The following is a 72089-nucleotide window of genomic DNA, read 5'->3' as shown; positions in this document are numbered from 1 at the left end:
CAGGTTGACTGAGCTCAACTAGGTGGTCATCACTCAGGGTTTCATGTGTTTGCACTCAGTACAGGGCTGGGCTCATCTGAAGGCTCTCTCACTTATGCCTCTGATACTTGGGATGGGAAGATTAAATCAGCCAGTTAAACTGGAAAAGCTGAGGCCCCTCTAGGAAACCCCTTTCTCGCTGGGTGTTCTTTCCACATGTTCTCTCCAGGACAGCAGCTTTAGGGTAGCTGGACTTTTATTTGGTGGCTCAAGACTTCAAAGGCTGATATCTCAATAGAGAGAGCCTGGCAGAAACTGTAGCACTTTAAGACCAGTTCTCAGATGCCACACACAGTCACTTATGCCACAATAAATTCATAAAACAATGAGAAAAATCCATCAACGTTCACTGGGAAGGCAATAAACTCCCCCTCTTTAGGGGAATCACCAAGATTCTAGATTTACATATGAGCTGGAAAAAAAATGTGTGGCCATTTTTGGTAAATACAATCTACCATACCACCTTCATGCCAGAAACTTCGTATTTATATCTCAGGCAAACCCATATAGAAAGAAAAAACCATAGCCATGATGTCATGGAGGGATCCACAGCTAACACCAAGCACCATCACCACCAAAGCCCCTAATTTCTGTAGGAGATAAAGGAAATGATGGGGCTAGTGGGGTCAGTCATGTTCAGGGAGAAGATTGAGTGGAAGGACAAAAAGAAGGAGGAGAAGAAATACAAGAAGAATAGTGAAGAGGAAAAGATGAGAGAAAGAGAAACAAAAGTATATTTTAAAAAAGAAGTGGAAAATTAAGTGGTGTGTAAAAGGTTATGTATCAAGGGGCAGTCAGACTTCTCTTCAAGACATTAGGGAGAAATCTTACTGATTTTTAAAAAACAAATATTATCAAAGAGATCTGGGTATGGACTTGGGCTCTGCAATTTTTTCTCTGCATGAGAACAAGGGAGTCACTAAACCTTTCCAAGCTGTTCATCTGACCTGTAAATTTTAAATAATATTCATACTTGAAACCTTATGGTCATTGTCAAGATCAAATGAGACTATGCATAGAAAATGCCAGCCACTGAGCATAAGTGTTCAAATAATGTTCACTATTCCAGCAAGAGATACCATGCATCAAAAACCCATTTTGTCCTCACAGACTCAAAATGCTAACTTCAGGATGTTTTAAGTTCATATATTCCTTGGGTTTGTATCTTTACTATTCATTATATTTTCTTAATTTTATATCTATGTACAAGTATCAAGCATACTGTTTAAAGGACAGTAACCATTATAAAATATTTGTATACCTGTTAGTACAACACCTTCCTCATTTGATTTCAAAACAATTTTAGTCTCTTCTTAGATCACCAAATGTCCAGAATGTTGAAGGGTAGATTCTCCTATTGAGTAAGTAATTGAAGTAAAATGAATGTTTAGGCTCTCTTCCCCCCAGCGTTCTATGATACAAGGAAGAAGTAAGATACTTTGATGCAATTCTTGTCTGGATGTTGAGAGGCAACATGACAAAATTTAAACTTCACAGGCTTAGAGGCAGACCTGTTATTTAGCAAATTGACAAAGTGTAAAACTCAGTTTCTAAGTTAATAAAATGAAAAAACAATAGTCATATCACCATATGATTTTTTATGAATCAAATGAAATGTCTGCAAAACTCCCAATATGGAGTCGTAGATAGGTACATAGGTAGGTAGGTAGATAGATAGATACTGATCTGTACAGATTCAATGATAGGTAAGGATTAGCATCAGTATCAATGTTATTACTGCTAACTTTTCTGGCAGTTCATAAAATTAGCTGGTTAATGGAGTTACATGGATTTTTATTTATAAATAAAGGACACCCATCAGCATTTAAATTCTATGAAACAAAGTTCCAATATACTTAAATTTTATGATATAATCCTTGTTTAACTATGCTTGGTATCTAGGTAGCTCTAAGATCCTGGAGAGTGACAAAGATTGAATCAAATGTAAGAGATGAGAGAGTATGCTGAGGGAAGAGAATCATATTTGAGGAGAATTTTTCATATGCCAGGCAATCATTACAGCATTCCTGCATGTAAAGTGTTGCTATGCTCACTTTACAGATGAGAGAAGTACAGTTCAGAGAGGGAGTACTGTATGAACAGAATGCACACAAATACATGCATACATGTATGCACGTCCTGTGTGAAGAACATTGGCCTTGATTCAGGTTTTTCAGATTTTAAAGTCTAACCTCCATCTTCTCTAATGTATTGCCCCTCACTTTCAGGGAGTGGTATTATAAACATGTCTAATTTAAAATGGTAAACTCCAAGTTGTAGTTAAAATTTCTATTTTTGTGTTTTCTTCTGTTAAATGCCATAGTAGTAAAAGGTATAAATAAGGCAGATCATAAAAACAATTATAATGCTAACTGCATCATTATCTCTGTCACATCCTGTGATAGATCATGTAATTAATTCTAGCCACTAGTAGCCACTAGTCACATGTGGCTAATGAGCATTTCAAATGTGGCTAGTCTGAACTGTGATGAGCTATAATGTAAAATATGTATCAAAGACTTAGTGTCATTAAAAGAATATAAAATATATCATCAGTATTTTTATATTATATGCTGAAATGATAATGAATTAAGTATCTTATAAAAATTAATTTCACCTGTTTCTTTTTACTTTTTAATGTAGCTACTAAAAAATTAAAAATCATGGGATGGCTCATGTTATATTTCTACTGGACAGCACTGATCAAGAAGTATACAAAAAATTGGATTTACTTCTCATGTTCCATACCAGAAAACTGAAGTGTAGATGTGTCAGATTACTTGTTCATTTTCATTTAAAGGTATAGGGGATGGAAATTAGCCATCTCTTCTCCGATAATATTGGCATTGCTATTGAAACATAATTTGTTAAGCAGGATGTGACTGACCTTAAATACAGTCTACTCTGATTCCTGTATTTTAGTCTTTGAGGAAATTTAGACTGGAGAGTTTACAAGACCATGTTAGAGGTAGAACCAGAATTGGAATTCTTAGTCAAACGCTGTTTTTACTCCATGATTCTACCATTCCATGCCACAATCCCTTTAACTTTCCTCTTTAATTCCAGTTAATATGAGGCACATGTGGGACTGTGTAGTGACTGATAAAAGTTGGCCTCAGCTAATCCTTCCCAGGTAGAACCACTTCTCAAATTATAGAATTCAGTGCCAGCTCATTAATAACACGGGGTTGTAGTTTGGACACTTCAGCAACTTTACTCCCAAATATTATGATTCTCTTTTTCAGCTATACTGCAAAAGCTATCTGAAGCCTAAAGAACAAACTAACAAAACACTGAAAGAGAACATTTTGATTCTTTGCTATAAAACAGATTTCTTAAGGCCAACGTATGTGGCATATTGAAAAATAAAATGCCAGATCATGATTAGAGATATTATTTTCTTTTCGAACCTGTAGATTATATAGCAGTGATCTTACCCAGTGAACATACCTAAAACCTTTGCTTTCTTTTAGCATGTGTTGGGCAGAAGATCATTGTGTAGATCATTAAATACTGTTGAATATGACCTCAGTATGACAAAAATGTGAAAATGGGTGTTCTATCACTTGGAAAACCCAATACTATTTGAGATATATCTGGAGACAATGTTGCATAGCAATAGGAATTCAGGTTTGGAATCTGGATGCAGGGTTCAGGTCGCTCTAGTCTTTGTTGGGTAGACTGCTTAAATGTTTCTATATCCCAATTTCTTCTTTAGAAGAGTCGGAATTAAATGTTATCTCCCTCTCTGGCGTATTGTGAGGATAAAAAGAGACAACGTGTGAACTTATATAGCATATTACCTGACACAGCATAGGTACTTAAAAATATTCATTGAACATGAATGTATTTGTATGTATACTTAACAGCTCCTTGACCTTGGGCAAATCTTTGAAATTAGGTGTTCATCTAAGAGAATGAGGATAATAATGGTACCTTTACAATAGGCTTATTGTAAGAATCAAATGATTTAGTATCTATATTAGAACAACTTTTAACCAACAGTATTTGCTTTACAGATGTTAACCTCTTATCATTATTATCATCCTAATATCACTACCATCTTATATACTTTAATTAGGGTCTAGATAAAGAAATAATACAATTTCTAGATAGAAATACAATATGCAATATATTCACATCTATAAGAATTTATATGTATATGATACCCAATCTAGACAAATTGACAACTTATCATTACCTTTATTAATGAAACAAAAGTCAGAGGAAAAACAAATTTAAGTTTAAAATTTAAAGATGTAAAATTTCCCTAAATTTAAGAAGAAAACTATTTTGCCTTTTGAAAGAGTTGGTAATGGAGTCCAGGGTGTCATAAATTCTGCTCAGTGAGTGATTTACTATAGAGTCATGGGAAACCTTGATTTTTTTTTTCTCCTCCTAATTTACCCGATGTTGCAGTTTCTTGTTACACTATTTGGAGCTTTTGTTTTTCTTTATATTCCTAATATTTCTACAGATAAGTTCTTTTCTGGGTCTTTAATTTATTGTCAAAAATTATCATTACTCTTCAATCCTCATTCTAAGAAGACATCATTGCCTTCATCATGATAAGCCATCCCGAGACCATTTCTAAGACCAAGAAAATGACCAATTCATTATCTAATGGCACTTCTTGAAAACCGGAGTTGTTAATAGTCTCTATCATTAACTGAAGCAACATCAATTTAAAAGACACATTATTTATGCCAGGTTAATTTATTTGGAGAAGGTGAAACCAATGTTAACAATTTGATCAAATTAAAACAAAAAAATGGCTTTTAACTGAAAATGAGTAAAATGAGAGAGTAGAGCTCATTTTGGCTTAATATATAAGTGTTATATATCTACTAAGACTGAATCTTCTCCAGATGAAATCTTATAAAGCTTAGTATTGGATAGAGGAAAAATCCTAGATGTGTTTCTTTTAAATAAAATTGGATTGCAAATAACTTGATTACAAATAAATTAGGAAAAGTAATGAAATTGCCTTAAGTGTTTTAAGTAATTAAGCCATTGGGTTATGTATTTTCATTTACTTAAAACTAAATAACTATTCAGCTATTGAAGTGACATATATTTCTAGCTTTCCATGTCCATAATACCCCCTCCCCAACTTTTTTTTAATACAAGAAATTGACTTTTTCCACTGCCTAAAGTCTATATAGAAAATTAATTAATTCAGCATTCTTTATTATACCAGAATGTATTGATTTGTTGAAATAACAACAAAATGCTATGGCAAATAACACTAGAATAATGCCCTAACTATTGGCCTTTACAGCAATGGAAAAGCTAGATCTTTGCCTAGGGTAAGAGTAGAGGGTAGTTTCTAGAAGGTAGAGAGAGACTGCTGGTATTCTTGCTTTCTAAAAGCAAGAAAATGATGGCTATCTATCAAACACTAAATTTGTATTTCTTCATTCTACAAATTCATATTGCGTGCCTGCCTTCCAGATGCTATTCTTTGTACTGAGAATACATCCAGGAGGATGACATTGTTCCTGCTCTTAAGTAACTCATAGTCTAAATTGAGAAGCAGACACTAAACAAATGTTTTTATATTACATTTAACTAGAACTCTGATAACTTATGGAAGTCAGAGTGTGCTATGGAAGAGTATAATGAGAACTCATCTAGTGAGGATTAGCAGAAAAATGCTCTCTGAATATGTGAGGTTTAAGTTAAGATTTGACAAATGCATTGACTTTAACTTGCTGAATGGGAGTGAAAAGGAGTTTGAGTTTGGTGTGTTAAGTATGGATGCTTTAAGAGAACTGTAAACCAAAAGAAGAGTCTATGTAAAGATCTCAAGAAGGGAAAGAGCATGTTGTAAAAGACAAAAAGGTAACTGGAAAAGGCAACAAGGAAGAAGCTACCCTGAGATTCGGGAGGCAAGTCCATGGTAGTCAGGCAATGAACATCTTGTGGGCATGTGAATGGCTTGGTTTTTTTTTACATGAAAGCAAAAGGAAAACCCAAACATAGCATGATATAGTTTCCATTTTTGGAACATCTCTCTTGCTTCAATAAGGAGAATGAACTTTACAGAGACACCATGTCTGAAAAAAAAAAAGCAAATTAGGAGGCTATTGCAATATTTCAGGTGAAAGCCTATATGGAGTTAAACTAGAGTTTTGATAGTGTATATGTAGAGAAATATATAAAGTCTCAAGTTATTCCAGGTAGAATCCAGGGGACTTTGTTATTGATTGCATAGGCAGAGGATTTCCAGCACTGTATTGAATATAAGAAATTAAATGGATGATGAAAGCATACTAGGGACTAACATGACTGGAGAAAAATGTGGTTTTGAGGTGATATATAATTTTAGTTATGTAGCACCTGAGACGTGTGGTTTCATAAAACTGGGGACATCAGTAGAAAGTGGATATTGGATCCTCAAGTTGGAAAGAAATGAATTAATACACATTTTAGAGTTGTAAGCATAGCCATAATAATTACCAACATTGGGATTAATGCAATGACTTAAGAAAAATGTGTAAAGTTAGAAGACTTAAGACAAAACGATGATGAACTCTGCTATTTAAGGACTAGACAGAGGATGTAAAAAAGGGTAATTTAGAAGAAGTGGAACAAAAAGGTTAGGAAGGAACTGGTGTGATATCAGAGAAATCATACAAAGCGAGTACGTTAAGAAAGAGACAGTGGGCAAGGCAACTGTTTAAAAAGTTGCTGTTAGGGGCACCTGGGTGGGTTAGTCAGCTGAGCCTCTGAATCTTGATTTCAGCCCAAGTCATGATCTCAGTGTCATGGGATCAAGCCCCACCCTTGGGCTCTGTGCTCAGTGGGGAGTCTGCTTGAGGATTTCTCTCCCTCTCCTTCTGCCCTTTCCCCTGCTCACATGCTCTCTCTCTTTTACAAATAAATATTTTTTTTTAAAAAAGTTGCTTTTGAATTTTAAAACATCAAAGTTGCAGGTGACATTAAAAATGGAAGTTTCTAGAGGATCAATGAAGACAGAAGCCAGATTAGTGACATTTGATAATGAGTAGAAAGTAGGGAGACACATAAAATACATTAGACATTTCTTTCAAGAAATTTGACTTTAGGGTGCCTGGGTGGCTCAGTTGGTTAAGCAACTGTCTTTGGCTCAGGTCATGATCCTGGAGTCTCAGGATCGAGTCCCACATCGGGCTCCCTGCTCAGCAGGGAGTCTGCTTCTCCCTCTGACCCTCCCCCGTCTCATGCTCTCTCTCTCAATCTCATTCTCTCTCTCAAATAAATAAATAAATAAATCTTTAAAAAAAAAAAGAAATTTGACTTTAAAAGTGGGTAGAACAAACTAGAAGGGAAGGTCAGAGCTGAATGATAAAGTAAAGGAAGAGTGTGATGTGGTGCAATGAATACTTCTGTTTTCTTTTTTTAAGGTAGAAAATAGTAGAACATGATTCAAGGATGATACAAAATTTAGGAGAGAGAATGTGGTTTGTTGTACAGCTAAGAGCAAGGTCAAATAAGCACAATAGTCGAGTTGATAGGGAGGTACATTAGTGAGAGAGGAACGTCTTAGAAGGCTCACCTCTTCCACCGTAATAGAAATATAAGTAAGTTTGTTTCCCAGTGGAAAGAGATAGTCCCCTTTTCATAGCTTCTGCATGACAGCTAGAGTGAGAAATCAAGGGAACTTTAAAAAATATTTATTTTGTTTATAAAAGTTGTAAATATTTAAAATGTACAATATGTTTTGATATACATATACATAGTAAAATGATTACTATAGTCATGGTAATTAAATATCCATCTCTTTACATAGTTACTATTTTGTGTGCATGCGCGCGCGCGCGTGTGTGTGTGTGGTAAGAACACCTGAAATCTACTTTCTTAGTAAATTTCTAGTATGTAATACAATTTTAACTGTAGTCTTCATGTTGTACATTAAATTTCCAGAAGTTACTCATCCTATGTAACTAATTTTATATACTTTGACCAACAGCTCTCCACCCCTAGTAACTAATGTTTTACTCTGCTTCTATGAATCAACCTTTTTAGATTCCACATATAATTGAGATTGTACAGTATTTTTCTTTGTGTCTGGCTTTTTTTACTTAACGTGATATCTTCCAGGTTCATTCATGTTGTTGCACATGGCAGGATCTCCTCCTTTTAAACCTTAATAATATTCCATTAGGGAAATTTATTTACCCATTCATCTGTCAAATGACATGTAGGTTGTTTTCATTGGCTGTTGTGAATAATGCTGCAGTGAACACAGGAGCACAGGTATTTCTTTAAGTTTTATTTCACTTCCATTAAGACCAGGAAACTTTTCATGGAAAGGAAGGAGGGGAAAATAGGCAATATGAAGAAAATAGAGAAGTGCAAAATTTTAAAACTGTACAAGATCAAATAGAAGAGAGAGATGGCCATGGGTGGGAGTAGGAGTGAGAAATGAGAAGATGAGTAGACCCGAGATCTAGTACTTTGATCAAACCATTAAAACAGATGGACTTTTAGCACATCTCTTACAGAGAAAAGAAATAACACAGAACCTAAAGATTTTATCATATCTTTTACAGAGGAAAAGATAAACACAGTAATTTAAGATTAAGAAATTATACCAAAAAAGGTGGTTAAGAAAATGAAGAAAAGGAAAGAAGGGAGTAGCAAAATAATGTGATAAACAATGCATTTGGAATTTATTATAACCCAAAGGAAAGGAAAGAAGATACACCCCTGCAAGCATTTCATTCTTTTGAAGAAATTGATAAAAACCTGAATAATTTTGTAAAAAGAAACTAAAAGTGAGATCATAAATCAACAGTATGAAGTGAGAAGGGATTTACAAAGATACAGAATTAAATTGAATATCACAATAACACCATCTCGGAACCCATAAATGTTTCAAAATCACCGGAAAACAGATCTGGCCTGGCTTTTTTACTGGTGGGAGAGTCTTCGTCCTGTGAATGAAGGTCTTGTTTCTTGAACTCCCGTGCAAAAGATTTACATGAGGATCTGCACTCAAATAAGACAGCCAAAAGGAAAATAGCAAAGTAATTTATTAAGGACAGCATAGTCGCAAGGTGGGAGAGCAGGCCCAGAGGTGGCAGCTGCCCTCAGGCTACAGGGGTCCTTACCTTTTATCTGAGTGGAGTCTTGGGTCATGGACAGGGTGGTCTCTAATGGAGGCTGCTTCCAGTCATTTGGGGGAGTCCTCCCACAGATTGGCAAGGGGAGTTTTCGACCCTACAAAGTTTGTACTAGAACCATCAGGGCAGCCTTCCCCCATAGCAGGGGGGTGGTGGACTAGGGCTACACAGCAATGCAAATGCATTATAATGAGTCTTGGGGTTACCCTGGGGCAGAGGTGGAAGAGGAGAGTGTACGTTCTACACCTGTGGCTCTTGGTCTGTTAGCCCCAGGGTCTTGGAAGCCACCAGGCAGAATGTTAAGGAGTCTTGGAAGCCACAAAGTCAGGATGTTGTGCTCCTAGTCTTGTAATGTGTGATATTGTGCCCCCAGGCTTCTAATGTGTAACCTCTTAATCACCATCCGTGACTCTAGCTCATGTCTAACTAACTGCCTACTTTATCAGTTTAAGACTGAATATTGAATTACTCACATAGAAAGAATGCTTGTCATAGCCACAGTGAGATTATAATAATAGACATGAAATTACTATAAAAATATTAGAGAATACATCAATAGACATGATCCAGCAAAAAAAAAAAAAAAAAAAAAAGTTTTCCTAAATCAGGAACCCAACAAGTGGCACCTAAAAAATACCAATATATAGTAGCAACAAAACAAAAAAACTAGAGTCATATCAATAGGGCATTAAGTTACAAGAAACTTGATACAGACCAGTCTGCACTGATAAATATCCAGTTAAATTATTAAAATCCAGAGAGGAAAAGAAGAAAATCAGGCATCAAGGCAGAAAATTAAGTCATTACCCAGCGAGAATGATTAGTACACAGACATCTCCCAAGCATAGACATCTTCAGAGCAACTTCTAAGCCAGATGTAGATGGAGCAGTATGTACCAAGTGCTGATGGAAAGAAAATGTGGTCAAAATATTATACCAACCGAGTTACTTTTTTTAAGTTAAATAAAAACAGAAGCAAATTAAATTCAGGGAATAAAGTATCCATCTTAATAAAACCAGTCATCAACCAAACCCAGCAAGGGAATATGAACGGAGATGCTGAGGTCAAAGATTAATAACAAAAGACAGTGGAGCCATTCCTGTAATGTTTAAAAAGAGAAATGTAAGGGGTTATTCTTCATGTGTATGGGAATTCTTTAGCATGTAGTATATAAAAGAGCATAACAGTTGTAAACCTTCTTAAAAATACAACAAAATACAGAAATTGAGTCAAAACAGGATAATTTGAAAAATAGAGGAGCTGGGTAAAAGGACTGGGTGTAACTGGGTATAATTAGGTACAACTGAATATAGAATTGCCTTAATATCTGTGGTAAGTATGATTACAGAGTGGAATGTAAAATGGTACAAACCTTAAAAAACAAATAATGAGGAAAAGTCAAAGCCTGTAGATGGCAAAAATGGTACGAAGACTGTAAGAATGCTAATTTCTTAATATTTTCATTAAGTTATAATACAGTAATTTTAAAATTGAGCAGCTAAAACCCATGATTCATGTTTTCATTTCATATTGTTTTTGTAATTTTATATGAATATTTTAGTAGTATTATCTCTTGTAACTAAAAATATATATATTTATAAATACATACATAAATTTCAGCAGTTCTTTTTTAATTTAACTTTACCTTGTTTTATTTCTTGCAATTTAAGCAACAGGAAATCTAAAGTACTTTATGAAAATGTATGAAACCACGTTTTTCCTACGGTACAAATAAATATGTCTGTGCCAAGACACAGAAATTTCCCGGTATCGTTTAGGCAATTTCTGTCTCTATTCTTATATCTACACTATATATCTGCAAAAAGAAACATCTAGAAAAATAATCACCTAATGATGAAAATGGTTTTCTTTTTTCTTCCAAATGGTAGGAATGTTAGTGATATTTTTGTGTGACTGTACTTGTATGTATTTTTTGAGTTATTTTAATATGCATTTACTAAGTATTTCTTAGAATTCTATTCAAGTAGAAGCTATTATTTAATTTGAACCTTTTATTTAATTGTAAATCTCTACTTACATGTAAATTGTCTTATTTAATTTAGAATCTCTATTAATCCAAATAAAATTTCCCACTATTTTTTAAATATCCAGCATATTCCTAAAATCAAAACATAACAATCACACAACACAGAACACATTGTATAATATATATAATTCTGATTATAGAAGCAAACGTTCATATTCAATATTTGGTATGCAAATCTGGAGAAAATAATTTATAAAGAGCATGTAGAAAAAGTAAAATTTATATTAGAAATGCAACATAACCAGAGATAATATTAAGAAATCAATTAGAATATTTTCAATTCCATTAGTTACACATTGTATTTTAATAAATATTAATTTTATGTTTTCTATAAATATGACTTATTTTTAATGTCACCTCTTTCTCAAATTCTTTCTTTCCTCCCTTTATCCTTTCTCTGATTTTCTTAAGTTTTATCTATTTTAATAGTCTTTTGATAGAACCAGGTTTTAGACATCTTATCAATTATTTAAAATTTTTAAATTTCTCATGTTTTTAAGTGTGAATTTAATGCCAAGTTTACTTTTTAAAATACCTTATTTAGTAGAACATAAGTTTTCTTCTGAAGACAGTTTTAGCTTTATCCAGTAGGTTTTGGTATTTAATGTTTTCTTTGTTCATAATTTTTAAAAGGTTTGCAACCTCTACCATGAATTCCAAGGAGTTCTGTATCTGCATATGGTATGTGTGTGCAAAAAGCATGTATGTTTCTTGTTAGTAACTTTTTTATTTGAAATATAGCACATACCAAGAATAATGAAATTCATAAGTGTATGTATAAATGACATAACAGAATGAACACACATGTGTTTCCATTAAGTGGAATCATATGATCTATAGTGTGTGTGTGATCTTTTGCTCAATGCCATATTGATGGGATTCATTTGCATTGTTTCAGATAATAGTATTTCATTGCTACATAGTTTTAAATTGTATGAATGTACCACAGTTTATATATCTTGTTGTCAGACATCTGAGTTGTTTCTAATTTAGGCTATTAACACTTAGCTTGACTATGAACATTGTTGTTGTTGTTTAGAGCGAGAGAGAGTGGGGGAGGGGAGGGGCAGAGGGAAAGGGAAAGAGAGAGGAGACTCCTAAGCATACTCCACACCTAATACAGAGCCCGATGTGGGACTGTCTCACAACCCTGCAATCCTGAGATCATGACCTTAGCCAAAATCAAGAGCTGGGATGCTTAACTAACTGAGCCACCCAGGTGCCCTTGAGCATTCTTATTCATGTGTTTCTGCACATTTGCTGCAGTTCTGATGAGGATTTACATAACAGTGAAATTGTATGGCCACAAGATATCCTTATGTTGAACTCCATAATGTTGATTCATTTTTACAACTACTGTGCCAAATTTCACTTCTACCAACAGTGTATAAGAACTCTAATTTCTTCACATCCTTACTAAAAGTTGGTGTTACTAGTTTTCTTATTTTTAGCCATTCTGGAGGCCATTCAGGGCTACCTCATTGTGGCATTAATTTGCATTACCCTGGAGACCAAGTTTTTTTTGTTCTTATGTTTATTAGGTATTTGTGTATGTTCTTTTGTAAAAAGCTTGGGTGTTTCTCTAATTTATTTGTAGGAGTCCTCAATATTTTCTAGGTATAAGCTCTTGTCAATTATATATGCTGAAAATACCTTTTCTCTCTCTGTGTCTTGTCCTTTTATTCTTCTAGTTATGTCTTATGATGAATCAAAGTCCTTAATATAGTCTGATTTATCAGTCTGTCCATTTATGATCAGTGGTTTCTGTATCTTATTTAAAAATCACTACCACCCCAAATCATGAAAATACTTTCCAAAGTATCTATCTTCTGGAAGTTTTATTGTCTTACCATGTCTTTTTTTTTCTTTTTTAAATGTTTATGTATTTGTTCTTATTTTTCAACTAACTTTTTCTTAGTTGCGTTACTCTGTGGTCAGAGAATATAGAATAGCAGTTTTCCACAGAGAAACATTTACTGATATTTCCTGTGGCATTTGAAAGATATCTAAGTATAATCATATTATTTAAATCCTTCCCAGTCACTACTTCATTGAAGAAATTCCAAGAAATCTGTGATAAAACTTGGTTACCATGTGCTGGGGAAATGTGGACTGTGTCATTCCTGATTTTCAGAATCTGTTGAGGCTTTCTCCTTGGCTTTAATTTGATAAAACTTTAAAATATTACATGATCACTGGGGGAACAAATGCATTTTTTTCTTTCTGTAAGATTTAAATTGAACGTATTTACTTGACATTAGTAATTACATTAGACATATCCTCTGTAGCCTCATTTTTATTTGTTCTTTATTCATCCAACAAGTATTTACAGAGTAACTAGTAAGTAGCAACACTCTTCTAGGCTCTAAAGATTAAATTACATCCAATGCATATGGTCCCTATGTATAATTTGATGAGAAGGAGATTTTGAAAGTAATGAATCCTATAAAGGTAAGGAAAGTAATGATACCCATAAAAGTATCCTAAGTACAAGGTGATAAGGAGTATATAAGTGAGGGATGATACCTGGTCTCCTCCAGGGGTGAAAGAAACCTTCATTTGGGAAGTGATGGTGTTTATTTTTGAATGGGGTTGGCTAAAGAGGTCTAGCTGGGGTAGTAGGAGGTCAGCAGTATGAGACGCAGTTTTATGCAGAGGGAACACTATAATCAAATGTATGGTAGGAGCGCCTGGGTGGCTCAGTCGTTAAGTGTCTGCCTTTGGCTCAGGTCATGATCCCAGGGTCCTGGGATCGAGCCCCACATCGGGCTCCCTGCTCAGCGGGAAGCCAGCTTCTCCTTCTCCCACCTCCCCCTGCTTGTGTTCCCTCTCTCGCTATCTCTCTCTGTGAAATAAATAAAATCTTTAAAAACAAAACAAAACAAAAAAAAAGTTGTATGGTAGAGGCACCCAGGTGGCTCAGTCAGTTAAGTGTCAGGCTTCTGCTCAGGTCATGATCCCAGGGTCCAGGGATCGAGCCCACATTGGGCTCCCTGCTCAGTGGGGAGTCTGCTTCTCCCTCTCTCTCCCTGCCCCTCCCCCTTGCTTGTGCGTGCATGCATTCTCTCTCTCTCTCAAATAAATAAGTAGAAAGGGATGAGATACTATCTGAAAGAAGGCAGGGGCAACTTCCAAGTAGGGTGAGATGACCTAGAAGAATTAGCATGAAGTCAGTCTTATAAAACTTGCAGATCATGTTAAAAATGATAACTCTTCTCAAAAAAAGTGGTGTATCTGATAGTACGTTTCACATAAAAACCCAAACTGCCTTAAATAATATGATCTGTGTTTAGGGCTTATGGGATAGAGGCTGTTCCTTATTTTTTTTTTGAGAACTCCCATCCACCCTCCCTCTGCTCCCACACCACCCTTTTAGGTCTTTCAGTTCTGCGCTCAGGTTGGTTGCCCTTATGGAGTTAAGATACTTACAATAGCACCCAGGTCAGCATTGTTTCACAGTCACTTCTTAGAGAAAAACAGCATTTATTCCCAGCCACGTCACGAACGGCACCGAATTTCTTCTTGTGCTTTTATCATTTTCTCTTACCTTAGTTCTTACTTTGTATATTCTAACATTTTTGTATTGTAGATAAAGATTATTGGGGGGGGCGCCTGGGTGGCTCAGTTGGTTAAGCGACTGCCTTCGGCTCAGGTCATGATCCTGGAGTCCCGGGATCGAGTCCCGCATCGGGCTCCCTGCTCGGCAGGGAGTCTGCTTCTCCCTCTGACCCTCCCCCCCTCATGTGCTCTCTCTCTCTTTCTCTCATTCTCTCTGTCTCAAATAAATAAATAAAATCTTTAAAAAAAAAAAAAAAAGATTATTGGGGGAAATAATATTTCCACAAGGATGGTTCTTTCATGGAATGTGAGCATTTTCATTTAAATCACATGTATTTTCCAAGTATTCCTATCAATGATTCTTTGTACTCATATCACATTTTCCTTAAATATACTCAGATGATTTCAAAGTTCATTATGGTTTGTACTTAATATCAGTAAATTCTGTTACTCTTTTTCTACTGTGTTTGCCATGAATTCTACCTTTTTATATTCTATTTTTATTCAAATGATATATATTTTTGGTGAATCAGAACACTATGAACTTTATTAATTTATATGTAACTTGAGAAAAATAATACTTTTTATTTTCTCATTTAAACCTGTACCTGTTTTATGTTTAAATGTTCATCCCTCAAGCCTTGGCCTATTATAACATAACTTTCCTATTCTTGTTTATTTTTATTGGTTTCTCAGTTAGCTGGAGTACTTCAGAGGGTGCCTTGTTTTTCAGAGAGGATAGGTCAGTTATTTATGTTATAGACTTGATTATCTGAAAGTTTCATTTGGCTGTCTTCACACATAAATGATAACTTGGCTAGGTATGTAATTCTGGGGTCACAAATTCTTTTCAAAGTTTTGCTGATGCTCCATTACTTTTTAATCCCTAATATTTGAAAATAAAAGTATGATTTTAGTTCTTGCTTCTAGCCTTACATCCCCTGAAACTCTTGGGATTACATTGGGTGAAGTTGAGGTGAAGATCAGTTCACATGGTCAAGATTTCTTCCATTTACTCTTTTTAAAGTCATACTTCTTTTCAAGATGATTAATTACATTTCAGCCATGACGGATCTTCTGTAATCTGTTTCTGTCAAGAATAAAAAATTTCTGAAAGTCACTGCCATTTGGGTGACTCTCATCTGGCTTCCACCACAAACTTGTCTTTATATCTCCACATTTTGTAAATAGGCACAGAAACTGAGCTGTAGCTGGAATTGTTAACACTTCAGACGGGTCCCTGATATATTATTGGAATTAATACAGTGGTGGTAACCCAAGAGAAATTCCAGAAACTGACATAAAAGTATTTGCAGATGAATGTTGAACAGTAATCTCTTATGCTTAGAAAATGAGAGTGAAAAGAGAGCATAGAACTCCTTTTAGAGTATTTCAAAGATGTTTTCAAACATTTGTGAAGATATAAATTCCTTCTTGAATGAACAGTGAGATTTATATATTTTCTGTTTCATGATATTTTCATTTTGGCTCATTTCTTCACTTTATCTTCGTCTCTTTTGAAAGTCCTTCCTTAAAAAAAAAAAAAAAAAAAGCCCTTTCTTGACCAACTTATCAGATGGGCCTTTCTTGACCATGGGTTGAATGTTGGCATCACTAAAAGATATGTGAGCATGTTAATCCCTAGAAACTTTGAATGGGAACTTGTTTGGAAAAAAGTATCTTTGTAGATGTAGTTAAGTTAAGGATTTGGAGATGAGATCATTCTGGATTACCCAAGTGAGCCCAGGGACAAGCGTCATTAGAAGAGACAGAGGGGAGAATAGAGCAGGACAAGGAGAAGGCCATGGGAAAATGGAGACAGAGATTGGAGTTATGCAAAAACAACATGGAACATGTGGAGTAACCAGAAACTAAGAAGCGAGGAAAGATTCTCCCCTAAAGCTTTTGTAGGGAGCACAGCCCGGACAATAGTTTGATTCAAGATTTCTGACCTCTGGAGCTGTGAAAAAATACATTTATGTAATTTTAAGCCACCACGTTTGGGGTAATTTGTTATAACAGCTCTAGGAAGCCCATACAACAACCTCATCTAAAATAACATTTTTTATTACCTCATCTCCTTGATTTTTCTCCTTGGTGCATATCACTATATTTATTTGTTTGTTACATGCTTTATTTCCTCTCACTAGCTCCAAGGGGGCAGAGGCTTTGTTTATTTTATTAACCTCTGAATCCCTAGTGTTTCTACAGTGTCCAATCCGTAGCAGTCATTCATGATTTGAATGTAGAATAAAGGAAAGAAAGAAAAAAAAAGGAAGAAGGGAGGAAGCAAGGAAAGAAGGAGAAGGCATACGATTAAAAGATTCTTATGTAAACTTCACAAGTCTACATTTGGGGTTCAATAAGAAATAGGAAACAGAACTCCGGACCACAGCCCACCTAACCCCCTCTAAAGCAGAACTGACTGGGAAGCAGGCTGCTTGTACTTGTTCTGTCACAGTTAAACAGCAGCAAAGAGATGATTTGGGGGCATAATCAAGATCAACCCCAGCTGCTCAGCAGATGCTACTATTCGGTTGTTTTCTTCCCTGCTTCCAAGTCATGCAGCAAGGACAGTGTAACAACATCTGCTTTCTCAGTGTCTTTCTATTATCCTTGTCATTCACATAGCCATGGTGACAGAGTCACTACTCAGGAGCAGGCCTCAGGTGGGCTCTTCAAGTTTAACAGGGCCGGGTATAAAAAGTCCATATCAGTGACACCATTTCTCAAACTGAGCTCTCTACTCTGTAGGGTAAAGAGGGACAAGGAGCCACAGAAGTTCCATTGATGATGTAGAGTGTCCAGATTAGCAGACACTTCAACACTCAACCCTGACTCTAAATTCTGTATTCCAGATGGTGTTATAACGTAGTTACAGATTATAGGCTTTTAGTTGACTTCAGAGACCAAAATATTTTCCTCACTTCTGAATCTAAAGGGTTTATAAATGAAAGTGTTCTGATCACAAAATTGGTAAGTTTTTAAAGCTCAGGTCATAAAACCAAGGATGCATCCCTGATATTCCCATTGACATCTTTCTGTTGCTGAGTTCCAAAATTTAATCACATAGGTTAAGAGATGTTTATGTTCACCTTACTCTATATAAGCTTGGTGATTTTCTTTTCATTGTCTTATTATTTATTTATTAGCACTCATTTAAAACTACCCTTATAACGTGTTATACCTGAAATTAAGAAAATTCATTTTATTTTTTAAGGTTGAATAATATTCCATTGTATATATTTACCATTTGCAATATGGATGAACCTGAAAAAGATATTATGCTAAGTGAAATAAGCCAGACAGAAAAAAAAAACAACACTCCATTATCCCACTTATACAGATTTTCCTCAATTTACAATGGGTTTAGATCCCAATAAACCCATCATAAGTAGAAAATATTATAGGTCAAAAATGTGTTTAATATACCTAACCTACTAAACATCATGGTTCAGCCGAGTCTTCCTTAAATGTGCTCAGGACATTTACATTAGCCTACAGTTAGGCAAAATCATCTAACACAAAGCCTATTTTATAAAGTGTTGAATATTTCATGTAATTTATTGAATACTGTGCTGAAAGTGAAAAACAGAATTGTCATATGGGTACAGTATGGCTATAAGTGTATCGGTTGTTGACCCTCATGATTGTGACTGGGACCTGCAGCACTGTCGCTGCCCAGTGTCAGGAGAGAGTATTGTACTATATATCCCTAGACTGGCAAAGTGTATTGGTTGTTGACCCTCGTGATTGTGACTGGGACCTGTAGCACTGTAGCTGCCCAGTATTAGGAGAGAGTATTGTACTATATATCCCTAGACTGGCAAAAGATAAAAATTCAAAATTCAAAGTATAGTTTCTACTGAATGTGTATCACTTTCACGCCATCATAAAGTCAAAAAAACGTTAAGCTGAACCATTGTTAGTTGGGAACTGGCTGTTAACAGTAGTTCCCTTATCCATAGGGATATGTTCCAAGACCCCCAGTGGATGCCTGAAACCATGGATAGCACTTAACTGTATACTGTTTTTTCCTCTACATACATACTTACGATAAAGTTTAATTCATAAATTAGGCACAGTAAGAAATTAACAATAATAACTAATAACAAAATAGGATAAATATTAATCATATACTATAATAAAAGTATGTGAATGTGGGGTCTCTCTCAAAATATCTTATTGTACTGTACTCTTCTTCTTAGGACGATATGAGATGATGAAATGATGAGTTGAAGTGGTGAATGACCTAGACATTGTGATGTACTATTAGGCTACTATTGACCTTCTGACAATAAGTCAGAAAGAGAATCATATGCTTCTAAACTGTGGTTGATTGGAAGTAACTAAAACTTTGGAGTGAAGCTGCAGATAAGGAGGGGGGATTACTGTATATGGAATCTAAAAGTTGAACACGTGGAGGCAGAGCATGGAATGGTGGTTATCAGGAGTGGGAAGGTAGGGAAAATGGGGAGATGTTGGTCAAAGGACAGAAAGTTGTAGTTATATAGGATGAATAGGTCTGGAGATATAATGTATAGCATGATGACTAAAGTGAATAATTATTGGATGTAGAAATTGGCTAAGAGAGTAGATTATCAGGTGCTCCCTCTGAGAAGAGGTAACTGAGGAGATAGATATGTTAATTAGCTTGACAGTAATAATCATTGGATTATTAGTATATATACCATGTTACACAACTTAAATATATACAATTTTTATTAAAAATAAAATTTAAAAATGAATTTTAAAGACATTTAATAATTTGGTATATTTTCTAACATTTGCATGGGTTTAGTGGTTGAGATTGCCTCTCTAATCCATTTTATTTTTTATTTGGAGAGGAATCATGAAGGAAAATTTTTTTTCTATCACATATAGGCTAGTGGATAACATGCCTAGCAAATACTTACTGGTTGATTGATATCTTAGGTACCAAAACAAATGTTAATATTTTTTCCTCATTAGTATGTGAAAAAGAATAAGAGAGAAACTGTTCAGAACTTGTCAATTGCTAAAAATGCTCATGTGCATATGATTTATAGGTGAAATTGATGCTAATGGAATATATATTGGGATATATAATCTGTATATGACTAAAGTATACCTCTTCTGAATTCATATTACATATTCTACCAAAATAATGTTCCAGGCATAATTCTTTGCGGATGTGTACCCACGAAATATAGCTGCATTATGTTGGCTTGGAAAATTTTGGAGGTTTTGTTGTGCTTTTTTTCTTAAACTCTTTATTGATTAACTGTACTATAGTTTCATTTCCCCCATTTCACATAATATATGCAAGAGAAGTCCAAATCACGGCACCTGGAGTTTTATTGATTACTTATATTCACAATTGGCTCAATCAAAGGGATGTAGAGGGTGAAAAATGACACAAAGAGTGATAAACAATCAAACAGCCAGAAACCATCATTAGCCCAATCTCTTCCTGTTGACTAAAGATCTTACTTTAGTTAATGAGGATACAGATTAATGATACACAAACAGCTCATCCTTTGTTATTTTTCCAACTAAGCTTGGAGGGGAAAAAAGCCAACCTAATTATAAAAACTGATAGAAATACATAAGTATTTGGCCAATTATTCTAAGCATTTTTTAAAAAACCTCAGTTGTCTGGAGCCCAGATGAAATGGGAGTGGGGCAAAATAGAATGTTTCAAAGCACACTAAGCCACCTTAATTTTAATAAGGATCTGACACATCTGGGTGTCTTTGATCAACCTAATATGTGATCCGAGAACTGAAAACTAGGATCTACATTGATATTAGACTTACTAATCTCTTATGAATTCTCTAGGAACCTGAAAGTCGATAAAGCAATTTTTTTTTGAAGATTTTATTTATTTGACACAGAGAGAGAGAGAGCACAAGCAGGGGGAGTGGCAGGCAGGCAGAGGGAGAGGGAGAAGTAGGCTCCCTGCCAAGCAAGGAGCCTGATGTGGGGCTCGAACCCAGGACCTGGGGATCATGACCTGAGCCAAAGGCAGACTTTTAACCGACTAAGCCACCCAGGTGCCCCAATAAAGCAATTTTTGTATGACTATAAACTTGCTTATCTTGGTCAGTTACATTTTTTCTTATTAAAAATATTTTCTTTGCAGTTATAGTAGTTGCTTCTATGAAATAATATTGCAAGTCTTCTCAAAAAACCCTTTTTAAAACTCACCTTAACTTCTGAAAAATCTTTCTTTATGCAAATGAGAAAGCAAAATGCACACAGGCAATATGTATATACAGATAGTCTTTTGCTGAGATTAGTTATGTAACAAGGGGGAAAGTTGAAGGAAGAAATCAAATTTTCTTCACTCTGCCAGTGTCTTCTCATCTCTAGTAAATGAAGTGAAATGAGAGCCCGAAGCCCTTCTCAACCTGGCTTCAGCTGTCTGTGCCCAACAACTGGCATCTTCTTCATGCATCCCATCCTGCTGGCATGCAGCAGATTTATCATTTTTGCCCTTTTTTTCTTTCTCTGTCTGCCAGGAGGCTGATTTCTATAGAGAACACCATGATACTCTCATTTTTCTAGTAGGATATAGCCAATGAGAGGTAGAAACATAAAATCAATGTAGGACATGCAAAATGTCACGCTATTCTGCACACTGTCCCTCCTCACCCATCTCTGTCCCTCTTGGACTACAGTTTGGATAGTGCTGCATTCCTCTTGTTCCTCTACTCAAGGCCTCAGGCGCTGTGGGAAGTCACTTTCCTGTGTTTGCTGTGTTTGTGAGTTCCAGTGACATTCTCCTCCTGCGTCTTGGGCCCTTTGGCTTCTACTGTTGCTAGTCCTTGGATGCCTCACCATTGTATTCTGTTTCTCCAAATCCAGTGCAAGTCTCTGTAAATAGTCACTTCGCTTATGTTGTTTTCTGTTAATTCTTTGAATGTGCCCTGTTTCCTGCTAGGAATTTGAATTACACATTGCTTTTAGTAGTTTACTGCATCTGTCCTCTGACCACATTTTGTTCATTCCTCTTATGACACCTTTTAATCATATATTTATACACTTTTCTACCACATTAGACCCTGAGTTCTTGATGGCAGATATCATACTTTTATCATAAATATACCCTTAGGAACTTACACAGTGCCTACAAAATACATGTGTGATGAATGAGTGGATGAATGAATGAATGCACAAATTTCCAACTCCATTTGTTACTTTAATGGTGTCCATTCCAGCTAAAAATTTAAACCATGTCAAAAGCATTCTTTATCTGAGACTATCGCCTGTTTTAAAATAACAGGATCATCACCGTGTGTTTCAAGTGACAGTAAGTCCAGAGGAAAAGCAGCTTGATATCTGCATCTGCTAACATTAAAACAGAAATCTGTGCCCCAGGCATTCAGTCTGGTACCTGGGAAAGGCTCACAAAAGAAAGTGATTAATGCCAGCATGTAATAATACTCCACAGGTTGTGAGTGGGGTTTATCCTGAGCTGTGTTCCAGTAAACACCAAAACGATTAGCATGTATCTTCTTTTTTTAAAAAAAGATTTTATTTATTTATGAGAGAGAGAGAGAGCACAGGAGGAGGAGCAGAGGGAGAGGGACAAACAGACTCTGCATTGAGTGCGGAGCCCAAGATGAGGCTTAATCTTAGGACCCTGAGATCATGACCTGAGCTGAAACCAAGAACCAGATGCTTAACTGACTGAGCGCACCCAGGAGCCCCTGGCATGTATTGTCTACTTGTCTTCTTTATGGTAAAGCAACTTAGAGAACATCTTATGTATTGTTCATGGGTTCCTGAGGAGAGGGGGATGCCCTCACACCTAAAAGGGGCACAGCAAAAGATTCACAGTGACTTCAAGACAGATCCTGCTAGTGAATATTTGGTCAGAAACACAAAAGGACAGGTTCAGTTCAAGTGCCAAACGATCCAGTTTGTTCAAAAGGTGCAGTGTTTATCCATATTCCAAACTCACCGCAATGTTCTGAAAATCCTGCAGCTGTTGACAGATCTCAGATGCTAACAGTGATGTATTAATGTAGATAACTGACAACTGCTTATTTTGTTCAGGCAGGAGGAGCTGTAGGCTGTAGTCCCACGGAGCAGTTATGGCCAATGGCAGAAATGAGATCTTTCATAAGGAGTGAGGCTTCCTTCTATATTAAAGCTTCCTTCTTTCCATCTAGTTCTTGTTCATTATAGACCTTTCTCTTTGATAGCCAGTAAGACAACGGATAGCAAACTGACTAGGCATTATCAAGATGAACTAGTTGATCATCAGTGTTATTAAAGCAAGACAATTTAAACATGTAGCTTATATTGTGGATTATCTACACGTCAGCATTCTCTTCTGTTTTATTCTAAAAGAATCTTGCTTTGGATAGAATAGCCATCTCCTTCTCATAGAGCTGGGTGCCACAGTGGAAATTAGGCTCATCTTTAATTTTTGGAATGAGTTTTATTAGTCAAAAGCTGTAGTTCCCAACCAGGGATAGTTTTGTCCTTCTGGGACATTTGGCAAGGGTAGAGGTATTTTGTGTTTCACACTGGGGATGTAGCACTTAGCGGGTAGCATTCAGGGATGCTTTTAATCCTCATACCACGTGTAGGTCAGCTCTCTATAAAAAGAAATTATCTGGGCTCAAAAGTCATTAGTGACATGGTTGAGAAATCTTAGTCTACAGAGAGTTGCAATCTTTCTTATCAGGTGTTGGTTTAGGAATAAGCATATGACTAAATTCTGGCCAATGACTTAAGAGTAGAAGTTGAATATAATCTTTAGGGACAGTTCTTCCTCACTCATAAGAACCACAAGAAGCAGAATAGCAGAGTGGCAAGAGACACGAAAGACTTGATTCCTTAAGGAAGTGCTTTAGTCCATGAATCACCTAGTTTTAAACTCTGCCTTATCTTTCCACATGTGTTTATGTGAGGTACGGGCACTCTGTTTTATGTTTATGTTTCTGTTACTCAAACTCACAAACATGCTAATTGGAATGTATATCCTCTGGGTGAAGGTTTGGTAAAATTTATGTTAGCTCTAGGGATCTGAGTATTAATACTAAAAAGGCAAGAGATAAGCATTCAGTCCAGAATCTTGGTGAAGATCAAACATTCCTTGGAATAAGGCAATATGGTAAGGGGAGTGAGAAGATAGGGGATAGGAATGGAGAATAGGCACCAGTTAGTCATTGTCAGTAAGGTTTTTTTAGGTAAACCCTATTTTATTGAAGCTGCAGTAGACAAAGGGGCAAGAAGTAGCATCAACATAAGTTCAGGATGGACCCTATCTTGTGATTCCTTTAAGAGACTTCTTGCCTCTAGGCTCTCACTTCCTTATGTTTTTATTATAAATTCCTAAAGAATCCTTGGAAAGAGTAGCATGAAGACCACAGCAGCCCTAAACTATGACTAGCCTGCATCCTCTTGCCATAAATTCCTCTCTTGTTCATGTCTTCAGAAGCTGGGGCCTGCTTACCAATGGCCTATTCTGTCCCAGCTTATTTACAAAATAAGGAATTGTTTCCTGTTGTCTCAGTGATTTCCAAGATGGCTATATTAGAATTGTGGACTTATATATCATTCCCTCAACTGCTTTAGTCAATCTTAGTTCAGCAAATTATAGCAATATTGGATATACCACTATTTCAGTGCCGGACGTTTCTTAAAAGTGTGAGGTTACTTTAGTCAAAACCACTTTTGTAGTAAGCAGCCTTATCTAATGGTGAGTTTTTTATTTCCTAGGGTTAGACAATATTAAGCAGAACTGTGATGAAAAGCCTTCTACACATAGGTTTCATAGTCCTGGAGAAGAGTGCTGGCCATCTTGTACACACCAGGTCTTTTTCATAGGACCATACAAAGCCAAGTACAGATAAATATAGGGCCATATTCATGAAACTAACAAGGAATAAAATTTGAAAATAGTAGCACTAAAAAATTTTGGAACAATAATTCCCATTTTTGTTTTAAAGACAATTAGTTATTAATATTTAAGAGGGGCTCCTGAATGGCTCAGTCAGTTTAAGCATCTGACTCGATTTCAGCTCAGGTCGTGATCTCAGGGTTGTGAGATCAAGCCCCACATCAGGCTCGGCTCTGGGCATGGAACCTGCTTAGGATTCTCTCTCTCCCTCTGCCCCTCCCTCTGCCCCTGCCTCTAAAAGAAAAAAAAGTTTCTGTAGTTAGGACAGCACTACCCCGGGAATGATCACAGGTCCTGGTCCAAGTTTTGCACTAATTGGCAAATCAGTTTGTGGGTCAGGGATACAGATGGTCAGGTAAGCTTGTGGACCTTAAGTTATGTAAATTTCAGGGTTTGGAGTAGATAATCTCAAAAGCCATATTAGTGATACTGTGATGTCCTCATTCAATTAACAGCCAGACCAATTGTGTATGTATGTGTAATATGTATATAATATTCCTTAGTTTTGAAATAGCAACTTCACGGAAATGCACCACTAAGAGGGAGAAGCGTGGCCTCTGAAATATAAAATTTTGGAGGGAAAGTCCTTTCACCATACTCTAATGTTCCCCTTTTGAGTAGCCAGATTCAATTTGTGTATTTCCTGCCCTTACTGTGCCCTTATTCTTTCTACTCCAGGGGAATGAGGTGATTTCTTTGGCATATTTGATACTAATAAATGGAGATACTTGAGTCAACTTTTCTTCCTTCCTCTTGGGATAAAGGAGCCTCCTGAAGACCATTTTCTAATTTACTTTTCCATCAGTAGGCTCTACTGCTTATGTGAAGCATCCTGCTCTGGCCAAACATTGCCTGTGATTGGATCAGTAATTCTGCTTAATTTGGGAATTCATTTAGAAGATGTGCAGTTGAATCTCACATGAAGCCATTTCCTCAATATTAACCTTTATCAGTAATAAGTGACTTCTCAGACAGAAGGGACATAAGAAAGCAAGCCATGCTCCCATGCTCTCCTCTCTGCTTCTCATAATGGGACTGGTCGCACCTCCCAAATGCAAAGGGATTTAGTCTAAGTATACATTCCTAATATTAATAAAAAACACTTGGAATGTAAACTCATAGTTGATTCTAAAGGCTTAATTATTGTAAAAGTTGTGGCTATAGCACTGGTATTGGGAAAATTTTATCATCCTTTTAATCTTCTGTAGCTGTGGAAAAGTGAGCACATAAAAATTATAATTAATCACAATTTGGACATCCCATGGAACTTAAGTTAGTATCAAAAGAAGATATTTCATGCTGAAGCTGAAAAACATTACACCTAGATTAAAATAGAGTCCCTAAGTGAGATGTTATGAGAATGAACTAGGAGCAAAAAGAGAAATGGAATAGACTATATATCATAAGGCAGTTTCTCATTCTGTTGTATAGAATGGTCATTAAATATATAAATATACACACACACACACACACACACACACACACACACACACACACACGTATATATATATAGGGGCACCTGGGTGGCTCAGTTGATTAAGCATCTGACTCTTGTTTTTGGCTCAGTTCATGATCTCAGAGTCATGAGATTGAGCCCCATGTCTGGCTCTGCAGTCAGCACAGAATCTGTTTTGAGATTCTCTCCTTCTCCCTTCCCCTCTGCCCCCTCCCCTGCTCATGTCTCTCTCTCTCTAAAATAAATAAATAAATAAATAAAATATTTTAAAAATATGTATATATATATTCCAGCTCAGAGACACTAATAGCATCAGTGATTATTTACCCAACATCTCTTGCTTCCTGTTGTTACTTGTTAACAGAACTCTTACTCTTCCTAGACCCCCAGCTGATCTAAGCTAATCATGGTGGATACAGTCCCTGTTCCAGGAATGTTTTTCCCAATCTTTTCCAGTTAGGAATGACTGTCTGACCAAGTTCTGACCAATGAGAAAAAAATGAGAGCCTTCCCTCTAAATACTCCCTTTCTTCCTGCTTGGGATACTGATGTGAGAAACTACTGGAACTGCAGCATCCGTCTTGTACCATGAAGGGGTATGCATATGTACAAAGACCTTGAAGACAGTACTGAAGGTGTAAATTGGGAGTCTGGGTGTTTGATGATATTGTGGAACCACCTATTTTGAGACTTCTTATAAAGTAAAAAGAGAGGCTATTTTCCATAGTTCTGTTTCTTGGACCTGATTATATCCTGCTTAATACAGAAAGGTCCACAGGTAACATCAGAGGCACTCACTAAAAGCCATCACATTAGGATAAGATGAATGTGTAAGAGCAGCAACAGAGATTTAAGAAACCTCCTGGTGTATATAGAGTCGAATCAGCTCTTCCCAGGGAGAGAGACCGAGGCATTTCCTCCCTAAAATAGTAGAGCAAGAAGGAGCAGACTCCAGCAAAGAAAAGAGACTCCTTCACACCTAAGTGGGGAGATTGCTGTACCAAGAGGCTCAAAGTATACGCATTAAGAAAACAATTTCAAGATATTAATACACCCAGGGAGGAGCAAGATGGCGGAGGAGTAGGAGACCTAAATTTCATCTGATCCCAGGAATTCAGCTAGATAGGGTTCAAACCATTCTGAACACCTATGAACTCAACAGGAGATCGAAGAAAAGAATAGCAGCAACTCTCTGAACAGAAAAGCGACCACCTTCTGGAAGGTAGGACGTGCGGAGAAGTGAATCCAAGATGATATTCGGGAAGATAGACGGCGGGGGAGGGGGCCTCCATCAGTTACTTCTGGCAAGTGATAGAGCAGCAGAGCACAAAATTGGAACTTTTAGAAGTCGGCTCTGCTGAGGGACGTCGCTCCAGTGGCTAAACAGGGGGTGGAACCCTCGCTGGGACTGTGTGGTCTCAGGACCCTCAGGGTCACAGAAAGACATGGGGTGCCTGAGTGCGGCAGAGCTCCCAGGTATCAGAGTGGGGAAGCTGGCTGCAGAAACGAAGCCAAAGAGTGGGCTCTCAGCTCGGGGTTGCCATAAACTGTGATCCGTGGCACAGTCGGGCCCCTGCTCTTCCAGCAGGGACCCAACAAGCAGCAGATCTCACGAGATTCCCCTTTCTTCCCTGGGAGGAGTGGCATGGGAGCGCCCCACAGGAATCTGCTGGGTTTGGAGACTCCAAACAGGGGTCATGTGCCAGAGATAGAAACGCTGGGTCACAGGCCGGGTGAGCATGGAGTGCAGCCGGAGACTGGGGAGATGGAACTGATTGATTGCTTTTCTCTGGGGGCACACTGAGGAGTGGGGCCCTGAGTTCTCGGCTCCTCTGGGGTGGAGATTGGGAGGCCGCCATTTTCACTCTCATCCTCCACAACTGTAGGGAAACCTTGCAGGGAACTAAAGCTACTGAGAGCAAACCCGAGCAGATGACTTAGCCTGGCCCCTCAAGGGCGGGGCAATTCTGCCTCGGGCAAAGACATTTGAGAATCACTGCAACAGGCCCCTCCCCCAGAAGATCAGCAAGAATAGCCAGCCATGACCAAGTGTACCGATCAATGAGAACAGCAGAACACCAGCACTAGGGGAATACAGCACATAGAATTCATGGCTTTTTTCCGCCTGATTCTTTAGTCTTTCAAAGTTAATTTTTTAAATTTTTCTTTTTTCTTTCTTTTTTTTTGAATTTTTCTTCTTCCCTTTTTCAACCAACATCTTATCAATCCCTATTTTAAAAAAATCTTATTTTTCATTTTTAGTCATATTCTATCCCTTCATAGTAGTTACCTTTATTTTTGGTGTGTGTGTGTATATGTATATATATATATATATATATATATATATATATATAAATTTTAAAGAGAGAACATATATATATGTTTTGGTGTGTGTATATATATATATATGTTCTCTCTTTAAAATTTAGGGATACAGTTTCTTCTAACAGACCAAAATATACCCTAAATCTCTAGTGTATGGCTTTGTTCTAGTCTCCTGCATGATCACATTCTCTCCCTTTTTTTTTTAATTCCTCTTCTTTCTTTTTTCAACCAACTTCTTATCGATTCCTTTTATAAAATCTTTTATAATTTTCATCTTTACAGTCATATTCCATCCCTTCATTGTATTTATCCTTATTTTTTGTACATATATAAGTTTTTCTTTCTTTAAAATTTTGGGAGGCACTTTCTTTGAACAGACCAAAATACGCCCAAAATCTAGTGTGTGGCACTGATCTATGCACCAGCCTGATCATATTTGATCATATTCTTTTCTTTAAATCTTTTTCTTTTTCTTTTTTTTCTCTTTTCTTTCTTTCCCTTTCTTTTCCCCCAGTTTCAGGTCTCTTCTGATTTTTTTAGTGTATATTTTTCTGGGGTTGTTGTTAACCTGTTAGCATTTTGTTCTCTCATTCATCTATTCTGCTCTGGATAAAATGACAAGATGGAAAAAATCACCTCAAAAAAAAAAAAAAAAAAGAAAAAGAGGCAGTACCGACTGCCAGGGACCTAATCGATACGTACATTAGTAAGTTGTCAGAACTAGAGTTCAGAATGACGATTTTAAAGATACTAGCTGGGCTAGAAAAAAGCATGGAAGATATTAGAGAAACACTCTCTGGAGAAATAAAAGAACTAAAATCTAACCAAGTCAAAATCAAAAAGGCTATTAATGAAGTGCAATCAAAAATGGAGGCTCTAACTGCTAGGATAAATGAGGCAGAAGAGAGAATTAGTGATATAGAAGACCAAATGATGGAAAATAAAGAAGCTGAGACAAAGAGAGATAAACAGCTACTGGATCACGATGGCAGAATTCGAGAGATAAGTGATACCATAAGATGAAACAATACTGGAATAATTGAGATCCCAGAAGAAGAAGAAGAAAGAGAGGGACAGAAGGTATACTGGAGCAAATTATGGCAGAGAACTTCCCTAATGTGGGGAAGGAAACAGGCATCAAAATCCAGGAGACACAGAGAACCCCTCTCAAAATCAGTAAAAATAGGTCAACACCCTGACATCTAATAGTAAAACTTACAAGTCTCAGAGACAAAAGAGAAAATCCTGAAAGCATCTCGGGAGAAGGGATCTGTAACCTACAATGGTAGCAACATTAGACTGGCAACAGACCTATCCACAGAGACCTGGCAGGCCAGAAAGGACTGGCATGATATATTCAGAGTACTAAATGAGAAAAATATGCAGTCAAGAATCCAGCTAGGCTGTCACTGAAAATAGAAGGAGAGATAAAAAGCCTCCAGGACAAACAAAAACTAAAGCAATTTGCAGACATGAAACCAGCCCTACAAGAAATACTCAAAGGGGTCCTCTAAGCAAAGAGAGAGCTTAAAGTAACATAGACCAGAAAGGAACACAGACAATATACAGTAACAGTCACCTTACAGGCAATACAATGGCACTAAATTCATATCTTTCAATAGTTACCCTGAATGTGAATGGGCTGAATGCCCCGATCAAAAGACACAGGTTATCAGATTGGATAAAAAAACAAGACCCATCAATATGCTGTCTGCAAGAGACTCATTTTAGACCCAAAGACACCCCCAGATTGAAAGTGAGGGGGTGGAAAACCATTTACCATGTTAATGGACACCAAAAGAAAGCTGGGGTGGCAATCCTTATAAAGATATTAATACACCCAAAATTAATCTTTAGGAAAAAAAATAAAGTTCAGTATTACATTTTCTTAAATCTTACTCTGTATTTTTAAAGTCCATTTGGAAGAATAAACCCATTATCCAGAATAAGTAAGTAAAATTTGTCAAGAATAATTTGGTTTTATTCCATAAGACAATAAAATGATTTATAAATTAACAATAATGAAAACATTAGTGTTGACGTAGAAGTAGACTGACATATAAAAGAGAGTAAAAAGTATAAAAATGGAGCCAAAGAAGTCTCAGCAATCTATAAATTAGTTAATAATATTGTGCCAATGTTAATTTCTTAATTTTGTCAAATATACTAACGGTTATATAAGATGACAACACTAAGGAAAACTGGACAAAGGATATAATAACTCTCTGCACCACCTTTGCATTTTTTTAATAAATCTAAAAGTATTCCAGATATTTCTTTTAAGACCTTGTTGATAAAATTATATTTCAAGTCTGTTACATCCCTAACTAATAACTTACTGTAGACAAGTGAGATATTTATTGATGAAAATGAAACCACAGAAGTTAGGAGGAAGTATGGACTAATGTAATAAAGAGAACCATAAATACCTTTATACAACCCTTCAAATACATCCAATCTTTTTAGAAAACAGTATAAGGAAAGACATAAAATATAAACTTAGAAACATGTTTTCAATATGTATGGGAATAATAATGATAATATTACATACAAATAATTCTCCTAATTTAATAGGGAAAAGATGAACTCCAGGTGGAAAAAGAAGACCAAATATAAACAGTAAATTCTCCAGGGGAAATATGTAACTAGCTAACTTTATACCCAAGAGTATAACAATTCCTAATATATTAGGGGAGTGCAAATACAGTAGTTAAGAATAACTTTCAACTATAGTATTAGATTAAAAAGTATCATTTCCTTAGCTGATCATGAATGGACTGGCAGCTGATAATCTTACCTCTGGCTCCTCTCCCTGTCTTTTCACCCTATGGTTGCCATCTGAAATGTCCACCTTCAAACAGCCCCAGACTCTTCTCTCTGGCTGTCCAAGACCAGATCAAAACAAATTCTCTAAGGCCAGGGCAATGCTTAACTGTTGCCACACAAAATATAAGAGGCCAGTGAAAGAAAATCACTTCATCCCTTAAATCAGAGAAAACACTTAGTTGTAGCTCTGCTTCCATTTATCAGCTGTCAAGAATTTCTATTCAGATACTCTGTTTCATACTGAAAAGATTTCAAGTTGATTCAGAGAGCTTGAAATTAAAAAAAAATCTCACGTTAACATATAAATTCCATTCTTTTATAACCCATCTTATGACCTAATGCCTCTTTTTGGGTTTTACATACAGTAAGAGGGAACTAACTTGGATGTTCACGAAGGTGTCTGGTACAATGAAATAAATATGGCAAACATGACCCGTTACAAATAATTGATTCAGTGTTCTCATTTTTAGAAAAGCAGAGCTAAAATCACACTCCCTCATTTAGCTGGCATTAAACTTAAAATGAACTGTAAAATAAGCTATGGTCCTTTCCATGAAAGCCTATTGATCAGGGGAGAAATGTAATATGTAAGGAGATGTGGGGAAAGAGCTGGGAAGAGAGGGAGATGTCATTGCAACAATTATGCAAATATATTTCTGTAAAATAATACTGTTAAGGTCATTTTGTTAAGACCCTGAATATTGTTAATTCTAAATACATATTACATTTTAATCAAACTACCGACTTCCTACTCTTCCCTGAGAAATTTACATTCTGACTACATTTTGAGGGCAGTTAGGATCCAGCTAAGCTCTCAAATATAATAAGTATCAGGAAATTGTCCTGAATTATTCATGTTAATTATGCTGAACTAAACATTGTGGATAGGAAAATGTATTTCCCACTGAAATATGTTTGCCTTAGAGAGATTTCTAAATTGATCATAGTCTTTTCTTATGATTAGACCTAAGGGCGCCTAGGATGGTCAGAAACTCATGTAATGGATTTAATTCTAACCAGCATCATGCTTTTTCAGTACAGTCGGCATCATCTGAATCAATTCTGCATGTTTCCTTCAATTTCATAAATAATCATAACTAAACCCTAGTCCAAACCAATTATCAATCATGCACACATCTATTTGGATTATGTAGGGAAAAAAGTGTTCGTTGGTCACATTCTATTTTTATACCTACTTTCTATCCAGTATAATAAGCTGCATAGCACATAAACTGCATATTATTCATTTTTTATTTGTTCATTCACAAATTCATTTATTCATTCATTGAAGAAGCAGTTATTGAGCAACAACTGTGTGTCAAGTACTGTGCTGGGCATTTTCTCCTTGCTTCTGATGACCTTTAGTGGTTTGCTTTTTACTGTTTGTCTAAAGGATTCCAGGGACTGAGAATTGTGCTAGTCATCATCCTTATTGAATGACACAGTATCATTATTTATTAGTTTTTCTCATTCATCCTGAACCTGCACTCCCATTTCTAACCTCACCATTTTTCTTATACAGACATATTCTCTCTCTTTATACACATGTATTTTTAATCCATGGAGATGCTGTATTTAGTATTATTTTAGGTATACATATGCTTTAGTGTAGTAATTGTTGTTGTGCTTTATGTCTCATTGTGTTTCCTGTTTTTCACTCTACATAATATTTAATGTGGATTTATTTAGTTGCTTCTGACAGCTCTGTGATACTCAAGGACAGGCATATTCCAGTTTTATTTTTATTAAGGTATGATTAAAAAAAGCCGCACATATTTAATGCTCCCATATTCATTGTAGCATAATTTACAATAGCAAAAACATGGAAACAACCTAGGTGTCCATCAACAGATGAATGAATAAAGAAGATGTGAGATGCACACACACACACACACACACACACACACACACACACACACAGAGTGGAATATTATTCAGCCTTAAAAAAGAAGGAATCTATGCTACAGCATGGATGAACTTGGAGGACATTATGCTAAGTGAAAAAAACCAGACACAGAAGAACTGTATGATTCCACTTATATCATAAATCTGAACTAGTCAAAATACACATTCTATTTTTCATGTGATGGACACCGAGGTTGACTTCAACTCTACTTATAACAAGCCGAGCCAAATACCTGGTGAATGCTTCTGTGTGTCAATGTTATAGTCTCTTTGGGCTACACATATAGGGCAGAATTGAAAATACTGTAGTTTGTAGTCTAGGAAGGAAGTTTCTTTTACAAACTGACCATACTTGTTAACAATCCCATCAGCATTTTAAGAGTATTTCTGTTTCTCTACTATTGCCCCATCATATTCTCCCCCCATATAAAACTGAAGTTGTATCTCAGGGTTAGTTTAATTTGTATTTCTCCAGTACCCAATAAAGTAGACATCTCCTTGATTTTAGACCTTCTGGTAATTCCTTTATGACAAATTATTTGCTCTGCATTTGCAATTTTAATTTAGATCTTTTGTATTTTTATTGTTTGTTTCCGCAAGATTGTTGGTTGTTCGTAGGCAATGCAAATTACCTATTCAGATCTGTCATGCAGCTTGTTTTATTCTTTTCAGAAAATTAGGGACTAGAAGGGAATGCCTGGGCAGTGTGGAATTTGAGAGGGGACATGGGATCTATTTTTTAAAGCAGAGTTTGAACCAGTCCTCCTGTTTTTAACCCCATTTTTATCACTGCTTCCAAAGATAACTGGTCCTTCCAGTTTATCGCACTTTGGGGATTAATCCCATTGTAGATATATATTGCTTAATAGATTTCCCTACTTCAGGCATGAGATTCAGTTTTCTCAGGTCTACTAAGTCATTGCTACTATGCGTCTGTTTTCTAGCTTCTGATATTTTGTTGTTGGATTGTCTTTAGTCGCTTTTTAGTCCTTTGAGAATATATAACAAAAAAAATCCCTTGTCATTTAGCGGGTGTCAGAAAGGAGAAGTGTTAAACATACTTGTGCAGTCTTCCATCTTTAACTAGAATTTCAATTCCCTTTCAACCATTTTTAAAAATCTGTATCTCCTAAACTCTCTTTCTAGTTTATTATCTGTCAATAGGTTTGCTCTTATCTTTATATGCTGCAGAAACAAGTGCCATAGCAAAATCTCTCCTTTAAAAATGCATAGAATCACATATTAATCTTTGCCCCACCAAATGCTGACTTTTCACTATGTAGTTGAGACTTTTCTAAAAATGATGATGGATGAAAATCATATAATTAAGAAAATTCCTTTAGATAACTGTATCATAATAAATAAAATATGCATTAATAACTACCTTAGAAAGAATACTGAATAAACCTTGAGAGATTTGTAAGTTACTCATTCTTTTCTCTACCCTTGGCCTCAAATTACTGGTGGGAGTATGTGCAAAGAAAATAGATTATTTTTATAATTTCAAGACCTTTATCTTGTCAGATATGTAGTAGACTTAAAAATAATTTAATAAATATACTGATATAAAATATGGACAGAAATAAAAACATCTAAAAATTATATGCAGTTCTTTAAAGAACATCCAACTCATTCTACTTTTTCTGATTGAGTCTGAATTTTGACAATACTAATGTATCTAATAAAATTCTGATTTTTATTTTTTTTACTGGAAGTTCTGAAACTCAACAAAAATAATGTCTCCCAAACACAATTTCAGCATTCAAAAAATAGAAGAAATATGTCCTGCTTCTCAAGGTTCACTGATGTACCCTCTCTAAGTTCACTCATCACTAGGACTTCAATCCAATTAAGTGTTGTCCTAAATAATTTAATTGTTAGAAGCCAACGCTCCTTCAAGACATGCCAAAGAGATAGTAAAGGAATAAACCGGAAGGAGTACCACATATTCAGTTCCAAAAGCCCAGCTGTGCCCTCCTTGCCATCCTCCATCAACATTTGATCAAATAAGAACGATATTTCAGCATAGAAAATATCAGCTAATTCATGTCCCATTTTGCCCTCCAGAATCCCAACAGCTCACTAGAACCCCATTATGACCATATCCTTGAGATTGTCTGACATAAAAGCAAATTACTACCACTGTAGGAAAGAACCCGAACATAACTACTTCCAGATTTATAGTTCTGCCGCAGACCCTGTCATTTTGAACCAGTTGAATTTTCTGTCACTAAAACAGATTGATATCTTGAGGAATGTTAACCCAATGAACACAAGGAATACCAATTAAAATGTCAGATCCTTATTTCTAATCTCAAAAGGTATAGTTTCAATGTGTGACCTGATAAATTTTTTAGATAAATCAACTTCCCTGTATTTCCACCTCCCCAAATAAAATCATTTTCTCTGATATCGTGGGAATCCAGGCTTCTAAAAGAGACATAAGGTCTCAGCAGCATTATTTATAGATAAGTATTTAATGATGTATCTGAGCAACTAATTTTTCCTCAGTGAAAGAAAATTAAGAAACAGCTTCAATATAAAAAATAAAACCCCAATATGTGAGTTCAGAATAAGGCCAGAAGGAGCAGGAGGAGTATTTCTAAGGTATTTAAATATGGAGGATGTGGTTTCCTTTATGTGAATATAAGCAAGAGTTTCTCTCCACTGACTCTCACCTAGCCAGTCTGTCATCTTTGTTTCCAAAATGAAAAGTGGTTAATTTGATAAAGTCTTTAAGCAGGTAAACCAGACAGTGAGGTTTAGATCTTTCTCAAATGGTAGAAGCATTCATTATAAAGCATTCATTATAAAAACATTTTAGAAAAATTTCCTGAATTTAATACTTAAATATGGGAAGTCACTGTGATGATAAGATTTCAAGTAGGATTATTGGGCTGGTGTAGGTTAGAAACTGCCATACCAGGCCTCAGAGTTCAGTCAGGGTAGATAGAATTCCTTGGGATCCTGCAAATCACACTATGATCAGTGCTGCATACTTCTCTTAAACATAGGGCCAGTTTGGTGACCAATACCACTGGCCATAGCAACTCAGTTTAACAGTCTTCCTGGAGACTCATTCTTGCTGCCCTATCCCTAAAGAGCAGTGGAGGTGAGCAAAGGTTGACTCACTAGGTAGAAATATGGGTTTCTGAACAAAGCTTGATTACTAGAAAGTTTCAGACCAGATACCATCAGGTTCATTGGTTAATATGTATCATTATTATCCACATGGAAAATAGTGACATCATTCTAAATTGGTGAGCCAGAGGACTGGAATAATATTCTCAAAGGGACAGTCTGAAGCCTGGGGCAGGTGATTTGAAGTAGGAGAATAATGTGTTGCCATGCAGCCAGACTTAACCTATTTGTCATCACAGAGGGGAAGAGCTTCTACAAGAGCATGCCGGACCCCTTAAGCACAAGCTTCTTTCTGTTATGTTGAAGCTGAAAGATTATACAGAATGATAGTTGTCCTAGTATTTTATTAATGAATCAATCCACTTATCTAATGGCCTTAACAAACATGTTTTAAACAACCACAATTCATCACACACTCAGCTGGGTATTAGGTATACAAATAAGACTAAATAAATTCTCCACCCTGAAATAACATCATTTTTCTGAGGATATTGATATGTTATCCAAAAATACTTTCCTTGTATGAAAAAATTAAAACATATCAACATTAACAGAAAATTTGAATTTATTAATATCAAATATAAAGTTTAGAGAGAAATTCCCATATGAATAATATAAAATCAAATATTAGGAAAGATGTTTAATGCATCTGGTGGGGCTAGCTGAATTATAAATTAATCCAGCCTGGGACACATGAGGTCAATGCTTCATGCAAATTTGGTGCATTGTTGAACTTGTTTCTTTCCTTTACTTTTAATGGGGTCAAGGTTTACATATCAACTTTACCTTTTAAAAAATATTTGGTGTGAATAGTAATAATAGTGACACATTTCAATACATTCTATTATTTTGCACCCATTTTATGTTATTATTTCTTATTCTATCACATTCTATTTCATTTTGTTGAATTTTGGCCATGGCACACTAAGTTGACTTAATGACCCAATAATGTGTCACAACATGCACTGCTCTAGAACTTACCTACATTTAGTAAAAGCATTTAATACAGCATTCTCCTGTCACAAGGTCATTTATACAATTCTAGAAATGCCTAGGAAGTGTGACTCATTTTACGGGAAAGTTCAAGATTGGAAAAGATCAGAATCCAAAGGATAATGGAATCCCCATTGAAGAGCTTCTCTTGTCATGCCAGCCATAAACTAAAGTGACCTAAGGATCATGAGGAGAGGTTATACTGGAGAGAACTGTGATAACCTAGAAGCAGCCCTGGGTTTTATTAATAGTAGGCAGAAGCACTATTGAAAAAAATGTCACATTATTATGAAGATATATGTAATAATTCACTCAGCAGAATTTCTACATTTTTATTACATAATATGTTTATCACTGAACATCTATGCACGTAAACTATCCCATAATTATGACCAGTTAGAACTGGACTTATCTACTCCTAGTAGGCTATAGTCGACGTTGCTACCACTCCAGTCTATTACAAAAACATTACATTACAATATTTACTGAATTATTTTGACTTACTGTTTCTTAACATTTCATGTCCTCACCTTAACTACATGTTAATTTTTTTTTAATAAGAAATTTATCTGTAATTCCTGTCCTACACTGGTGTTCACATAGTAGATTCTCAAAAAAACATTCAGTGGGTCATTGAACAACATCTGAATCATGTACTTTCACCAAAACGATAACTGATCCAAGTAATATCATGCAATTGCTAAGATGAATTTATCTTACTCTCATTCTTGTTTTCCAGAACCATAGAATCAATTAGTCACTTGACATTTTTTTATGGATATCTCAAAGTTATCCCAGATTAATTATTTACAAAATAAAACTTACTGTCTTCCTCTCTGGCTGTAGTCTTGTTCCTAATCTCAGAAAGGGGATCTGTCATTTATCCAGTTATTCAAATCTCAAGAAACCTAGGAATTTTCCTTGTCACTTCCCCTTTTCTTACCTCTCTTAACTAATTCACCATCAAGTTCTCTGATTTAACCTCTGAAATATCTCAGAGTCCTGCTCTTCTCTCCATCTTCACCAATACCACTGTAGTCCAGGTCAGTCCAATTTCTTGCCTGTACTGCTGCTTTGAATATCCATCTTGGCCACTTGCCTTCACTCCAGCTCTCCTCTTATCTGTCTCTTGCTCTGTAGCCAATGTTATAAAAATACCCACCTGACCATGATTATCCCATCCTAAAACCCCTTCCATTGTTTGTGGGATAAAAGCAACAAGTTCTTAACATGTCCTATGTGGTGATTATTAAACATGGCCACAAATACTTTGATGTCCTCCCCTCAAGAGCTGGAGCCTATACTCCCTGCCCTTGAATCTGGGTGAATTTGTGATTGCTTCATCTAATAGGATACATTACAGTTGACACTATGTAACTTTCAAGACTAGATCATATAACCTTATGCAGCTTTCTTGTTGGTAGAACAGTTGCTTCTAGAGTACTAGGGTGACAAGTAAGAAATTGGACAATTCTATGACTGCTATACTAGAGAGCCCACATTTAGACAAGCATTTGACAGCCCCAGCTCAGCCATTCTCCAGCCGTACAAGTTCAGATGCTATATATGGGAACAAAGAAACTGTCTTCAAAGTGGATCCTCCAGGCCTAGCCATTTCAGCCTTCCATTCAGCTCGTCCCAGGTGTACGATAGCAGAGGAAGGCCATTCTCATTGTGCCCTCTCTGAATCACTGATACACAATATCTTAAAACATAATAAAATGGTTATTGACTTAGGCCATAAGTTATGGGGTGGTTTGTTACTTTGTAGTAGGTAACTGAAACATCACGAAAGTCTCTGTAAGACATGCTCTTATCAAGCTATCCTGCCTCATCCAATATCACATTCCTCTTCATTCTCTCCTCTCTAGATATAAAGGCAGTCCTTCTGCCTCTTTAATTTGGAATGCTCCTTTGCACCATGGAGCCACTGAACATGTGTCTCTAAATCTTCAGAACACTCAAATCTCAAGTCAAAAAGCACTTCCTTATAAAAACTTTCCCATATCTCTCTCACTAGGTCATATCTCAAAACTGTAGTCTTTAATAAGTCATGAACTTCCCTTTAGCTCTTGTCAAAATTATAATTTTATATTTGTGTGTATGATTTCTGGATTAATGTATATTTCCCTATTCAGCATTTATCTTCAAGAAGGAAGAGATTATGACTACTTGTGTTGAACATTGGGTACTCATTGTTCAAAATTCCCTATAACTATTATAGAGCCATATACATTAGGTACTCAGTAAAGATTTCTTTCCTGGCATATGAAGCATTAAGCAGTTTTCAGAGGAAAGTACATGTTTGCCAGTTCTAGGAGGGGAATTTGGAAAGGAAAAGAGAATAGTACATGTGTGAGTTCTTGCTCCTATTTATCACATTTACTCTGCCAGTCTCTTTGGAAAGCAAACATACTAAGGTTGAAGAATAAAGGAACACTAATGCTTATCCTTTTCGAATTCTAATTACTTTCACATTTTAAGACAATGAGCTGTTTTGGATGTTCAGGGAATCAAAAAATGAAAATTATATTCATTGGATCCTTACTTGCTGCCATCTCAAGTAATCCTTTCATCAGTCCCCAAAGGGATTATCTCTATTTTACAGATGAGTAAACAGACTCAGAAAAGTAGATAGCCTGCCCATTGAAGGCGATCAAGTGGCAGAGCTAAAATCTTTTAAGAGTCATTTTCTTTTTGCTCGGCTATAATGGCTCCAAATCAAGAGGCTAGCAAGGAAAGGAAGAGTGTTTTCATGTAGTTGAGAGAAACAAGTACAGGACTTTTGCCCCAGAACTACTGTGCCATTCTCATCTCCCATAGCTCTGTAACAAAGTCAGAAAAGAATTGGGGCGGGGGGGCGGGAAATGAAGTGAATAATGGTATTCACTGATTATAAAATGAACTAAATCTGGTACTTCTACAGAAATACTTCCATAAGTAAATCTACTGACGTCACCATTCTGTGAACACAAATGTAGTGAAGAAAAAATGCCCTTAAATTTGAGTGTTGTGGGGCGCCTGGGTGGCTCGGTTGGGCGACTGCCTTCGGCTCAGGTCATGATCCTGGAGTCCTGGGATCGAGTCCCACATCGGGCTCCCTGCTCAGCAGGGAGTCTGCTTCTCCCTCTGACCCTCTTCCCTCTCATGCTCTCTATCTCTCATTCTCTCTCCCAAATAAATAAATAAAATCTTAAAAAAAAAAAAAATTTGAGTGTTGTGTAATGGAAAATGTTACAACTGATACATGTACATCAGATAAGTTATTTGCAAGTTAAATTACAAGTTAACTCTAACTGAGATATCACTGAAAACAATCAAAAGAAAAACAAATCTGATAAATAAAAATCTGAAGGTAGTAGAGAACAAAAAATGAGTCTTGTCAATACTGCATAAGTGAAGCTAATTTTGGGGGAATTACTTGCTTTTATTAATGTATTTTAACCGCTAGGAGTGCCCTACAGCTAGAGCATGAGAAAGAGAAGATCTGTCTTGGGTCACTAAGACTATGCTAGATGAAAGTCTGGCAGATTCTTTGCTTTTGCCTAGAACTGGAAACTGCCTAAGGGATGTGCCTATATCTAGTTGTTTTCTGGCTATAATTCTGAGAAGAGGATTAGAATAATGCCAAATGCACAGAGAGAGAAGCCAGGGGCAAGCCACACAATTTCTTTTGGCCACTATAGGGTCTGGATATGTTTCTCTCTCATTTTCTCTCTCTGCTGGAAGATGAGTAAACAGGAAAAGTCAGTGTGCAGAAAGACTGCATTATAAGGGAAAGAAGAATAATTCTGAAGATTAAGAGGAGTAGCTATAAATATGATTACAGAGTATTTTAGAGAACAGTTTAATATTGTCAACAGAATGCAAGAACACATGCCCTCAGTGATATAGGAACAAAAAGTAAATTAAAAAAAATTAGGATTAAAACAAAAACAGGAAAAAAGGAAAACTAGGTATTTTTCATATATTTATTAACCATTTGCATTCCTTTTATGTTGGAACGATCAAACCAAAATACCTTTCCGTTTCCTTCTCTAGAAGTATTTTTTTTTGTCATTGTTATTAATGATACCCATTTTTTGGTCATTAAATAACTATTTTTATATTACACTAATGTAAATTATAAAAACGAAAAATGGTAACCTATCTTAAACCTATAAATAAAGAAACCCACTGTTAATATTGGGGGTATATTTTTCAGGGCCAGAAACCTGAAATTATCTAAAAATAATGTAGAAAAAATGTCTAAAGCCTGAATTACAGGGTGCTCCGATATTCACAGAGCAGGAAGATAAGAAACTAAAGAGGGCAGAAAGCAAGAAGCCAGTGAGGAAAAAAGAGAATAAAGGAGATAGATACTCAACACAAATGCCTTCACTTTTTGTCTAGTTGTATACAAATCTTAAACTGTCTAAATTGTGGTAGCTTTGTAGTAAGTTTTGCTAACAGGTAGAGTAAGCTGTCTTACCATATTTGTATTGCTCAAGACTGTTTTAGCCATTCTTGGCCTTTGCATTTCTCTATGTAAGAAATTCCTTCAGAGTTTGATATTTAGCTGAACCTATATTTTAAGTGGTAGAAGTAAGCACATTCTATCACACCTCAAATGTTGCTACATCCTTAGCCATTCGGTCTTGTTTGTAGCCCCCCCCGTTTCCTCTTCCTTTGCACACTGGTCTGAATGTCAGCTAGCCAGCACAATTATTCCTTTAGAGAATCAAAGATACCAATTATCAGATCAACTAAAGGTGTCATATTTCTTCATAAGTACTTTAATAACCTTATATCTGCTAAATAAAAAAGAAGGTCAGCCAAAACATTTAAATATAACTCTGTTGCCCATAGTAAAGAACTGGAACTGAACAGACATTATTAATCATGTCTCTAAAGGCATAATTAATTGCTTAATTTAACAGCCCCCATTAATTATCAGACCATAAGCATAGCTGAAATTACAGCCTAAGTTTGAATCTCCATAGACAACTTTGCCTTCATCTTATTTCAAGACTCCTAAATTACTAACTTGAGACTTTCTTGATTGGAATATGGGCAAAATCAAAAGTTAGATTAAAAAATTTCTAAGATGTAGCATGGTAACAGTTTCAAGGCAATATGTGAAAGAATATTTTTTAACTTTTTTGAGATAATTGTTTATTCACATGCAGTTGTAGGAAATACTACAGATTCTGTGTACTCTTTATGCAGTTTCTCACAGTGGTAACATCGCAAAATTTTAGTACAAAGTCACAATCAGGGTATTGGTATAATACAGTCAAGATTATGTTACCACTAGGATATCTGGTATTGCCTTTTGGTAATGACAGTTCTCTACCTTCCATACCTACTCACCCAGTCTGAACTGTAGCAGTCATTAATATGTTTTCTCTATTTCTGTATAGTCGTTTTTATATTTTTCTCATTTCAAGAATGTTATATAGGTGAAATTATACAGTACATATTTACATACATATATATGTTTATGTAACATGTATGTTTACATATATATACATATACACATATAATAAATACAGTATATAACCTTTAGAGTGGCTTTTTTTTACATGGCATAATTGCCTACAGATTCATACAAGCTATTGCGTCTTTGTCCATTTTCTAATTGGATTGTTTTTGCTTGTTTATTTTACTGTTGAGTTTTGAGAGTTCTTTACACATTTTAGATACAAGTTCTTGTTGAACGTGTGGTTTGCAAATACTGTCATCCAATCTGTAGCTTGTCAATTCATCCTCTTCATAGGATCTTTCACAGAACAAACATTTTTAATTTTGATGAGGTCTACAGTGTCTTTTTAACTGAGGAACATGACAAGATTCTGTTTCTTGGAGATTTCCTGCAGTATGATGTTTATCAGGTTCCATAAGGCTCAAGAGTATAAGCATGTTGCTGTCATTTCTAGTAAACCAAATCTCTAAGCTGAAGGGCATGTAGTGGTGCCCATGGTTTATCCTCGAGAAAAGTTGCCTGCACTTGTTAATTATAAACTTGAACATGATGAATTAATCCTTTACATTATTTGGTTGTCTCAGCCAAGTTATGAATGGGAGATAAGATTCCAACATGTGTGGTGCAACCAATGATCAGCTTTTCCATTTTCCCTTGCATACTGCCATGATCTAGGTAATACACTTGAGTGTGACAAAACTGGAGTTTGTCTCTAAGATTATGCCAAAAAAACAAGAGCACTTCTTAGATCCTTGTGAAAGTGCTATCTGTATACAATGTTGAATTCCCACTATGCATATAAATAGATATTGTGAGTCTAGGTGCATGGGTATGCCAAAGATTGCTGGTTAGGACTGGCAACTTAATTTGTTGGGCCCAGTGCAAATGAAGATATGGGGCTCCTTATTCAAAAATAAAAAATTCAAGATAATGACAGCAGTTGGAAACCAAGCTCAAGGCACTTTTCAGCACAAGGATTTGTGCCAGTGCAGGCTGCATGCTTATGAAGCTGTACCCTAATGCTAAACATATATCCTCTACTGTAAAATAAACATTTGCCTCAGGGATTGACAATAGGATGATATTAGGGTTGGCACTACAGGGAAGTAAATTCTTTTTTTTTTTTTTTAAACTTTTCTTTTTTTTTTTTATATTTTATTTATTTATTTGAGAGAGAGAGAATGGGAGATAGAGAGCTTGAGAGGGAAGAGGGTCAGAGGGAGAAGCAGACTCCCCGCCGAGCAGGGAGCCGGATGTGGGACTCAATCCCGGGACTCCAGGATCACGACCTGAGCCGAAGGCAGTTGCTTAACCAACTGAGCCACCCAGGCGCCCAGGGAAGTAAATTCTTGTACAGATCGGTAACCTCACCCATTTGCCTGTTTGACAGACAGAAGTAACATTTTTAGAGATAACACAGAGGATAGTAAGTCCTTTCTGGAGGTATAAAGACAGCGAGTATGGGAGTAGTTTTCAGAAAAGCATAGCCAGTTCATTTGAGACTTTCAAAATTTTGTGTATACATCCCACATGTGGGCGGGCCATCTTTGCCTCAGAGACTATGTGGGACAGACCTAAGGTCTAACATACCAGCAGAGGCAGTATCAGAAAGTGGGTAATCAATCTGTGTCATCAAATGGCTGGGGATTCTTCTGGGATTTCCAGAAAGAAACACATTTACAGGGACCTCATATAGATAACAAATTTACAGGGACCTCATATAGATAACAAATCTCCCACCATTCTGACTACTTGAGTGGCTTAAGGAAACAAAAGGATGTGATAAAGGAGTTTGAAGAGTGATTGAAATTGCTTCTGCCAAAACAGTATAATTACCTCAAGGAAGAGGTGACAGAATGGTGGTAGGATTAGTGATTGAATTATTGCTTGTTTGTCCACTAGGAAAGGGATCCTTTGTCCCTTTAATTGTACAGATATTTTCCCTTTAGAAGATAGTGGTAATTGTCAATACAGAGGATATACTATTTCTTTGGATGACCCTCATTTAGGAAAAAGGCATTATCCTGTTTACTTTTTCCATGTGATTGAGCAAATGCTGGGCAATTAGTTTTCCACGAGTCATTTTCCTTACAATATTGCCAAACTTTCTTACCTATTTTTCAATAACTTTTATTTCATGAGTTATCTAATTGTTTAATTTAGAGAACCGTTAGTTTTACCTGGAGTTTTCCCTTTCTTTGATCAGTTCTATCCTCAATGTTCTGTTAATTCCTGCCACTTACTTAAAGAAGCAGAAGGCCAGGTGATGTTCTGTTTTTTAATGATTCCATTTATTGAAAGTTTTTGAGCATTTGTACAAAAATTGGGGAGGACAGTGGGAATGTCTTTTCTCTCTTCTAGACCTGAATATTCCTTACAAATTTGAGATAGACCAGAGAGTCCCCAAAATCAGGAACAGATTCTGTTTGTAAATTTAGATTTTGGACCAATTATTACTAGCAGTTAAGACCTTCCAATCAGAGCAAGGGAGTCTTATCTTATTTTAATTCACATATATATTTTTTTTTCAGCTAATGCTAGACCAGATTGGACTAAATCTTCTTTAGGTATGTTTAGTTGGTTTTGTCTATCCAAGTTTTAGCCCTATGGGCTGACTTAATTTGGTTCTGCCTTATGCCTTTGAGATAAGAGTAGTTATAATGGAAATCAGCAGAAGCAGCCATCTTGGAAATGTACAGCCTCAAGTTGCAAAGCTTGCAATCCTGCTGGAAATGCTGTAGTTGGATCTTAATAGATGAGCATGAGATAGGAGATATGGGACAGCCCTTCTAAATAGCATATGGATGGATTCTTTTAAATCTTGACTTGAAAATCTCCAATTTTGTTCAAAGAGCCAAAAAACATGAGTAAGTTAAAGCTAAATTTGATATTGAATTTGATGATTCTCATGTTAGCTACCATGGTATAAAATCCATGTTTTACTAACATCACTTCTTGCATATGTTTTTTTGAAATTAAGGTAATAATAATAGTTGTGATCATAATTTGTAGAAGTAAGCATTTCAGAGTCTTCAGGTAAATATAATTCCAAGAGTGACTTGACATGTATGGGTCCATTAGAGAGATAACAATAATGTTAACAAATATATAGTATGAAATCATGATACCCTGGGGTGCCTGGGTGGCTCACTTGGTTAAGTGTCTGACTCTTGATTTCAGCTTGGGTCATGATTTCAGGGTCCTGGGATCGAGCCCCCATCAGGGTCCATGCTCAGTGCAGAGTCTGCTCGAGTTCTCTCTCTCTCACATAAAAAAATAAATCTTTTTTAAAAAGTCATTTTACCCCAGTCTCTTAGAAACAAATTCAAAGTCATATTTGTGAATAGTAGAAGTATATTTGTTATCCTGAAAGAAAAGCTGGACAAATGCTTTATGGAAAAAAAGTATAAATCTTTATAAATAAACTGAAAAATACTAGATTTTCAGCTGTGGAAAGATACGCTGTTATACATGTAAACTATCTGCACACAGATCTATAGAATCAATACAATTATATAAAAATATGAAATGATTTTTCATGGGACTTAATAATATGATTTATAAATAAATATTGAAATTCAAAGGGCCAAGAATAACTATGATATCCTGAAGAACAAAGACTGAGACTTGCCCTGCCAAACATGATGACATACAACACTATGATAAACTATAATAATTAAGGCAGAGGAAGAGATAAATAGACTAATAAAACAGAACGTAGTGCCAAAGCACACTTATGGTAAGTGAGAATGGTGTTATATAGATACATCATGGTTCTAGGATAACTCATTATCCATAAAAAACAAACAAACAAAAAAACCAAACACTTTCAGTTCCACATTTGCTTTAAATGTGTAAAGCAAAACTTTAAAACTTTTGTCTGGAAATATTATAGGAGAATATTATGACTGGAATAATGATGAAAGGTTATTTTTCTCCCCAATAAAATAAAGGTAAATGGAGATACTCTGACCCAAATAGAGGACATCCCAGATTTGGTTTTAATACTTGCCTGCAAATTTTACAAATGGTATAAAAGAGGAGCATAGTTGCTTTCTGAGCTTCTGAGCTTCATGATAAGAGAAGCAGAGATTTTTATATAGCTCTAATACTCCTGTTCCCAAGTATGTTTTGATTTTGGAAGCTTCACCAAGTCCCTGTTTTACTAATGCAGATGAAGATGAAGATTTCCTAATGGAGGAATATTTAACTACACACTCTAATCTTGTCAAAAGACCTCTTTAAATAGTCTTTATAAGAATAGTGGCTAAAAATATGTCCAAACCCTGGTGTATGTCAAGACTGAGGGATATCGGAGTAGAAACAATGGTAAACACCAGTGATTTGGTGGCACTTTGAATTTTGGTCTTTTCCCCTGATCTGCCTGATCCTATTCACTTTTCAGAGTCCTCAAATAGCTGCTTCCTACATTCTGTTTAGATTTTATAGTTGCATTTAATGGAAGAGAGAGGATGGAGTGTGCTTACTCTATGCTACCTGTAATGAGGTGTATATTTTAAAAGATTTTATTTATTTATTTGAGAGAGGGAGAGTGAGAGGGAGAAGCGGACTCCCCGCTTAGAGAGCTTGATGCAGGGTTTGATCCCAGGACCCTGAGATCATGACCTGAGCTGAAGGCAGACGCTCAACTGACTGAGCTACCCAGGCTCCCCAGAGGTGTATTTTTTTTAGAGATTTGATAATTGGAATTTTGTTTCATTGGTTTATGGAGCATAGAAAAGAAATTAATTTTTGTTTATTTAACTTATATCCAGCACCTTGCTAACCTCTTTATTCATTTTAATATTTATAAAACATTTGGGGTTTTTCTCTGTATACAATCATATTATCTACAACAATTACAGTTTAATTTCATCCTTTCCTTGTTTTCTTTAATCCATTTTTTAAATTATGTTCAGTTAGCCACTGTATAGTACATCATTAGTTTTTGATGTAGTGTTCAGTAATTCATTAGTTGCATATAACACCCAGTGCTCATCACAACACATGCCCTCCTTAACACCCATCACCTGGCTTCTGCCTTCATCTGTATAACCCTCAGATTGTTTCCCGGAGTCCATCATCTCTCATGGTTTGTCTCCCTCTCTGATTTCTCCGCTTTCAGTTTTCCCTCCCTTCCCCTATGGTCCTCCATGCTATTGCTTATGTTCCACGTATGAGTGAAACCATATGATAATTGTCTTTCTAGGCTTGACTTATTTCACTTAGCATAAAAATATGGAATGCTTCATGAATTTGCATGTCATCCTTGTGCAGGGGCCATGTTAATCTTCTCTGTATCATTCCAGTTTTAGTATATGTGCTGCTGAAGCAGGCACTAATTTCATCCTTTCCTATCTTTATATCTCCTTTTATTTTCCTTTTTTCTTATTTTACTGCATAATGAAGGACTTTAGAATAATATTGAAACAGTGATATTGGACATCACTGTCATATTTGATTTGAAAATGAATGCCTATAATATTTTACCACTAAGTGTAATATTTGCTATATTTTTTATTCTTGATTTGTTAAAGTTTCGTTGTTGAATGGGTTTTGAAATTTTCTCAAATGAGTGTTCTGTATCAGTTGAGACCATCACTTGTTTTTTCTACATTCAGTTAACATAGTTAAATAGTGAATTCAATAATAGGTTTCTAATATCAAACCAACCTAGAATTCCTAAAATATAAACATTTTGACATGATTTATTATATTTTCATATATTTTGCTTGGATTCATGCAGTATTTTGTTTAGGATTTTTTTTTTAATCTAGGTCATTGAATAGGTTGGTCTGTAATTTTATTTTATAATTCTTATCTGTTTTTTATTTTACAATTATCTTAGTATATAAAAAAAGAAGATAGCAGGAGGGGAAGAATGAAGGGGAGTAAATCGGAGGGGGAGACGAACCATGAGAGACAATGGACTCTGAAAAACAAACTGAGGGTTCTAGAGGGGAGTGGTTGGGGGGATGGGTTAGCCTGGTGATGGGTATTAAAGAGGGCACGTTCTGCATGGAGCACTGGGTGTTATATGCAAACAACGAATCATGGAACACTACATCAAAAACTAACGATGTAATGTATGGTGATTAACATAACAATAAAAAATAAGCAAGAAAAAAAATGAACTGAAGAGTGTTCTTCAGTGTCTGTTATTTAGACACTTCTGAGTGAGACTGAAATCATCTCTTACTCTCATATTGTATGGTACTTACCTATAAAACCACCTGGGTCTAGAGTTTTCTTTGTGGGAAGGATTAACTGATTCATTTTTTAATGTTCTAGTATTATTCAAGTTTTCTGTTTATCCTAGAGTCAATATGTAAGGATATTTTCTAGGTGCTTCTAGGAAGTTTTCAATTATAAGAGCATGAAGTCATCTATATTATCTTTATAATTTCTAGTGCATCTATAATATATTTCTTTTCAGTTCCTAAAATATTTTGGGGTGTTTTATCATTTTCTTGATTCATTCTAATTGGAGGTTTGTTTATTTTATTACTATTTAAAAAAACCCCAACCATTGGCTATTTTAATCCTCCTGATTATGTATTTTTCTACTTTTTACCTTTTTGCACTTATCTTTATTACCTTAAGTATACTTTTAAGTCAGTTACTCTTTTTTCAACGTCTTAACTCTGACACTTCATTAAATTTGATCCTTCAAATTTTTCTTATATAGTGTTTAAAAATACTTATTAATACTTTTATGTATCTTTCTCCTTAAGTACTGTTTCAGTTACATACCATGAGTTTCAATATGTTACTTTCATTATCATTTAGTTCTAAATATTTTCTCTTTCCCCTCAGTGTATCTTCTTTGGTCAATTCAGAAGACTTTTAAAATGTTCTTCAAACAGGTAATGGTTTCTGCTGCTATTCTCCTTTAATATGTTGTAAGGACACACTGTGGTATACATGATACTGATTCTTTGATATTTAAGATTTCTTTTGCAACCCACAGTGTGGATCTTACTTGTAAGTGTTCCATGTGTGGTTGAGAAAAGTGTACATTCTGTGACTTTTGTTAGGTAAGGATTTTTGAATATGTCTATTAAGTTAAGCCTAATTGTGCTATACAAATTGTGTGCGTGTGTATATGTTTTCTCCTGCCTAACTTCTCAATTGCTTAAAGAGTGTGACTGATTGGTAGTTTTATAAATCTTTATGTAATATATTTTGAGGTTACTTTTTAGATCTCCTGAATATAGAACTTTTTGTCCAGCTTTACTGAGGTATGATTGACAAATTAAAATTGTATATGGCTAGGTTGTAGAATGGGAATTTTTTAAGGTATACGATGTGATGATTTTATACATATATCCATTGTGAAATTATTACAATCAAGTTAACACTTCTATCACCTAACATTAATTAGCACCTGATGGAGAAATACTTCCCTTTGTACATTCTGTGTCTCTGGCTTTTTAATATACTTCATTTTTATTTTTAATTTACTGATCTTCTTTTGGATTAATTAAGCCCTTTTTCTTAGTTTTACTTATGTAGTTTTGAAAATCATATACTTCAGTATTTCACCTTTTAATGGTTATTTTGAAATTTTACCATGCACAATTAAATTTATAAGTTTCCAATTAAATTAATACTTTCCATCCTTTTCTTAGAAAATAAAAGGAAATTAGAATATTTTAATTCTGATTAGTTCACTTCCAGGATATACTCTATGGGCCCCAGTATATTTTTCCATAGGTTTATCAGTTCCTTACTCACTTTTACATTTGAAGCTTTCTATCAGTTAGGAATTTCCTTTGGCTCTTGGTAAAAGTGACCCTGACTACAGTGATTTAAACAAATCAGGAGTTTATTTTATCATGTCAAAGAAGTTTGACATGACAGGTAAGAGATACTTGTGGTTCCACATAGTCATTAGGGTTTGTTAAAAAAAAAAATCTCACTGGACAAGATGAGCAGACAGAAATTGATTAATTCTGATACTATTGTCAGCAATAGAGGAAAGAATACAGACTGGGTCTCAGTACTCAGCTCTACTGAAACAAAGAGCAGGAGAGTGTTTTAAGAGCTGTTGTGGCAGGGGAGGGGGACATCTTTGTTTACTAATTAGCTTTACCCAGTGGAAAAGTAAACTTTTTCCACTTTTCCTGGCAGGAGGTAGTTTTACAAGTTGGAGCAAGGTACCCACCTAAATTAAGCTTCTGTCCTTCCACAGAGACTGAGAGATAGGCTTTTTCTTCCTTTGATGTTAACATTTCATAGAAATGGTTTCTAGGACCTTGAGAAAGACCTCTTTGAGTCTTAGGCTTTAAGGGAAATTCAGATACATTTCAAAGGGTAGGATTTGCAGTTACAAGTTTTCTAAAATAAATGTGCTAAGACAAGGACTTATAGTCAGGAAAAACCCTGCCTAAGATTAGTCAATTTGAGGGCAACATTAAGGCCATCTTGGTCATGATCCATTTTTCTGTTTGCCAACATGTCTTTTGTGTGTTGCTTCCAATTTCAAAGTCACATAAAGGCTGCAGGATTCCAGCCATAATGCTTGTATTCCAGGTTGGAAAGGAAAGGGTGAAAAGGCAAAATGTTGATCCTTATGTTTGGGTTAGTCTTAAAGCGAATTGATAGAACCCTGCACAGCAATTTCTGTTTACATTTCCTTGTCCATTTCAATCTGCAGAAGAGATTGGGAAATGTATACTTTTAGCTATGAATAAAGTCAGCCCAGAGTAAAATAAGAGTTCTGTTTTAAAGAATAAGGTGAAAGGAGATATTTGATAGCCCATACAGTCTCTCTGATAGCTCCTGTTTAACTGTTTACATCTTTACATGTCCTTCTTCCTTTCATACATGTACTTATCTCCCTGCCAAAAGGCAAGAACTGCTTTCTGCATCTGGTAACTGCATGTAGCTCAGTGTCAAGCAGCCTTCTTCATCAAGTCTACTTGGAGCTTGTGTAGTCCGGTCAATTATAAGTTAAAGACATTTATCTGCTCTCCAACCCTGGGATACTTAATATAAGAGGGAAAATAATAATAAGAAGAAAATAAGTAGCTGTAATAAAAACTTCCATTTAGAAAAGGGAAAAAAATGGGAACCATACAGCCATCATCTGGTGTGGGCCAGAGCAATTAGCCTATCCTGTTTGGAAAGAATACTGAGAACGTATTTCCCTGGCAGTGGAGTGCTTTCTATGATTACGCCATCTGGCAACCTCTGGTTCTGCCTTCTCTTTCCCTCCATGGCCTCTGGCTCTTCCACCTGAGAGGTACTTCTGTCCATTTTCTCTCATGGTCACAACAAGGTGGGCATTGGCAAAGCTATCCTTCTTGGAGGCCACACAGCTTTAGCTTTGTTCCTGTTGGTGGCGATTTGAAGGCGTGAGATTGTTTTGGTAATTTGACAGCAAGAGGCTATTATAAACCTGGCTTGGAGGTTCTGTAGAAATGTTATTTCCTCAAAACTTGGTAGGTTCTGAGTATACTTATTTTTGGTCTGGTCCATGCTCAAGCAAATAGAGCCAAAGGTCTTGACTAAACATTGTTTTTAAGGCTAAGAACTCATCTTTAGCTTACTGACCTTTATGCTCTGTCTATTCCACCAGCTCCTAAATTAATGGTGCAACTTCGAGACCAGTTGAAGTAAAAGACTGTAAAAAGCAATATAATAATCTGGCCATTACCTCTGTGCTGTATTTGGTTGTGATATCAGAAGTTTCACCATTTGTTCCATTAGATTCTGAAGTACTTATATTTTTAAGTTATTCCTGCTGTATGGTCAGTGATGTTCTTGAGACGTGTTGTGGAGCCCCAGGTAATTCATCTGTGACATGCAAATAATCCCATTTTAGCATTGCTGTATTCTGTATGCTTTGAGGTGACACACAAACAAAAGAGATTACTTGTTCTAAGATACTGGCCAATTGAGAGAGCACTGATGAGAAAAAGATGAAATGCAAACAGTTTCGGTTTCTGAAAAAATAAAAGCTTTTATATAAATTTCTCTCTTATTTGTAGTCTTCTAGGTAATAAGTAAAAAACACGCAATTGAATTTAGATGTTTCATAAAAAATGATTTCTAATATAATAGTAATGATGACAGGGAGGAATAAGACAAGTCTCATAGCTGGGCACCACTCTAAGACCCTCACATGGCATGTGTTACTTAATTCTCATGACAATCTGCTGTATCATGTTTTGGAAGGTGGCTACTAGAACCTCTGGTGTTGTTCAGGAATAAAACATTTAAGTTATTTAATTTTGGTATAGTTCTATACATTTACATGAAAGCCAGACCTATGGTAAAGAAACAAAAGGTATGAAATTATACAGTTGACACATCCTGAAATGTTTATCATCTGTGTCCGTTTTTTGTTGCTATTTTAATTTTAGGCATCTATGCAGTACTTTGAGACCTCATCATTCTCTAAGGGTTTTTTTTTTATTAAAATCCATCTAATGTTGATCCTTTTATAATGGACAACTCTGCCTGCTTACAGATGTCACTGTAGCAACAAGATGTTTATTAACCATGGCTTTCAAGCCAGAAAGTTTCACATTTGTTTTGACAGCCTACAGTGAATTCTTTACCAAAAGCAATTTCTTGTGAGACTATTATGAACAAGTCCTTGCAAAGTGTAAAGTTTGGGGACCTTTTGATGTGTGAGCTTGCCTTCTCTGTATGGAATAGCCTTGTATTATTTGACCAAGGCTGTTGTCTAGCAAATGACCCATTTCATAAAGCCAGCTGGTTTTCAGGTTGGTGGGTTTAGCTTTCAAAATATCTTTTTGAGGTTGAGACAGCAAAAATGTTGTAGAAAAGACAAACAGAATTCTGTCACTTGTAACACATAACCTATGCAAATTATTTCTTTGTCACAGAATTTTTTGTTATGGGAAATAAGGACTGGTAAAAGTGGCATACATTATGCTCTTTATGTAGAGAAACAGTGCATGATGATGCAAAAGGTAGAAATCACACAAAAGAAAACATGGAAATATTTAGCTGGTATGTTGTGTATGAATGTGTATTGTGTGTGAAAAAGAAAGAGAAATGCAAATAATAAACAAGAAAAAATACTTGCGATATTTTGCATAAATAAAATGTTTCATATCCCTTAATATGAGGTAGTTTCTTCAGCCCATGTGCCGAACATTGGGCACTAAATGTTTTTTTGTACAATATTTTTTTGAGTCTTCACAACAACCCTGTGAAGTAGCCGTTATCGGTTATATTGTGTCCCCTCCCAAAATCCATACATAAAAGTCCTAATCCACAGTACATTAAAATGTGGAAATAGGTCATTTCACATGTGATTAGTTAAGACTTAAATGAATATTAGTTAAGATGAGGTACTACTGGAGTAGGGTGGGCCCCTCATCCAATATGACTGTGCCTTATAAAAAGAGGAGACTTGGATACAGAGATAGAGAAACAGAGAGAATGTCATATGAAGATTGGAGTGTGCTGTCATAAGCCAAGGTATGCCAAAGATTGCTGGAAAACCCATTAGAAGCTAGGGTAGAGCTATGAACACATTTTCCCTCAAAGCTCTCAGAAGAAACCAGTCTTGCTGACATCTTGCCTTTGGACTTCTAGCCTCCAAAACTGTGAAACAATGTCTTTCTGATTTTTACAATACCCAGTTTGTAATATGTTATGGCAGCCCTAGAGACTGATACAGTAGGTGTTACCATCATTACCATTTAGTAGATGAAGAAACCCTCAAAAAGTTTAAATTATTTTATGGTCTACAATTACTTTGTGATTAACTAGGCCATTCTAATGCTAAACCTGCTGTTATGTCCAATTTTAGAATAGAGAAAAGAATATTCCAGGTAGTAAAATCAGCCAGTGAAAAATATGGAGACAAGAAAAGCAAGGCATTTTGGGGAGTTGGAGGATAATTCCGTATACAGAGAAATTAAGGCCAGGGGTTTGGGGGAAGTGAGTGAAGGGAAGAGGGCAATAGTTCTACTTAAAATGACTCTTTTATGTAATACTCAGTGTTGGATTGTCCACAATTTCCTGTGTGGCTGGCAGTGATTTTCTTGATATTTACCTCATGTTCTGAGGAAGACTTCCAAAGTCATTTTCTTGGTGCCACATTTAAAACACTGATCTGGGTGCTGTTAGGGGCCTTATTCAGACAGTTCCTTGGCCAGTGACCTCTTGTATATGCAGGAGGCAATCTCACTGTTCTGGAGTACACACATCAAGTGGAGAGCGAGTCTAAATATTCATTCACAATTCCCAGTTTTGGGACTTTTCATGGAAACTTTCCCCTCATTTTTTTCTCGTTATGGTATTCCTGATTTCTAGACATAGATATTGCTCTGGCATTCAGCCTTCAGTACCTGCTTACTTAATCCCACCATAAATTAAATTCCTGGGTGTTTTTCCCTGTGGCCTTTATACAGTCAGGTTATGAGATATCACATTCTATTGTTTGGCTTAGAAGTTTCTCTTCAACACAAATTTGTATAGTCTTACATGCTTTGAAGTCAATTACCCAAGGATTTTTTTCTCTCTGAACACCATCCTAAGTGTAGCACAGTGTTTCATTTTTGACACAGCATCTCTTTGTATGTTTCTTCATTTTTCATAAAATGCAACGTGTATTTTTTGTATATATTATGGACCTAATAGAATGGAGTGGCAACAAGAAAAGCCAGAAAACACTCTTTATACATAAAGAAAAACAAATATTTGGTTATAGCTAAATTATTTATGGAAAAAAGCATTAGAAGGCAACCAAAGGAAATTAATAATCTTATGAGTAAAAGGATACAGGAGATAATAATTGGTTTTAGAAATCTACTTAATTGCCAAAGTATTTTAAATATCTAATTCAACACAATTTGTGGTAGTGAAATCTTTGCTTCAAAATACTTTATGTTATCCATAAGGGTGTTTATTTAAGGTAAATGTCAAGTTACTAGGAGCGATATTTATTCACTTAATTCATCAAATAAAGGCTAGTCCTACTGTGTACTATGCTCAGGGATATAGCAAGAAAATAAAATCTTACCTGCACCAATTTTATAGTTTGCTCAGAGAGAACAGCCAACAAACAAGCTAATAAATAAGTTTATTGCAGATTGACAAATTGTGCTAAGTACTATGCTGAAAATGAACAGGTTTATAAAATAACAAACAACTGATGGATGTTGCATGGTCAGGGACTTGAAGGACAAAACTAGTGCAGCCATTCAAGGAGTTGGAAGAAAAGAATTTGTATGAGTTTTCTACTGCTGCTTAACATGTTAGCACAAACTTAGTGGCTTTAAAAATACCCATGTATTAGCTCACAGTTCTGTTGGTTGGACATCTGGCAGGCTCAGTTAGGTTCTCCGTTTAGGTATTACAAGTTCTAAATTAAGGGGTTGGCTGCCTGGGCTTTTATCTGGAGACATGCAGGAAGAACTGCATCCAAGTTCATTCAGGTTGTTGGCAGAATCCAGTTCCTTATGGATGTAGGTTTGAGGTCCCTGGTTCCTTGCTGGAACAGATCTCAGCTACTCAGCTTCCAGAAGCTACCTGCATTTCTTCTGATGTGACCTCCTTTGTCTTCAATTTATTAAGAGTACATTGAATTCTATGCGTGTTTTGAATGTTTTTTATTTCTTCTGCCTTCCCCCCTCCGTTATTCAGAGAAAATCCTCTACTTTTATAAGCTCATGTGATTGAATTAGGTACATCTAGATAATTTCAGTATTTTTATATAAGCTCATGTGATTGAATTAGGTACATCTAGATAATTTCAGTTTTTTTAGGTCAGCTGTTCCATGTAGCATAATCCTGGGACTGATATCTCACACTCATAGGTTTTGTGGATTTGGAGTCTTGAAATCTTTGGGGGTATTTTTAGAATTGTATCTACTACAGAATTCTAAACACTAATAGACACAACTAAAAACCTAATTTGGTTTGCTGTTAATTTTGCTTACTTTTGTCTTTTGCAATTCTGAAGAAAGGGAACCAGTTCTGAAGCTATAATATTGGAAAGGAAGGAAGAGGGAAAATTACTAGAAGAGAAAGGAGCTGTTGACAATGACATCTAGGAATTTGTGGTACAGACTGATTGGAGGTCCTAAACATAAAATCCATGAATGGGTTAAGAGTTGGCATTTATAAGATCATATCTATGCTGTGTCACAGAATTCTGATCTAGTTTCATTTTATTTCAACTTGATCAGTATAACAGGACTCAAGTCCATTTGTAAAACTACTAAGCTCTCCTCCAAGAAAAGCAAAAGGGATTTTGGCATTATAGATATTACAGTAACTATTTGTTAGTGAAACTCCTGTTTGATACTATATAGTGTGTGAAACTGAAGGAAACTTTTGCTAGCTATGGAAGAAGGAATGTAGAGTTCCTGGTGGCTCAGCAGTTGAATCTTCTTTGTACATAATTGAAGAACAAAATTTTCAACATATTCTACTTTAGGTATGTTGTCAGCTTGCCTACTTTCTTATCTTTAGAACAGAACTATACCTATCTCATAGGACTTTAATAACTAGCCCACAGGACACAGGCTCATATATGTGCATATGCCTGACATTTAGTTTGTACTCCAACTACTAAGTCTGTTCTTTTTTCTTCTATGAATCCAAAGCCTTCTTAACTATAGCAAAATAGGAACCACTGTTCCTTGCCCCTTTTTGTAAGACATTGTATAAATTGATTTTAATATCAGAATTTATTTAAAGCTATGGTTTGACATTTTTAGGTTGTGTTATATTTTGCTGTGCTGTGCTTTCTAATTAAAGCATTCCAGGTTGAAGTGTGTAATCTGTTGATTGGTCATTTTAAAATACCGCCAATAACAAAAAAAAAAAATAGTAAGTGCTATGGAGAAAACCCATCATGAAACCAGTTCTCTCCATGATGGGTGGCAACTAGAGATAATTTATGCAGAGTATGGTAGAAAATGGGAAAAGCCAATTTTTACACTGGTTTTCTGGGCCTAATGATCAGATATTGGGCATTAAGTGGTTAAAATGTGGCCACAAATCAGGAGATACATTTATATTCCACATAAAGTATCATTGTGTGTAATTTCTACTTTGAATTCAAACTGGAAGTGACTCTTCCCATAAGACAAAGATAATGTGACTTTCCAATCACCACAGTTCAGCAGAGCACCTGAAGAGCTGGCCAGAGCTTCACAGCTACTCTGGCTCTGGGATCCTGAAATATAATTAATAGTTTAGTAATTTAATATTATTTGAGACTAGCTTAGTTTAAATTACTACATTTGCTTGGTGGTTGCTTTTCCTAGATAAGAAAGAATCTAATATGGAGCACCCAAAGTTGGGCAGTTGTTTCATGTCATACCTATTCAGATATGCTTAGGATCCCTTATCATAGATGGTTGCATTTAGCTCAAACTCACATTAGTTTAATAACCTGAGGCCAGAGTAGCTATATGAATTTCATTGAGAATCCAAGGAATGAATTATTGCAATATAATACAAAAATTACAGCTTAGGTTCCCTTTTCTCAGAAGCAGTTTACAGTCACTTCGTGATCTACCTTCCAGTTCAGGAAAATCCTCAGCAACTTTTGCATATGTAAGTACAAGAACACAGAGTGGAGTGAATGCAGCCATTGGGCACTTGTGAATGAAGGAAATGAGGGAAGAGGAACCATCATGAAGGAGCTAAATTGCCAAGGCAGCATTCTCTAAAAGTTCTTTAGCGGATTTGCTTGCAGAGAGAACCACAGTCATGATCCCATAGTTAGTTGAAGACCCATTTGGTCTATCTTTTTTATCTAGAACATTATGGGGCCCCTTGTTTACCTCATGATACTATGCAGAATGAAGATAAAGGGAGAGAACGATTAATTTAGAATGACTGAGCCCATACATTGCTGTGATTCATTCATGCAATAAATACCTGTTGGGGTGCCTGGGTGACTCAGTCGGTTAAACATCTGACTCTTGATTCCACTCAGGTCATGATCTCAGGGTGGTGAGATTAAGCTCCGCGTTGGGCTCTGTGCTCAGTGGGGAGTCTGTTTGAGGTTCTCTCTCTCCCTCTACCCCTCCCTTCTCTCTCTCTCTCAAATAAATAAATCTTTAAAAAAAATATCTATTGAGGTCTTAGTATTTGCTCAGGTGGGGACAAATGTTTTCAGTAATCACATATAATAATGGGAAATGACTTCGTGGCTTTGGATTTGTGACTTGTCAAGCAGTTATGGGTTCTAAATCTGGCGGTGGGAGGGCACATCTCACTTCCTGAAAAAAAAATGGCTTACCATTTTCTACATGATATAGGAATATTAACAAAGAGTCCTCAGAGCATCCCTCCCAAGACCATTCACTCTGAGATCAGAGAGATTGTCATCTCCCATTTCCTCAAAGGAACATATCACTAATGACACAAACCCATTCACCTTTCTTTCTTCCAGGCCAGTATTGTACAGCTGAGGGTCCCTCACCAGATTCTGGGGAAACAGACATATTCTCTATAGTATGCATATAGACATTGCTATGAATCTTCTGAATTATAGCCTACAATTCAGCATTAGTTTTTTTTTTCCTTATAGCAATTATTTATGATAAAGTCTAGACTAGACTTTGAACTAACCTTAAGTAAGAGTGCAAATTCCTGCCATCATTCCTTCCATGGTTGAGTTACTGAAAAAGGAAAGCAGACCATTCCAGTCCTACACCAAATTAGATAAAATGGATCAAGGTTGTCTGTGCCATGGTTTTACTGGAGTTGTAAGGCAAATCATAAATAAACTCACATATAACACACCCAATAAAATAAGCACTAACTAAAGGTTTAAAAAGGAAAATAAGTTTAAATTTGGCAAATGGCTAGCAGCCCCCAAATTCATCCTCTCCCAGTATCTCACAAAAATACCACTAAAGTACATAATAAGAAGAAAATCTAAAACATCACCAACAGATGAAAGAGTACCAAGAGATAGCATGGCAGAACTTTGGAGTAATTGCAAGAAACGTCTAAAACAGGTAGAACCAGCAGAGACTCATCCTTGCAGGCAAGAAGCTGGAAGTGGCCACACTCTTTCTGATTACAACATCCAGAAAGAGTTGACTCTGCACCTAGTTCTCCATCTGAGGGGTGACTATTAAATCTTCAGTCTTGAATTCATAGTGCCCAACGATGGTATTACTCTGCACTGTAGCCATTTGCCCCAATTTAAGTTTAGAAATTGCCATTTTCAGTAATAGCTGAATCACTGGTTTTCTTAGTAGATGTTCTAAATGATAATAAAGGTTTTGTTGCATGGTAGCAAGCAAGCAAGAAAAGAAAGGAAAGAGGAAGGAAGGAAGGAAGGAAAGGAAAGGACTGGAATGTGAAATACCTATGCCATCTTCAATCTAGCTCTGGCTAAACCCCATGAAACACAAACCACTTAAAAAAAAAAAACAGGCCTTTTATTAGGTTCTGAATTTACTATGGCTCCTTCTTAGATTCTTCATCATTGGTACATATTCATCCTTACAGTAAAAACCTCTATTTGAAATAACTTGAGTGAATTTCTGTACCTTATAAACCAAATCCCTAATTTCTTGTTCTTTTCTTCTTTCTTCTGCTTTTAATAGCTCTCACTAATGGTATTACAAAAATTCTAGTTTCCTACCTTGAAGCATGTTGTGTGTGCACAATTACACACAGCACTCATAGCAGCAAAGCTGCAGGAATAACTCTAAGCCCTGCCCTAGTGACTCATCTAGGGGTTCAACAGTTTGGAGATAAGAAATGGTATAAATACTACAAGTAGAAGTTTCATGGGAGAATTGAATACACTAGAATTGCCCTCTCTTTTTCATTTGTCAGAACTTTTTGTTTTTCATGACTCACCTCGCATATCCTATTTTCTGGGAAGACTGCATTGACAGCCTCCTAGCACCCCACAAATGTGCCTCACACTGAGCTGGATGCCCCACGTTTGCACCATGGAAATAACAATGACAATATTAAGATCAATAGCTAACAATTTTGAGAGCTTAATACATGCCAAGCAATGTGCTAAGTGCTTTACACACATTGCCTCACTTAGTCTTCACCCAAACTTCATGAAGTGAGATTATTTCACAGATGAGAAGACTATTATTTTACCAATGAAAAAACTCAGGTTTCAAGCACTGTACTCAGCACTTTACATTTATTGCTTTTTATCATCACAGTGATAGTTTGGAGCTCTTGTGATCAGATGAGAAAATTAATGCTCATAAGACTTAATTGTCTAATTCCTTGCTTTTATCTCCATTATAGCTATTATAGAATTTATCCAAATGGAAATGATCTGTTTATGTGTCCATCTCCCCTGTGACACAGTGAATTCAGGGATAAGGGCTGTACCTTATTTACTTTTGAATTCCAAATTATGTGCTCAATGAATACTTGTCAATGCAGGTTCTTCCTTGTTGTTAGTCCTAAGATCCTTAAATTTTAAATGTGTTTCAGTAAATAAGTAAACACAACTGTACTTTCTGTGAAAAGCTCTCTAGCATTTTTTATTTAGCTACCACATTGCTGTCTTCTCTGCAGCCGATCTCCAGATCACTCTTCTTGTGGATCCAGCCAAAGCCCTGGTTTGTTGCTGATTCCCCTGCAGGCCTTCAGGTAGGAACTTTGCTGGAGCTGAAAGCACTTGTCCTTATTGCTCTTAAACCCACTAAGGGCTCTACATTCTTTCCATTAATGCTGATTGGCCCCAACAAGCCACGCACAGTGCTGCCCTGCTGCAGGTAAAGCTATAATAATAAGGAAGTAGCAAAAAGCTACTGACCACTCTAAACTCGCCTCTGAGAGGTTAGTGTAAGTAAGCTCACCCCATGCACTAGATCTCTTCAGGCTTCTGCCACCTCGGCCTCAAGCCTCCTCCTCCAAGAACTCCAAAAGCATGCTTCATCTGTGTCCTCAGATTAGTTTCTTCACAGCATGGTGAAGAGCAAGACCATAATCTCTCTTCAGGGCCAAAGGGTATGTCATTGGCAGTGACCCCCAAAAGGAAATAAAAAAATACTAACACAGTCTCAAATTCTTCCATTTTATCACCAGTCACCTTGTCACAATCATATAATAGCAGTGGAGGTGAAGGTAAAATGGCCATTCCTAACAGCGTATAATGAAAGTTAATATGAAGAACGTGTCAACAGACTGCTAACTACACAGTTGTAATGAAGAAAAGCCCTTTCCCTGTGAAGCACAAATGTGGGTGATAAACCACTGAGACATTCCTGTGCTGCAGGGTGATTAAATTTTGCCACTGGTGCCAGGCAGCATTAATCCTACTGCTTCAGTGGCAGAAAACACGTCATCAAACTGTCGGAACGTCACTGAATTTCCCGAAGCGCTTTTCCTCTTTTCTCGATAGAACATCTAAATCTTTTCTCTACATGATAAACAAAAATGAATGGCTGAAAAATGGCTTCAAATCTCTTTCCAGTAACCATGAGCATTATAATCTTATGAATGAAGCTAGGCCTCTTATGCTCTCAAGTCTATAGGGACTGATTTATAAATTAACTGGTAATGCATTGATCTTTGCTCGTTACTTTTTCGATAAATCTCTTTTGGTGAGTTATCTGCACGCTAAGCTCAGAAAGGCACCTTTCCATGTCTGGAGTCTGGCTCTCTCCATGCTGCAGCAGTCATCATCCCTGCATAATAGATTACTGTAGACCTTCCTGTCCTTCAAATAAATAATCCTAAAATCCCTTCACACATTTGTCTCATTATTTTTCGGTCACGAGTAGATGATTTAGATGGCATCAGAAAACAAAGATGTTAAATGTATTTTATACATTTGATTAAATATATTTTACATTATGAGATATTTTGGATTTAAAGAATTGATATATTTTCAACAATTTGTATTTTTTAATCTTCTTAGCCACATCATTTCAGTTCTGAAGGAAATTGTGTAGGGATTTGTTAAACAGATTTAAAATTAAAGGCACTACTGCTTCACAATTATGCAAATGAAAGATTCAAGGAGATAGATGTTCAAACTGAGGTTGAGTACATTCCTTGAGGAGGTATATTTACACTTTATGGCATCACTAAGAAGTCCTTCTGGGAATGAATCTTTCCTTCTTTGTTTTACAGTTTGGCAGGGGAACTTAGGGGTTTTTGGTTTTGTTTCTTGTTCTTTGTTTTTTTTTAACTTTGCATTAGAATGCTGTGATCTGACATTTAACATGAACACAAAGAACTAGATGCTTTTGTTCACTTCCAGAAAATGGAATGAAGGGAATATAGCTGTTCTTGGTAAAGTTCTTTATAATAATGGTTTGATTTTTTTTTTCCCACAACATATGCACTTTTGCCCAGTGTTTTTATCACTTGCTGTCGGTGGCTTATTTTGCATTGGCTTATTTGGCATTCATGCAGACTGTGTTGCAAATTTGTTTCATTTATTGAACTGAAAATTATTGCTTAATCAAAAAGAAGATTTGAAAGAAAAGCTGTAGTGTTATAGGTTGCTTAGTGTTGTTGTTGTTGCTATTACTGTTGTTGTGCTGCTTTTTCATTTAAAGATTCCAACAGAGTCAGTCTCACCACAAAGCCCAGTCTCGTTCATGGGGCTACAAATTAGTCACTTTAGGCAGATATATAAGGGGAGCATCAAGTTAATGTCAGAGTAGAATATAGTCAGCAACACTTCCAAAGGTGGCAGCTTGAAGAATGGCATTTGCTTCTTCTCTTCCTTTTCTTCTCTTCATTTCTCATCCTCCATATATAGCAGATATCACATAGGAAATGAAAAAGTGCTTAAAAAGTATATAGGGATAGAAATTAACAGAAACAAAGAAATACAATCACAAAAATTAAAGTAGGATATAAATATTAAAAACTAGGGCCAGCTCAGAGTGACATAAAATTATAATGAAGGAAACCAAGAACCTTGGAATTTTTATCTTATTTCAATGAATGTACATTTACTATTATCTCTCATCAGAGTTTGAGAAAGCCATTTTCCAGGGCGGGGGAAAGAGGGAAAGGAGGCAGGGGGAGAGTCACTTAGTTGTACATAATAGAGATAGGCACTGAGGTTTGGCGCAAAACTTCTACTTAATAATATAATATTAATTTGTTTTTATTTTCTCCATATTTGTCTCCCTTGTGAAACTTGCCAGAGAAAAGATGACCACAGTCTAGGGCAAAAATGAGGATATTGAACCTCAGTGCTTATGGCTGAGACCTGATGCTCTAGGTCATACTTCCTGGCACATGAAAAGAGAGAGATTCTATCCATTCATTCAGTCCATAGTGATTTGTTGGGGCCACTCTGTATTCAGCAAAATATTTAGGCACTGGAGATACATGGAGAACCAAAGGAGACATGGTCTCTGCTTTCAGGTGCCACTCTGCACTGACCTTTTCTTTCCTCTGTGGAAAGCTCCAAACACTTTCCCCTAACTATACCAAAACTATCATTATACCTCACCCTTAGGGTGCCAAGCTTGGAATAAGAAATAAGTCCAAAGGATTTATTTGGCATTCCCTAGAGCCCTACACTTCCAAATGATTAGGGGCATAAGAGCAAAAATGGAAAACAAGACACCATAAGAAACAAAGCATAGCATTAATGACAACAAATGCAAACAGGCTACACACCTTTTCTAAATGTCAGTAACTACAAATTGTATGAAAATATGGAATTAACCCATATACTATCTATTTAGAATAATAAAGAGGGACAAGGAAAGCAGCAAAATAATAATTAAAGCAATGGTAAACATATTAATTTCAAATAAAGTTGAGTTTAAACAAAATGCATATTTGAGAAAGTATGAAGTTAAAGTATTGAGGATCATCAGTACATTAACAAAGGGAATGGCACAAAAGTAAATTCATGAATGGAATTGTATATTTTTGAGACAAATGAAAAATTGATGGACATGCCAATGGGCACTGACAGCAATACTATTTTGAAAGGTACTGTCATTTATTGCTCAGTCATTGTTAGATCATCTAGTCACTCTGAAAATATCTCCTGAAAACACTCTATACAGGTACTGTGTTGGGCTTAGAGATACAGTGATGAGCAAGACAATAATGCCCCTGCCCCCATGAAGTTTAGAGTTCAGTGGTAGAGACGTAGATTGATTAGGCAATTAATAAAAAGTAAAAAAATTAGGGTAAATAAAATGAGTAGGGACGGGATATGAGAGAGCATGAAACAGGCAGATGGAAGTGTCCGCCTCAGGAGAAATAAATTTTAAGTGGGACCTGAAGGGCAAGGATGAATCATACAAGTGGAAAGCCAAGAAACAATCCTTTGAGTAATAGAAATAGCATGAACAAGGCTGGAAAAGCCCATGTGGCTAGAATGCAGTCGAAGGGTGGAAAAGTGAGATGGGAGAGTTAAATGGGAATCAGATCATAAGTGCCTGATTAGGCTTTAGGAAGAATTTAAAATTTTAATCCTAGTTCAGCAGGAAGCCATTAGAAGGTTAAGCAGGTGGTTGAGTTTATACACTATATATTTTAGTGTCATACTGGGTGCTGCAAGGGGAATGGACAAAAGTGGAGCAAGGGTGGGGATAGGTATTAGATGAGGCTTTTTCAATAGTCCAGATGAGAGATGTGAACAGTTTATAATTTGATGTGAAATTAATAGGACTTTATGATATTTCAAATGTACCAGGTGAGCGGGGGGGAGAGGTATCATGAATTCTTGTTGAGCAGGGAGGTAACGGTGATGGCACTAGTGAGATGGGAACTACTGGAATAGAGACAGGTTGGAGTTTGAGAATCAAGGATCCACTTTCGAATGTATTAGTTTTGTGATGCCTAACAAATAGAGAACTGAAATACAGATCTCAACACAAGGGAGAGGTATGGAGTAGAGATAAAAATGTCTAAGTCATCAGGATATATTTGGTATTTAAAACCATGGAGACTAATTACTAAGGAGAGAATGAAAATAATACAAGAAGATAATCCAGAATAGAGACTGAGAAGCTCCAATATTTAGAATTTAGGTAAAGGTGGAGATTGCAGGGGAGACTGAAAAAGATGACCAGGAAGATGAAAAGAGCTCAGAGGCAAGAGTATTTTAGGGAGGGGAGATAGTGAACTGTACAGGATGCTACTGAGAAATCAAATAAAGCCATGATAGAGAAGTGCTCATTTACCACATGGAAGATTTGAAAGAGGTGTTGCAGATGGATGCTGAGGATGAGGATGCCCTCAGTGAGCCAAAAATTATGGTTAAGCCTTTAAAGAGAGAAGACATATGGGATTATGTTGAAAGAAATACTCAAGTCCAAAACTGTATGGAAAAAAATAACTACAAATGAGGGGGGGGTCCTCTTAAGTTCTCCAAGCTTAGAGGTAACGGGAAGCAGAAGTGAGTCTTAGGTCAATCTAAAATCTAGCTTTCAGTTTGGTTATCATAGTCATACCACTGGGCGAGCATCCATCTCCCACCCCATCTTGTTCCAAGAACAGGAAGCTGAGGCATCACTAAAACCTGTGAGTATTATGAGATATCACTCCTGTGATTATATCATGTGGCTCAGCAGAGTTGACTTTAAAATGGGGAGATTATTTTAGATTATCTATAAAAAGGAGACTCTTTATAATCACAGAAGCCCTTAAGAAGCTGAGACCATGGGGCACCTGGGTGGCTCAGTTGGTTAAGCTACTGCCTTCGGCTCAGATCATGATCCTGGAGTCCCGGGATCAAGTCCCGCATCGGGCTCCCTGCTCAGCGGGGAGTCTGCTTCTCCCTCTGACCTTCCCCCCTCTCATGTACTCTCTCTCTCTCTCTCATTCTCTCTCTCAAATAAATAAACAAAATTTTTAAAAAAATCAAGAACTAATGATGTAATGTATGGTGATTAACATAACAATAAAAAAATTAAAAAAAAAAAGCTGAGACCATTCCCTGGCTTCTGGGATATGGACAAACTAGAGAGATGCTACGAATGAGAAAAACTGCACTTCCCCTTCCTGGTTTGAAGATGGAAGGGGCCACTTGAGAAGGAATGTAAGCGGCCTCCAGGCTCTATACTAACAGCTAGCAAAGAAACAGAAACTTCAGACCTCTAGCCATGAAGAAATGGATTCTGCAGCAGTCTGAATGAGCTTGAAGTGGATTGGCCTACAAATAAGATCCCAGTCCAGATGACACTTTGATTTTAGCTTTGTGAAACCCTAAGCAGAAAACTCATTCAAACTCTTTTATGTTCTTACACCAAACTCTACCATCGGGGGTGATTTCCTAGAGCAACAAGCATTCTTGGACACCAGCTGGGTGTCCTACAATTTAACTAAATCCTAACACTATCTACCCAGAGATAGCATCTGATCCCACACATACAGGGTTCTGTTTTATAAGACGGCCTCACAACACTTCCAGCATCAGATGTTAGTGGCTAATCATAGGTTCCCCTTCCCTCTTGGATTTGATAAATTTGCTAGGGCAGCTCACAGAACTCAGAGAAACATTTTACTTACTAGATCACTTATTATAAAAGGACATAATTCAGGAATAGCCACATGGGAAGAGATGCATAGGACAAGGGGTGTGGAAAGGATGCACAGCTTCTGTGCCCTCTCCCAGTAACCATTCTCCCCAGATCTCCACGTGTTCACAAACCCAGAAGCTCTCTGAACGCTGTCCTTCTGGGGTTTTATGGAAGCTTCATTACATAAGCACACTTGATTAAATCATTGGACATTGGCAACTGATTCAACATGTGGGGACCCTTTCCCCTCTGCAGAGGCTGAGGGGGTGCTAAAAGTTCCAACCTTCTAATCACATGATTGGTTCTCCTTGCAACCAGCCCCCATCCTTAGGTGCTTCCAAAAAGTGATTTTATTAATGAAACACATTTTTGTAACTGTCATCACTCAGGAAATTCTAAGAGTTCTAGGAGCACCCTGGCTCTCAGAACCAGGGACAAAGTTCAAATATATATTTCTCATTATAAGTCAAAATATTATACAGGTCCACCTGGATTTCTGACCTACAGACTATGAGATAATAAATGGTGTATTTTAGGCCACTTATGTTGTAGTAATTTAGAAAGTAATGCAACTGGAAAACCCAACTGTACCTGCTGAGCAGCACATTCTTTCCTTCCTTACTATAGATAAATGGCTGTAAACAAATAACAGAAGTCACAGATATGCTTACTGGTGGAATCCTAAATATAAGATGGGCACACAATCAAGAAATACAAATATTTTATTTCATTTCATTTCATTTATTTTTTTATTAACATATAATGTATTGTTTCAGGGGTACAGGTCTATGATTCATCAGTCTTACACAATTCACAGCGCTCACCATAGCACATAGCCTCCCCAATGTCCATCACCTAGCCAACCCATCCCTCCCACCCCCACCACTCCAGCAACCCTCAGTTTGTTTCCTGAGATTAAGAGTCTTTTATGGTTTGTCTCCTTCTCTGGTTTCATCTTGTTTCATTTTTCCCTCCCTTCCCCTATGTTCCTCTGTCTTGTTTCTCAAATTACTCATATCAGTGAGATCATATGATACTTGTTCTCTGAATGATTTATTTCACTTAGCATAATACCCTCTAGTTCCATCCACGTTGTTGCAAATGGCACAATTTCTTTTTTGATGGATGCATAATATCCCATTGTGTATATATACCACATCTTCTTTATCCATTCATCTGTTGATGGACATCTAGGCTCTTTCCATACTTTGGCTATTGTGGACACTGCTGCTATAAACATCAGGGTGCAGGTGCCCCTTCGGATCACTACATTTGTATCTTTGGGATAAATACCCAGTAGTGCAATTGCTGGGTCGTAGGGTAGCTCTATTTTCAACTTTTTGAGGAACCTCCACACTGTTTTCCAGAGTGGCTGCACCGGCTTGCATTCCCCCGAACAGTGAGGGAAGGTTCCCCTTCTCTGCATCCTCGCCAACATCTGTCGTTTCCTGATTTGTTAATTTTCACCATTCTGACTGGTGTGTAGTGGTATGTCATTGATGTTTTGATCTGGATTTCCCTGATGCCGAGCAATGTTGACCACTTTTTCATGGTCTATTGGCCATTTGGATGTCTTCTCTGGAAAAATGTCTGTTCATGTCTTCTGCCCATTTCTTGATTGGATTATTTGTTCTTTGGGGGTTGAGTTTTAAGTTCTTTATAGATTTTGGATACTAGCCCTTTATCTGATACGTCATTTGCAAATATCTTCTCCCATTCTGTCAGTTGTCTTTTAGTTTTGTTGACTGTTTCCTTTGCCGTGCAAAAGCTTTTTATCTTGATGAAATCCCAATAGTTCATTTTTGCCCTTCCTTCCCTTGCCTTTGGCGATATTCCTAGGAAGAAGTTGCTGTGGCTGAGGTTGAAGAGGTTTCTGCCTATGTTCTCCTCAAGGATTTTGATGGATTCCTGTCTCACATTAGGTCTTTCATCCATTTTGAGTCTATTTTTGTGTGTGGTGGAAAGAAATGGTCCAGTTTCCTTCTTCTGCATGTGGCTGTCCAATTTTCCCAACACCATTTGTTGAAGAGACAGTCTCTTTTCCTTTGGACATTCTTTCCTGATTTGTCAAAGATTAGTTGACCATAGAGTTGAGGGTCCATTTCTGGGCTCTCGATTCTGTTCCATTGATCTATGTGTCTGTTTTTGTGTCAGTACCATACTGTCTTGATGGTTACAGCTTTGTAATAGAGCTTGAAGTCCGGAATTGTGATGCCACCAAAGTTGATGGTATTTTGATAGGGATTGCATTTAATGTGTAGATTGCTCTAGGTAGCATAGACATTTTCACAATATTTGTTCTTCCAATCCATGAGCATGGAACGTTTTTCCATTTCTTTGTGTCTTCCTCAATTTCTTTCATGAGTATTCTGTAGTTTTCTGAGTACAGATTCTTTGCCTCTTTGGTAAGAGTTATTCCTAGGTATCTTATGGTTTTGGGTGCAATTGTAAATTGGATCAACTCCTTATTTTCTCTTTCTTCCATCTTGTTGGTGCATAGGAATGCCACTGATTTCTGTGCATTGATTTTATATCCTGCCACTTTACTGAATTCCTGTATGAGTTCTAGCAGTTTTGGGGTGGAGTCTTCTGGTTTTTCCATATAAAGTATCATATAATCTGCAAAAAGTGAGAGTTCCCTTCTTCTTTGCCGATTTGGATGCCTTTGATTTCTTTTTGTAGTCTGATTGGTGAGGCTAGGACTTCTAGTACTATGTTGAACAGCAGTGGTGAGAGTGGACATCCCTGCCACGTTCCTGACCTTAGGGAAAAAGCTCTCAGTTTTTCCCCATTGAGTATGATATTCACTGTGGGTTTTTCATAGATGGCTTTTATGATATTGAGGTATGTACCTTCTATTCCTACACTGTAAAGAGTTTTAATAAAGAAGGGATGCTGTACTTTGTCAAATGCTCTTTCTGCATCTATTGAGAGGATCATATGGTTCTTGTTCTTTCTTTTATTCATATATTGTATCACATTGATTGATTTGCGGATGTTGAACCAACCTTGCAGCCCAGGGATAAATCGCACTTAGTCGTGGTGAATAATCCTTTTACTGTACTGTTGGATTCTATTGGCTAGTATTTTGGTGAGAATTTTTGCATCCATGTTCATCAGGGATATTGGTCTGTAGTTCTTTTTGATGGGGTCTTTGGTTTTGGGATCAAAGTGATGCCGGCCTCATAAAATGAGTTTGGAAGTTTCCTCCCATTTCTATTTTTTGGAATATTTCAGAAGAATAGCTATTAATTGTTCTTTAAATGTTTGGTAGAATTCCCCTGGGAAGCCATTGGCCCTGGGCTCTTGTTTATTGGGAGATTTTTGATGACTGCTTCAATTTTCTTAGTAGTTATAGGTCTGTTCAGGTTTTCTATTTTTTCCTGGTTCAGTTTTGGTAGTTTATACATCTCTAGGAATGCATCCATTTCTTCCAGATTATCTAATTTGCTGGCATATAGTTGCTCCTAATATGTTCTTATAATGGTTTGTATTTCTTTGGTGTTGGTTGTGATCTCTCCTCTTTCATTCATGATTTTATTTATTTGGGTAATTTCTTTTCTTTTTGATAGTCTGGCCAGGGGTTTATCAATTTTATTAATTCTTTCAGAGTACCAGCTCATAGTTCTGTTGATCTGTTCTACTGTTCTTTTGGTTTCTGTTTCCTTGACTTCTGCTCTGATCTTTATTATTTCTCATCTCCTGCTTGGTTTAGGCTTTATTTGCTGTTCTTTCTCCAGCTCTTTTAGATGTAGGGTTAGGTTGTGTATTTGAGACCTTTATTTCTTGAGAAAGCTTGTATTGCTAGATACTTTCCTCTTCGGACTGCCTTTGCTGCATCCCAAAGATTTTGAACAGTTGTGTTTTCATTTTCACTTGTTTCCATGAATGTTTTTAATTCTTATTTAATTTCCTGGTTGACCCATTCATTCTTTAATAGGATGCTCTTTAGCCTCCATGTATTTGAGTTGTTTCCAACTTTCCTCTTGTGGTTGAGTTCTAGTTTCAAAGCATTGTGGTCCAAAAATATGCAGGGAATGATCCCAATCTTGTGGTACCAGTTGAAACCTGATTTGTGACCCAGGATGTGAACTGTTCTGGAGAATGTTCCATGTGCACTAGAGAAGAATGTGTATTCTGTTGCTTTGGGATGGAACGTTCTGAATATATCTGTGAAGTCCATCTGGTCCAGGGTGTCATTTAAAGCTTTTATTTCTTTGTTGATCTTTTGTTTAGATGATCTGTCTATTTCCGTGAGGGGCGTGTTAAAGTCCCTACTATTATTGTATTACTGTCGATGTTTTTCTTTTATTTTGTTATTAATTGGCTTATATAATTTATTGCTTCCATGTTAGGGGCATAGAGATTTAAAATTCTTAGATCTTCTTGTTGGATAGACCCTTTAAGTATGATGTAGTGTCCTTTCTCATTTCTTATTACAGTCTTTGGTTTAAAATCTAATTTGTCTGATATAAGCATTGCCACCCCAGCTTTCTTTTGGTGGCCATTAGCATGGTAAATGGTTTTCCACCTGCTCACTTTAAATCTGGAGGTGTCTTTGGGTCTAAAATGAGTCTCTTGCAGACAGCATATCGATGGGTCTTGTTTTTTTATCCAATCTGATAGAATGTGTCTTTTGTTTGGGGCATTTAGCCCATTTACATTCAGGGTAACTATTGAAAGATATGAATTTAGTGCCATTGTATTGTCAGTAAGGTGACTGTTACTGTATATTATCTTCATTCCTTTCTGGTCTGTGTGACTTTTAGGCTCTGTCTTTGCTTAGAGGACCCCTTTCAATATTTCTTGTAGGGCTGGTTTGGTGTTTGCAAATTCTTTTAGTTTTTGTTTGTCCTGGAATCTTTTTATCTCTC

General features: G+C 36.4%; 1 non-coding gene across 1 annotated transcript; it reads right to left on the bottom strand.

The window, feature by feature from the left end:
- Positions 1 to 47995: 47995 nt before the first annotated feature.
- On the bottom strand, positions 47996 to 48102 carry LOC114219002 (U6 spliceosomal RNA). Its single transcript, XR_003611284.1, has one exon. It is a non-coding gene; the product is annotated as a U6 spliceosomal RNA (small nuclear RNA).
- Positions 48103 to 72089: the final 23987 nt, after the last annotated feature.

The sequence above is a fragment of the Eumetopias jubatus genome, unplaced genomic scaffold (genome assembly GCF_037043125.1).
Source record: "Eumetopias jubatus isolate StellerSeaLion01/CBP00866 unplaced genomic scaffold, mEumJub1_p1.0 scaffold_9, whole genome shotgun sequence".
NCBI classification, from domain to species: Eukaryota; Metazoa; Chordata; class Mammalia; order Carnivora; family Otariidae; genus Eumetopias; species Eumetopias jubatus.
This window is presented reverse-complemented; position numbering and strand designations above follow the sequence as displayed.